Source organism: Callithrix jacchus, chromosome 8 (assembly GCF_049354715.1).
Source record: "Callithrix jacchus isolate 240 chromosome 8, calJac240_pri, whole genome shotgun sequence".
In the NCBI taxonomy this organism is placed as follows: Eukaryota; Metazoa; Chordata; class Mammalia; order Primates; family Cebidae; genus Callithrix; species Callithrix jacchus.
In genome coordinates this window covers 33,446,507-33,518,595 of record NC_133509.1, presented here as the reverse complement: position 1 = coordinate 33,518,595, position 72,089 = coordinate 33,446,507, and positions in this window count along the sequence as shown.

Genomic DNA, 72,089 nt, shown 5'->3' with positions numbered 1-72,089 from the left:
ACAGATCAACCAGACAGAAAATCAACAAGGATATCCAGGGCTTGAACTCAGACCTGGAGCAAGCAAACCTGATAGACATTTACAGAACTCTCCACCCCAAATCCACAGAATACACATTCTTCTCAGCACCACATCACACCTTCTCTAAAACTGACCACATAATTGGAAGTAAAGCACTGCTCAACACATGCAAAACAACTGAAATCAGAACAAACAGCCTCTCAGACCATAGTGCAATCAAGTTAGACTCAGAATTCAGAAACCAACCCAGAAGTGCACAGCTTCATGGAAACTGAACAACTGGCTCTTGAATGTTGACTGGGTAAACAATGAAATGAAGACAGAAATAAAGAAGTTCTTCAAAACCAATGAGAATGAAGACACAACATGCCAGAACCTCTGGGACACATTTAAAGCAGTCTCTAGAGGAAAGTATATAGCAATAAGTGCCCATATGAGGAGAATGGAGAGATCCAAAATTGACACCCTATCCTCAAAATTGAAAGAGCTAGAGGAGCAAGATCAAAAAAACTCAAAACCCAGCAGAAGGCAAGAAATAACTAAGATCACAGCCTAACTGAAGGAGATTGAGACACAAAAAATCAATAAATCCAAGAGCTGGTTTTTTGAAAAGATCAACAAAATAGACCACTAGCCAGATTGATTAAAAAGAAAAGAGAGAACAACCAAATAGATGCAATAAAAAATGATAAAGGGGAAATCACCACAGATTCCACAGAAATTCAAAGCATCATCAGAGAATATTACAAACAACTCTATGTGCATAAACTAGTAAACCTGGAAGAAATGAATAAATTCCTGGACTCCTGTGTCCTCCCAAGCCTAAACCAGGAGGAAGCTGAAACTATGAATAGACCAATAACAAGGTCAGAAGTCAAGGCAGCAATTAAGAACCTACCACACAAAAAAAGCCCAGGTCCAGACGGATTCACAGCCGAATTCTACCAGACACACAAAGAGGAGCTGGTACCATTCCTTCTAAAACTATTTCAAACAATTCAAAAAGAGGGAAGCCTTCCCAAATCATTTTATGAGACCAACATCATTCTGATACCAAAACCCGGCAGAAACCCAACAAGAAAAGAAAACTTCAGGCCAATATCCATGATGAACATAGATGCAAAAATCTTCAATAAAATATTGGCAAACCGATTGCAACAGCAAACCAAAAAACTTATTCATCATAATCAAGCAGGATTCATCCCGGGGATGCAAGGCTGGTTCGACATATGCAAGTCTATCAACGTAATTCACCACATAAACAGAACCAAAAACAAAAACCACATGATTATCTCAATTGTCGCAGAGAAGGCATTTGACAAAATTCAACAGCCCTTTATGCTAAAAACCCTCAAAAAACTCGGTATCGATGGAACGTATCTCAAAGTAATAAAAGCTATTTATGACAAACCAACAGCCAATATCATACTGAATGGGCAAAAACTGGAAGCATTCCCTTTGAAATCTGGCACTAGACAAGGATGCCCTCTTTCACCACTCCTATTCAATATAGTACTGGAAGTTCTAGCCAGAGCAATCAGGCAAGAAAAAGAAAGTGTATTCAAATAGGAAAGGTGGAAGCCAAATTGTCTCTATTTGCAGACGACATGATAGTATACCTAGTAGACCCCATCACCTCAGCCCAAAAACTCCTGAAACTGATAAACAACTTCAGCAAAGTCTCAGGATATAAAATCAATGTGCAAAAATCACAAGCATTCCTATACACCAATAACAGACTTAAAGAAAGCCAAATCAAGAACGAACTGCCATTCACAATTGCTACAAAAAGAATAAAATACCTTGGAATACAACTCACAAGGAACATAAGGGACCTCTTCAAGGAGAACTACAAACCACTGCTCAACGAAATCAGAGAGGACACAAACAGATGGAGAAACATTCCATGTTCATGGTTAGGAAGAATTAATATCGTGAAAATGTCTATACTGCCCAAAGTAATTTACAGAATCAACGCTATCCCCATCAAGCTACCATTGACTTTCTTCACAGAACTGGAAAACACCACCATGAATTTCGTATGGAACCAAAAGAGAGCCCACATAGCCAAGTCAATTCTAAGCAAAAAGAACACAGTGGGGGGCATCACACTACCGGATTTCAAACTATACTACAAGGCTACAGTAATCAAAACAGCATGGTACTGGTACCAAAACAGAGATATAGACCATTGGAACAAAACAGAGGCACCGGAGGCAATATAACATATCTACAACTATACAATCTTTGATAAACCTGACAAAAACAAGCAATGGGGAAAGGATTCCCTGTTTAACAAATGGTGTTGGGAAAACTGGCTAGCCATGTGCAGAAAGCAGAAACTGGACCCCTTCCTGACACCTTCCACTAAAATTAACTCCAGATGGATTAAAGACTTAAACATAAGACCTGGCACGATAAAAACCCTAGAAGGAAATCTAGGCAAAACTATCCAGGACATAGGAGTAGGCAAGGACTTCATGAACAAAACACCAAAAGCATTGGCAACAAAAGCCAAAATAGACAAATGGGACCTAAAATGAAACTCCACAGCTTCTGCACGGCAAAAGAAATAGTCATAGAGTGGATCGGCAACCAACAGAATGGGAAAAAATGCTTGCAGTTTACCCATCTGACAAAGGGCTGATATCCAGAATTTACAAAGAACTCAAACAGATTTACAGGAAAAAAACAAACAAGCCCATTCAAAAGTGGGCAAAGAATATGAACAGACACTTTACGAAAGAAGACATATATGAGGCCAACAATCATATGAAAAAATGCTCATCGTCACTGGTCATCAGAGAGATGCAAATCAAAACCACATTGAGATACCATCTCACGCCAGTTAGAAAGGCGATCATTAAAAAATTTGGAGACAACAGATGCTGGAGAGGATGTGGAGAAAAAGGAACACTTTTACACTGTTGGTGGGAGTGTAAATTAGTTCAACCATTGTGGAAGACAGTGTGGCGATTCCTCAAGGATCTAGAAATAGAAATTCCATTTGACCCAGCAATCCCATTACTGGGTATATATCCAAAAGACTATAAATCGTTCTGCTATAAGGACACATGTACACGAATGTTCATTGCAGCACTGTTTACAATAGCAAAGACCTGGAATCAACCCAAATGCCCATTGATAATAGACTGGATTGGAAAAATGTGGCACATATACACCATGGAATATTATGCAGCAATCAGAAATGATGAGTTTGTGTCGTTTGTAGGGACATGGATGAATCTGGAGAACGTCATCCTCAGCAAACTGACACAAGAACAAAAAATGAAACACCACATATTCTCACTCATAGGCGGGTGATGAAAAATGAGAACACATGGACACAGAAAGGGGAGTACTAAACACTGGGGTCTATTGGGGGGAAAAGGGGAGGGCCAGTGGGAGGGGGAGATGGGGAGGGATAGCCTGGGGAGAAATGCCAAATGTGGATGAAGGGGAGAAGGAAAGCAAAGCACACTGCCATGTGTGTACCTACGCAACTGTCTTGCATGCTCTGCTCATGTACCCCAAAACCTAAAATCCAATAAAAAATTTAAAAAAATAAAAATAAAAAATAAATATTATCTAGGTACCCCAATGTTAAAAGCAAAATTGCTCTGAATATAATCTGTCAGAAAAAAATAAAATAAAAAAGAAAAGTGCATGCAGAGAAAACCCTCAAGCAGTGAGTCCCATTGCTTAGAGTAAGAAGTCTTCAGCATGTTTGAGGACTGTGAGGGCCTACAAGAAGTTAGCTGGGTATCAATAGCACCTACTGCACTCCTAGAAGAGGAAAAGCCTCAGATGAATGTAAAGTAGTAGGAGTAGTGACAACAAACAAATTCTAATACTTTAAACACCTACTTTCTAAAAGATACTTCAAATATTAGCTACAAATACAAAAGATTAAGTCTATAGGATATGGACACAATACTTGTAACAAATGTACAAAAATTCTATTATATAACACTAATTATGGTGTTCATAATGTTTAAAGCTTTTGATTTTTTAAATTCAAGAAATTAAAATACTAAGCAGATAACTTTATAACACATTCCCACACTCCAGGCCTCATCCCAGGTTTTTGGCACAAACCTTTCCACAGAGGCGCTGAGTAAAGGTTATGGTGAACATGCCACAGAGTGCCACAGGAGAAAAAGCAGGAGTCATGGAAGTTTTCAGACTTCCCTGAAACTTGAAGGAAAAAATAGAAGTTTGATTTCATGTTCTTCATCTCTCAGTCAGTCTCATATGCAAGGCACTTGGTTTCTCCTTGGTGTTGCTCTTTTACCTGAATACTAATTTGGTCTCCAGAAAGAAAAGTTAAGAATTCTAGACTATGTCCTTCGGAGTTGAATTATCTCATAGTCATACCCTGGCAATACCCCTCCCTGGGATTACTATCAACAGAAGCATTTATGGCCAAGGCTGGGTTACTACCACATCCTCACTGCTTTCTCCCTGGTGTGCATTAATAGAAGCAAGTATGATATAGCAGTTCAGACAGATAAATATGCATAGTTTCATGTCCTGGCTCTCTCAGTTACAGACTGTGTGATCTTAAGCAAGTCCCTTAACTGCTTTGGCAGACAGTTTTTCAACTGGTAATAGACATTAAATGAGATACCTGATTTCTCTGGCTAAAACTTCCAATATGGTGAATAGGAATGGTGACAGGGGGGCACCCTTGTCTAGTACCAGTTTTCAGAGGGAATGCTTCCAGTTTGGGCCCATTCAGTATGATATTCGCTGTGGGTTTGCTGTAAATAGCTTTATTATTTTGAGATACATTCCATAGATACCTAGTTTATTGAGACTTTTTAGCATAAAGGCTGTTGAATTTTGCTGAAGGCCTTTTCTGTATCTATTCGGATAATCATGTGGTTTTTGTCTTTGGTTCTCTTTATGTGATGAATTATGTTTATACACTTGTGTATGTTAAACCAGCTTGCATCCCTGGGATGAAGCCTACTTGATCGTGATAGATAAGCTTCTTGATGTGCTGTTGCAATCATTTTGCCTGTATTTTATTTAAGATTTTTGCATTGATGTTCATCACGGATATTGGCCTGAAATTTTAAGTTGTGTCTCCGCCAGGGTTTGGTATTAGGATGATGTTGGCCTCATAAAATGAGTTAGGGAGGATTCCTGCTTTTTGGGTTTTTGTTTTTTTGTTTTTTGTTTTTTGGAATAGCTTCAGTAGGTTTGGTACCAGCTCCTCTTTTTATGTCTGATAAAATTTGGCTGTGAACTAATCTGAACTTGTACTTTTTTTTGGTTGGTAGGCTATTAATTGCTGCCTCAACTTCAGCCCTTGTTATTGGCCTATTCAGGGATTCAACTTCTTCCTGGTTTAGTCTTGGGAGTGTGTAAGTGTCCATGAATTTTTCCATTTCTTCTAAATTTACTGGTTTATGTGCATAGGGTTGTTTGTAGTAATCTCTGATGGGAGAGTTTGTGTTTCTGTGGAATCAGTGGTGATATCTCCTTTATCATTTTTTATTACATCTATTCGATTCTTCTCACTTTTTTATTAGTCTGGCTAGTGGTTTATCTATTTTGTTGATCTTTTCAAAAAACCAGCTTCTGGACTTATTAATTTTTGAAGGGTTTTTTGTGTCTCTATCTCCTTCAGTTCTGCTCTCATCTTTGTTCTATCTTGTCTTCTGCTAGCTTTGAATTTTTTTTATCTTGCTCCTGTAGTTTTTTTTTTTTAATTGTGATGATAGGGCATCGATTTTAGGTATTGCCTCATTTTATTTTTTTTTTATTTTTTTTTTTACAGTCCAAAGATCCATTTTAATATTTATAAATCCAAACGAATCACCATTCTATCAGTTGGGCCACACTTTTCCTTTGGAAATTGAGAGAAGAGACTTAAAATGCAAATAAGGGATAATTTTTACATGTAAATTAGCTGCTTTCATATTCAACACTTAGGCTTTCCTCTCTTTTACATTTTCTTTTCTTTTTTTTTTTTCCTTTCTGTTACATTTTAAGTTTTGGGGTACATGTGCAGGACATGTAAGATAGTTGCATAGGTACACACATGGTAGTGTGATTTGCTGTCTTCCTCTCCTTCACCCACATCTGGCATTTCTCCCCCTGCTATCCCTCCCCAGCTCTCCCTTGGCTGTCCCTCCCCTATTCCTTCTAATAGACCTCAGTGTGTAGTGCTCCCCTCCCTGTGTCCATGTGTTCTCATTGTTCATCACCCGCCTATGAGTGAGAACATGCAGTATTTCATTTTCTTTTTTGTGTCAGTTTGCTGAGAATGATGTTCTCCAGATTCATCCATGTCCCTACAAAGGACACGAACTCATCATTTTTGATTGCTGCATAATATTCTATGATGTATATGTGCCACATTCTCCCAGTGCAGGCTATTATCGATGGGCATTTGTGTTGGTTCCAGGTCTTTGCTATTGTAAACAGTGCTGCAATGAATATTCGTGTGCGTGTGTCCTTATAGTAGAACAATTTATAGTCCTTTGGATATATATACCCAGGAGTGGGATTGCTATTTGTCAAATGGAATTTCTATTTCTAGGTCCTTGAGGAATGACCACACTGTCTTCCACAATAGTTGAACTAGTTTACACTCCCATCAACAGTGTAAAAGTGTTCCTATTTCTCCACATCCTCTCCAGCATCTGCTGTCTCCAGATTTTTTAATGATTGCCATTCTAACTGGCGTGAGATGGTATCTCAATGTAGTTTTGATTTGCATTTCTCTAATGACCAGTGACGATGAGCATTTTTTCATATGTTTGTTAGCCTCATGTATGTCTTCTCTTATAAAGTGTCTGTTCATATCCTTTGCCCATTTTTGAATGGGCTTTTTTTTTTTTTTTTTTTTGAGACGGACTTTTGCTCTTGTTACCCAGGCTGGAGTGCAATGGCGTGATATTGGCTCACTGCAATCTCCGCCTCCTGGGTTCAGGCAATTCTCCTGCCTCAGCCTCCTGAGTAGCTGGGATTACAGGCATTCGCCACCATGCCCAGCTATATTTTTGTATTTTTAATAGAGATGGGGTTTCACCATGTTGACCAGGATGGTCTCGATTTCTTGACCTCGTGATCCACCCGTCTTGGCCTCCCAAAGTGCTGGGATTACATGTTTGGTTTTTTCTTGTAAATCTGTTTGAGTTCTTTTTAAATTCTGGATATCAGCCATTTGTCAAATGGGTAAACAGCAAAAATTTTTACTTATTCTATTGGTTGCCAATTCACCCTAATGACAGTTTCTTTTGCCGTGCAGAAGCTGTGGAGTTTGATTAGGTCCCATTTGTCTATTTTGGCTTTTGTTGCTAATGCTTTTGGTGTTTTGGTCATGAAGTCCTTGCCTACTCCTATGTCCTGAATGGTTTTGCCTAGATTTTCTTCTAGGGTTTTTATGGTGCCAGGTCTTATGCTTAAGTCTTTAATCCATCTGGAGTTAATTTTAGTGTAAGGTGTCAGGAAGGGGTCCAGTTTCTGCTTTCTGCACATGGCTAGCCATTTTTCCCAACACCATTTATTAAACAGGGAATCCTTTCCCAATTGCTTCTTTTTGTCAAGTTTATCCAAGATTGTATGGTAGTAGGTATGTTGTGTTTCCTCCGATGCCTCTGTTCTGTTCCATTGGTCTATGTCTCTGTTTTGGTACCAGTACCATGCTCTTTTGATTACTGTAGCCTTGTAGTATAGTTTGAAGTCCGGTAGTGTGATGCCTCCTGCTGTGTTCTTTTTGCTTAGAATTGACTTGGCTATGTGGACTCTCTTTTGGTTCCATATAAAGTTTAAGGTGGTTTTTTCCATTTCTGTGAAGAATGTCATTGGTAGCTTGATGGGGATAGCATTGAGTCTGTAAATAACTTTGGGCAGTATGGCTATTTTCAAGATATTGATTCTTCCTAATCATGAACATGAAATGTTTCCCCATCTGTTTGTGTCTTCTCTTCTTTCATTGAGCAGTGGTTTGTAGTTCTCCTTGAAGAGGTCCCTTACGTTCCTTGTTAGTTGTATTCCTAGTTATTTTATTCTCTTTGTAGCAACTGTGAATGGCAGTTCATTCTTTATTTGGCTCTCTTTAAGTCTGTTATTGGTGTATAGGAATGCTTGTGATTTTTGCACACTGATTTTGTATCCTGAGACTTTGCTGAAGTTGCTTATCAGTTTCAGGAGTTTTTGGGCTGAGACAATGGGGTCTTCTAGATATACAATCATGACGTCTGCAAATAGAGACAATTTGACTTCCTCCTTTCCTATTTGAATACACTTTATTTCTTTTTCTTGCCTGAATGCTCCGGCTGGGACTTCCAGTACTATGTTGAATAGGAGTGGTGAGAGAGGGCATCCTTTTCTAGTGCCAGATTTCAAAGGGAATGCTTCCAGTTTTTGCCCATTCAGTATAATATTGGCTGTTGGTTTGTCATAAATAGCTTTTATTATTTTGAGATACGTTCCATCAATACCGAGTTTTTTGAGGGTTTTTAGCATAAAGGGCTGTTGAATTTTGTCAAAGGCCTTCTCTGCATCAATTGAGATAATCATGTGGTTTTTGTTATTGGTTCTGTTTATGTTGTGAATTACGTTTATAGATTTGCGTATGTTGAACTAGACTTGCATTCCCAGGATGAATCCTACTTGATCATGGTGGATAAGCTTTTTGATGTGCTCTTGCAATCAGTTTGCCAGTATTTAATTGAAGATTTTTGCGTCTATCTTCATCATGTATATTGGCTGAAGTTTTCTTTTCTTGTTGAGTCTCTGCCGGGTTTTGGTGTCAGGATGATGTTGATCTCATAAAATGATTTCAGAAGTATTCCCCCTTTTTGAATTATTTGGAATAGTTTCAAAAGGAATGGTAACAGTTCCTCCTGGTGTATCTGGTAGAATTCGGCTGTGAACCCATCTGGACCTGGGCTTTTTTTGTGTGGTAAGCTCTTAATTCCTGTCTCAACTTCATACCTTGTTATTGGTCTATTCATAGTTTCGGCTTCCTCCTGGTTTAGTCTTGGGAGGACACAAGTATCCAGGAATTTATCCATTTCTTCCAGGTTTACTGGTTTATGTGCATAGAGTTGTTTGTACTATTCTCTGATGATGGTTAGAATTTCTGTGGAATCTGTAGTAATTTCCCCTTTATCGTTTTTTATTGCACCCATTTGCTTATTCTCCCTTTTCTTTTTTATCAGTCTGGCTAGTGGTCTGTCTATTCTGTCGATCTTTTCAAAAAACCAGCTCTTGGATTTATTGATTATTTGAAGGGATTTTTTGTGTCTCTATCTCCTTCAGTTCTGTTCTGATCTTAGTTATTTCTTGTCTTCTGCTGGGTTTTGAGTTTTTTTGATCTTCCTCCTCTAGCTCTTTCAATTTTGACAATAGGGTGTCAATTTTGGATCTCTCCACTCTTCTCATTTGGGCACTTATTGCTATATATTTTCCTCCAGAGACTGCTTTGAATGTGTTCCAGAGATTCTGGTATGTTGTGTCTTCATTCTCATTGGTTTTGAAAAACTTCTTTATTTCTGCCTTCATTTCATTGTTTACCCAGTCAACATTCAAGAGCCAGTTGTTCAGTTTCCATGGAGCTGTGCAGTTCTGAGTTAGTTTCTGAATTCTGAGTTCTAACTTGATTGCACTATCGTCTGAGAGACTGTTTGTTATTATGTCAGTTGTTTTGCATGTGCTGAGCAGTGCTTTACTTCCAATTATGTGGTCAATTTTAGAGTAGGTGTGATGTGGTGCTGAGAAGAATGTATATTCTGTGGATTTGGGGTGGAGAGTTCTGTAAATGTCTATCAGATTTGCTTGTTCCAGGTCTGAATTCAGGTACTGGATATCCTTGTCAATTTTCTGTCTGGTTGATCTGTCTAATATTGACAGTGGAGTATTAAAGTCTCCCACTATTATTGTGTGGGAGTCTAAGTCTCTTTGTAAGTTTTTAAGAACTTGCCTTATATATCTGGGTGCTCCTGTATTGGGTCCATATATATTTAGGATCGTTAGCTCTTCTTGTTGTATCAATCCTTTTACCATTATGCAATGTCCTTCTTTGTCTCTTTTGATCTTTGTTGCTTTAAAGTCTATTTTATCAGAGGTGAGAATTGCAACTCCTGCTTTTTATTTTTGCTCTCCATTTGCTTGGTAAATCTTCCTCCCTCCCTTTATTTTGAGCCTTTGTGTATCCTTGCATGTGAGATGGGTTTCCTGAATACAGCACACCAATGGGGTTTTGGCTTTTTATCCAATTTGCCATTTTGTGTCTTTTGATTGGTGCATTTAGCCCATTTACATTTAGGGTTAATATTGTTATGTTTGAATTTGATACTTCCATTTTGATGCTAGCTGGCTGTTGTGCCCATTAGTTGATGCAGATTCTTCATTTTGTTGATGCTTTTTACCATTTGGTATGTTTTTGGAGTGGCTGGTACTAGTTGTTTTTTTCTATGTGTAGTGCTTCTTTCAGGAGCTCTTGTAGAGCAGGCCTGGTGGTAACAAAATCTCTGAGTACTTGCTTGTTCACAAAGGATTTTATTTTTCCTTCACTTATGAAGCTCAGTTTGGCTGGATGTGACATTCTGGGTTGAAAGTTCTCTTCTTTAAGAATGTTGAATATTGCCCCCACTCTCTTCTGGCTTGTAGTGTTTCTGCCAAGAGATCTCCTGTGAGTCTGATGGGCTTCCCTTTGTGGGTGACCCGACCTTTCTCTCTGGCTGCCCTTAGCATTTTCTTCTTCATTTCAACCCTGGTGAATTTGATGATTATGTGCCTTGGGGTTGCTCTTCTTGCAGAATATCTTTGTGGTGTTCTCTATATTTCCTGGACTTGAATATTGGCCTGCCTTGCTACATTGGGGAAATTTTCATGGATAATATTCTGAAGAGTATTTTCCAGCTTGGATTCATTCTCTTCGTCACATTCAGGTACACCTATCAAATGTAGATTAGGTCTCTTCACATAGTCCCACATTTCTTGGAGACTTTATTCATTCTTTTTTGCACTTTTTTCTCTAATCTTGTCTTCTCATTTTATTTCATTGAGTTGATCTTCAACCTCTGATATCCTTTCTTCTGCTTGGTCAATTCGGCTGTTGAGACTTGTGCATGCTTCACGAAGTTCTTGTGTTGTGTTTTTTAGCTCCATCAATTCACTCATATTTCTCTCTAAGTTGTCCATTCTTGTTATCATTTCCTCAAATCTTTTTCCAAGGTTCTTAGTTTCTTTGCATTGAGTTAGAACACATTCTTTTAGCTCATGGAAGTTTCTCATTATCCACCTTCTGAAGTCTGATCCTGTCATTTCATCACATTCATTCTCCATCCAGCTTTGTTCCCTTGCTGGTGAGGGATTGTGGTCCCTTGTAGGAAGCAAGGTGTTTTGGTTTTGGGTATTTTCCTCCTTTTTGTGCTGGTTTCTTCCTATCTTTGTGGTTTTATCCACCTGTCGTCTTAGTAGTTGCTGACTTTTTGATTGGGTCTCTGAGTGGATGCCCGGATTGTTGATGATGAAGTATTTCTGTTTCTTAGTTTTCCTTCTAACAGTCTAGCCCCTCTGCTGTAGGACTGCTGAGGTCCACTCCAGGCCCTGCTTTCCTTGGGTATACCTGTAGCAGCTGCAGAACAGTGAGGGATGCTACCAGTTTCTTCTTCTGCTATCTTTGTCCCAGAATGATGCCTGCCAAATGTCAGTCTCATCAGTCCTTTGTGAGGTGACTCTTTGGATATACGGGGGTCAGGGAGCTTCTTGAGTAGACCGTCTGTACTTTATATAAGCTCAAGTGCTGAGCTGTGAGCTCCATTGTTCAATCAGGGATGCTAGGTAGGTACGTTTAAGTCTGCTGCAGCAGAACTCATAAAGCCCCTTTTTTCCCTCAGGTGCTCTGTCTCGGGGAGTTAGGGCTCTGCCCTGCTGTCATGAGCTCTGCCCTGTTGCCATGGGCTCCGCCCTGCTGCCAAATGTAATTCCCTGTAGTCCTGTTTATATGGGTGTGGTTAGAACTGCCGTGGTGATGGTGGCCCGCCTCTGTATTGGTAGACTCTCTCTGTTATGGCAGGTTGCCTCGGCAGTGGCAGGTTGCGTCAGCAATGGAAGAGTACCTCTGTAGGAGCAGAATGCCTTGGTAATGGTGGATGCACCTCCCCCACCGAATTGCACTGTCCTGGGTTCAGCTGTGCTTGCCATGAAATTCTCAACCCCGAGTGTTTCCAATTGCAGTTTTGTTTGTTTTTGTGGGGGTGGGACCCACTGAGCCTGATCACCTGGCTCCCTGCCTCAGAGTCCTTTTGTTTTTTTTTTAAGCTGAGTAGTTGATTCTCTCCCAGGTGTTTCAGTTGCCTGCTGAAAGGGCACTGGGATCTGTGTGATTTCCCATGCAGCAACCCCCTATGCCGGCTCAAACATCGCTGCCCAGGAATCTCCTGGCCTGGGTTACTGTTTAAGTCCCATTTAATCAGATGAATGTGCTAAACTGCCTTCCCAAATCTCAAATTGCTGGTTTAACAGGGTAACCAGACCAGTGTATTTTTACGGAGTGCCGCTGCACTGCGGCTCCAGCCGAAACAGCCACGCGAGCTGAAACAGCTGTGCGTCCCATGGAGCTCCTCCATATGGGAATTTCCTGGTCTGTGGGCAATAAAGATCCATCTGTAAATGTGGCATCCACTCACCCTCTGCGCTTTCACTGAGAGCTGCAATCCTGAGTTGCTTCTATAGTGCCATCTTCCCCCTTCCTTCTTTCCAACTTTGCCTATTTCCTCATTTTCATGTGGGTATTTAGTGCTACAAATTTCCCTCTAGGCACTACTTTAAATGTGTCCCAGAGGTTCTGGTACATTGTATCTTCATTCTCATTGGTTTCAAAGAACATCTTTATTTCCGCTTTCAATTAATTATTTATCCAGTAGTCATTCAGGAGCAGGTTGTTCAGTTTCCACGTAGTTGTACAGTTTTGAGTGAGTTTCTTAATCCTGAGTTCTAATTTGATTGCACTGTCATCTAAGAGACTGGTTGTTATGATTTCCATTCTTTTGCATTTGGTGAGGAGTGAAGGGTACTCAATTGGGAAAAGAGGAAGTCAATTATCTCTTTTTGCAGACACATAATTATATATTTAGAAGACCTCATGGTCTTAGCCCAAAATCTCCTTAAGATGATAAGCAACTTCAGCAGTCTCAGGGTACTCAGAATCAATGTGCAAAAATTGTAAGCATTCCTATAAACCAATAACAGACAAAATAGAGTAAAATACCAAGGAATATAACTAACAAAGTATGTGAAGGACCTCTTCAAGGAGAACAACAAACCACTGCTCAAGGAAATAAGTGAGGACACAAACAGATGGAGAAACATTCCATGCTCATGGTTAGGTAGAATCAGTATCATGAAAATGGCCATATTGCCTAAAGTAATTTATAGATTCGATGCTATCCCTATCAAGCTACCATTGACCTTCTTCACAGAACTGGAAGTAAACCACCTTAAACTTGATATGGAACCACAAAAGAGCCAGCATAGCCAAGACAATCCTAAGCAAAAAGACCAAAGATGGAGACATCACACTACCTGACTACAAATTATACTATGAGGCTACAATAATCAAAATAGCATGGTACTGTTACCTAAACAGATATAGACCAAAGGAACAGAACAGTGGCCCCAGGAATAATACCACACATCTACAACCATCTGATCTTTGACATATGTGACAAAAACAAGCGATGGGGAAAGGATTCCCTGTTTAATAAATGGTGTTGGAAAAACTGGCTAGCCATGTACAGAAAGCCAAAACTTGACCCCTTTTTGACAACTTATACAAAAATTAATTCCAGATGGATTAAAATTTTAAACCTAAGACCTACCACCACAAAAACCCTAGAAGAAAGCCTAGGAAAAATCATTTAGGACATTGGCATAGGCAAGGACTTCATGACTAAAACACCAAAAGCAATGGCAACAAAAGTCAAAATAGACAAATGGGATTTAATTAAACTTAAAATCTTCTGCAAAGCAAAAGAAACAATCATTAGAGCAAAACCAGCAACCAACAGAACAGGAAAACATTTTTGCAATCTACCTATCTGACAAAGGGCTAATATCCAGAATCTACAAAGAACTAAAACAAATTTATAAGAAAAAACAACCCCAGCAAAAAGTGGGCAAAGGACATGGACAGTCACCTTTCAAAAAACATACAAAAAAATGCTCATCACTGGTCATTAGAGAAATGCAAATCAAAACCACACTGAGATACCATCTCACATCAGTTAGAATGGCAATCATTAAAAACTCTGGAGACAACAGATGCTGGAGAGGATGTGGAGAAATAAGAAACGTTCACACTGTCAGTGGGAGTGTAAATTAGTTTAACCATTGTGGAAGACAGTGTGGTGATTCCTCAAGGATCTGGAAATAGAAATTCCATTTGACCCAGCAATCCCAATACTGGGTACATACCCGAAGGATTATAGATTGTTCTATTATAAAGACACATGCACACGTATGTTCATTGTGGCACTCCCTACAATAGCAAAGACCTGGAACCAACCCAAAGGCCCATCAGTTATAGAGTGGATAAAGAGATTGTGGCACTTATACACCATGGAATACTATGCAGTCATAAAAAAGAATGCGTTCCAGTCCTTTGCAGAGACATGGGTGAATCTAGAAACCATCATTCTCAGCAAACTGACACAAGAACAGACAACCAAACACTGCATGGTCTCACTAATAGGTAGGTGTTGAACAATGAGAACACATGGACACAGGGAGGGGAACATCATACACTGGGTCTGTTAGGAGGTGGGGAGCTAGGGAAGGGAAAGTGGAGGGTGGGGGATTGGGGAGGGATAATGTCGGGAGAAATACCTAACAAAGGTGATAAGGATGAAGGCAGCAACACCATGGCATGTGTATACCTATGTAACAATCCTGCAAGATCTGCACATGTACCCCAGAACTTAAAGTATAATAAATAAATAAGATGGCCACTTAGTTCTCTTCACACGATAAATATCCTGAGCTCATCAGGTATCTCTAGAGTAGCACTCACCTAACACAAATTTCTGTGATGATAAAAATGCTCTTTTTCTGTGCTGTGCTGTCCAATACAATAACCACCAGCCATGAACAGCTGGAAGTGGGCAAGGACTGAGGAACTAGATTTTTCATTTTATTTCATTCTAGTTGATTTAACTTTAAATAGCCACGTGTCTCATTGCTACTGTACCAGAAAGCACAACTGTAATGACAAAAGCATAGGTAGAGAGAATAATTATTTTCTAATATGCGATCAAAGAGTTATTCGATTTTTTATTTACAGAGTTGCTACAAGGATTAAATGAAAATACATGTACATAACTTAAAACAGTTTATAGTAATCACAAAATAAATGTTAGCCTTTGTACTGTTCACTTATTTTATTAGTTGATTGTTAAATTTTAATTACTAACTAGCTTATTTTTTGCTTTGATAAGGTAAACAGATTTATGAAACTCTGAGCAGTTATCTCCTTTGGTTCAATATTTATCTTGATGGGAAAAGGACAAATGGGGCTTATGAGTATGATAAAAATAGGTTGATCAATTTCTGTGAAATTAACTTATCTTGCAATATATAATCCCAAAAACTTAGACTTGAATTTTCTCTCTTTTTATGGAGTAGTTTCCATTTGCGATGATATTTTTTTCCATGGTTTCAGCTCCATTTCCTCCGAGCCCTTAAAGGGTCTCAACCTCCTTTTCTGTGGCTCAGTAGTTTTACAACCACTGAAAATAGCTCATTTTACCTCTTGTTAGGTGCCCTTCTGAGCACGCTAAGATGGCTAATTACATATGCCATTAACCAAATGCAATTCCAACTAATTCACAAAGAGTATTATACAGTAGCCATTTTTGAAGAACAAAGTTTTATGAAATGCAAGTTTGTACTTGGTAGAAGTTTGTCCCCAGAAACAAAGAATTGTAAACATTTACTGTCTTGCTGTGAATTCTGCTAAATTATGTGCCTATTATGTGATATCCCAGAACTATGAAGCTTCATCATTTAGACAAAATTCAGAGTGCCTACTACATACAAGAAGCTCTGCTAAGCATCATGAAGGAAACAAATGTATCTAAGATGTAGTCCCTGAATCTCAAGACACTTGCATTCTCTCTTCACTTATAATTACATCAGTGGCTCCTGTTTACCCCTAGGATGGCACCTTAGCACAGGCCATAATCTACAGTGTTCTAGTCCCAGCTTCCCTACTCAGCCTGGTCTCTCCAGTTCTCCCCTACATGTGCCATGCTTCAGTGGCATGAGAATACTCTGTGCTCTCTTTCATCAGTGCCCTCCTGCAGCACATACAAAAACCAACCCCCACATTGCTCAACACTGATTACATTCATCTCATTTTACACACACACACACACACACACCATTCATTCATCACTCATTTTTAAATCCTAACATGATTTCTTCTGTACTGCCCCAAAGACTTAGCCTTTTCTTTCTGCTGACATTGCAGCTTGAGCATAACAATATGGTAATGGCTGTGAAGGAAATAATGTTTTGTAAATCATTCAACCTTGAATCATAAGTTCCTCGAAGATAGTGATCAAGTCTTCACATTTTTATAACCTCGGGTTCTAGACACAGTAGTTTTCCAAAGCTCACTTAATAACTAAATATAATAAAAACGAGATTAAAATATGTATTGAACTAGATCGCAAAGCAAAATGTCACAAGATACCTCAGATTTTCAAATAAATTTCCACGGGAATGTAAATGGAAAATCGTTCATGTAACAAGATATATCAGAAAGAATTTCATCCTTTTGCTTAATGTGACAACTAAATCAGTCCCTGAAGTTAAAGGCAAAGATGAGAAGGAAATAATATCACATATGGCAGACAGGATCTAAGAGTTAACCACTGTCATCAATATTTATTTACTCATCCCTTGACCATCTAGTTGCTGAGTGCTTTGAGCAATCCAGGGAGAATAATGCATAATTTCTGCCCTCAGAGATCGCTGGATGTAATAGAGCAGGTAAGAAACTTTATGTATTCTTATACAGAAAGATGCACTTTAATATGTTATGTTAAATGCCTGGCTAATTTTTGTATTTTTAGTAGAGATAGGGTTTTGCCATGTTGGTCACTTAGGTCTAGAACTCCTGACCTCAAGTGATCTGCCTGCCTTAGCCTCCCAAAATGCTGGGATTACAGTCATGAGCTGCTACACTCAGCCAAGAACTATATTTTAGACACTTTATATAATCTAATCCAGAGATAGGTTGTTCTTTATCAGTTTACCTGAACTACAACATGCAGCCTTGAAGCAAGAATCATTTTTTCTCAAGTAGTAGCTAATACTTAACCAGTTCTATGTGCAATATTCTAAGCACTTTACAGAGCTTAACATAGTTAAACCTCACAACAATCCATGAAGTAGTGTGACAGTCATTCTTCTTTTTTGCCAAGTGCACACATATGCCAAGTGATCTGTTCATCATGCAAAGGTGACAAATGGCACATCACACCCCACTGTTTCACAGCTCTTTTCATGTCACTTGCCCTTTCCTTCCTCACACTCAGCTCTCTAGACTTGGACCTCCAGTAGCAGCAATTTGTCTTACTGTTTACTTTTTTTTTTCCTTCTGTGATGGAGTTTTATTGTTGTTGCCCAGACTGGCATGCAGTGGCATGATCTTGGCTCAATGCAACCTCTGCCTCCTGGGTTCAAGCAATTCTCCTGCCTCAGCCTCCCAGGTCCCATAGCTGGAATTACAGCCACATGCTACCATATCCAATTAATTTCTATATTTTTAGTACAGACAGTAATGGCGTGTTTCACCATGTTGGCCAGGCTGGTCTTGAACTCCTGACATCAGGTGATCCGCCCTCCTTGACCTTGCAAAGTGCTGGGATTAAGGGTATAAGCCATCAGGCCCAGCCAACCTTACTCTCTTTTCTAGATAACCACAGAAGATACATATTAAACTCAACATTCCTTTTTAAAACTATGCTGTCACTTAAGAAAATTAACTGAATCTTACTAGAAGACTGTCCAATCAGCTTGAATTGGACCTTCTGTGCAAGGGAATTGTCAGTGTGCCTAGCAGAAAAGAGTGATAGGACTTCAGGCTTGCATGGTTTTGCCTGAGGCATAAGTCTGTCTATAGTATGAAAAAAAAAAGCCATACACTAGAGACTTAAGTGTAACATAATCCCAGTAGTAAAACTGTGGGGGAGGAGATAATCACAGCCCTCAACTACATATTGCTTTTACCCCAAAAGAATGAAGTAACTGTCATCCATTGACAAACTTAACTAGGGAGACAATGCAAGATGGCCGACTAGAAACAGCTCTGGAGCGCAGTTACCAGTGAGAACACAGAGAGTGAGTGATCACTGCATTTCCAAAGGAATTTTTACTGCCCACAGATCAGGAGATTTTCAGGTGGAAAAGCACCACGAGTCTCCAGCACAGCTGTTTCAGCCAGTACAGGTCTCCACACAAAACTGGGTGCTGTTTCAGCTGGCACCTGGAATGCCTGGGAGGCAGAGTTACCCATTCAACTGAAAAAAAGGGGGCTGAAACAGGGAGCCAGGTGATCTGGCTTGGCAAATTCCACCCCCACAAAGACCAGCAATCTGAAACGCTCTGGATTGAGAGTTTCACAGTAAGCACAGCTGGACCAGGGACGGTCCAGCTCTGTAGGTGGAAGGGCATCTGCCATTACCGAAGCAGTCCACCACTACTGAGGCAGTCTGTATTACCGAGGCAGTCCACCATTACCAAGGCAGTCCACCATTACAGAGATAGTCTGTCATTACTGAGACAAACTGCCATTACCAAGGCAGTTCTAACTACATCTCTATAAACAAAACTGCAGTGAAGTTCACACAGGAGTTGGGCAGAGCCCATGGCAGCTCAGTAATGCCTCTGCTGGCAGACTGTGACTAGGCTACCTCCTCTCTGGAGAGGGCATCTCTGAAAAAAGACAGCAGCATGTCAGGAATTTATAAATAAAGCCCCACCTTCCCAGGATAGAGTATCTGGGGGGGAAAAAAGGCAGTTATGAGTTTCACTGCAGTAAACTTAAATGTACCTGCCCAGCAGCTCTGAACAGAACAATGGAGCTTACAGCTTAGCACTTGAGCTCCTTTAAGGGACAGACTGCCTCCTCAAACAGCTCCCTGACCCCCATTATATCCAAAGAGACACCTCATAAAGGAGAGCTCAGGCTGACATCTGGCAGGTATCCTTCTGGCACAAAAACAACAGAAAAAGAAACTGGCAGCAACCCTTACTGTTCTGCAGTCACTGCAGGTGATCACTAGGCAAGCAGGATCTGGAGTGGATCTCCAGCAGTCCTACAAGAGAGTGGCCTGACTGTTAGAAGAAAAACTAAAAAAGAGAAAGAAATAACTTCATCATCAATAAAAAGGACATCCACTCAGAAACCCCATCTGAAAGTCACCAACTACAAAGACCATGGGTAGATAAATCAATAAAGATGGGAAGAAACCAGCACATAAAGGATGACAACACCCAAAACCAGAATGCTGGTTTCAGAGGAGCTGGTACCACTCCTTCTGAAACTATCCCAAACAATCCAAAAAGAGAGAATCCTTCCCAAAGGACTGGTACCAACTCTTCTTTGTATATCTATTAGAATTTGGCTGTGAACTCATCAGGACCTGGGCTTTTTTCAGTTGGTAGACTATTAATTTCTGCCTTAACTTCAGCCCTTATTATTGGTCTATTCAGGGTTTTGACTTCTTCCTGGTTTAGGATTGGGAGGATGCAAGTGTCCAGGAATTTATCCATTTCTTCCATGTTTACTGGTTTGTGTGCCTAGAGTTGTTTATAGATTCAACAGTATCCCCATCAAGCTACTTATGACCCTCTTCACAAAAATGGAAAAAACCACTTTAAACTTCATATGGAACCAAAAGGGAGCCCACATAGCCAAGTCAATTCTAAGCAAAAAGAATAAAGCTGGAGGCATCACACTACCTGACTTCAAACTATACTACAAGGCTATAGTAATCAAAACAGCGTGGTACTGGTACCAAAACAGAGATAGAGACCAATGGAACAAAACAGAGGCCTCAGAGGCAACACCACACATCTACAACCATCTGATATTTACAAACCTGACAAAAACAAGCAATGGGGAAAGGATTCCCTGTTTAATAAATAGTGTTGGGAAAACTGGCTAGCCACGTGCAGAAAGCAGAAACTGGACCCCTTCCTGACACCTTACACTAAAATTAACTTCAGATGGATTAAAGATCTAAACATAAGACCTAACACCATAAAAACCCTAGAAGAAAACCTAGGCAAAACTATTCAGAACATAGGCATAGGTAAGGACTTCATGACTAAAATGCTAAAAGCAATGGCTACAAATGGGATCTAATTAAACTCCAAAGCTTCTGTACAGCAAAAGAAACAATCATTAGCGTGAACTGGAAACCAACAGAATGGGAAACAATTTTTGCAATCTACCCAACTGACAAAGGGCTAATATCCAGAATCTATAAAGAACTAAAACAGATTTACAAGAAGAAAAACAAACACATTCAAAAGTGGGCAAAGGATATGAATGGACACTTTTCAGAAGAAGACATATATGAGGCCAAGAAACATGAAAAAATGCTCATCATCACTGGTCATTAAAGTAATGCAAATCAAAACCACATTGAGATACCATCTCACACCAGTTAGAATGGCAATCATTAAACAATCTGGAGACAACAGATGCTGGAAAGGATGTGGAGAAATGAGAACACTTTTACACCATTGGTAGGACAGTAAATTAGTTCAGCCATTGTGGAAGACAGTGTGGTGATTCCTCAAGGATCTAGAAATAGAAATTCCGTTTGACTGAGCAATCCCATTACTGGGTGTATCTCCAAAAAATTAGAAATCATTCTATTATAAAGACACATGCACCCATATGTTCATTGCAGCACTGTTTACAATAGCAAAGACCTAGAACCAACCCAAATGCCCATCAATGACATACTGGACAAGGAAAATGTGGCACATATATGACACCATGGAATACCATGCAGTCATAAAAAACGATGAGTTCCTGTCCTTTGTAGGGACATGGATGAATCTGGAAACCATCATTCTCAGCAAACTGACACAGGAACAGAAAATCAAACACTGCATGTTCTCACTCATAGGCTGGTGTTGAACAATGAGAACACATGGACACAGGGAGGGGAGCATCACACACTGGGGTCTGTTGGAGGGGACTAAGGGAGGGACAGTGGGGGTTAGGGAGTTGGGAAGGGATAACATGGGGAGAAAAGCCAGTTATAAGTGATGGGGATGGAGGCAGCAAACCGCATTGCCATGTATGTAACTATGCAACAATCCTGCATGTTCTTCACAGGTACCCCAGAACCTAAAGTGCAATATATAAAAATAAAAGTAAAAAATAGAAAAACTTATCTAAACCAATTTGTCTGTTCACAAAGAGCACACTCAGTATTTGTCCTTTATTTACTACTCTGATGTAAAAAAATAACATAGCTTGTGAGAAATATGTAGAATACATTATTAAAATAGAAAACATCAGTACCATGAAAACACATGAATGGATACAATGAATAAAACATAGGAATGAATAATGATTCTATTAAATGTATTTTGGACATGGTGCTGTTCAGAATCTGTCTTTAAGGGAAAAAAAGGTTAAGGGTTGTAGTTACTTTCAATCTACATTCACTGTCCTTATACTATGTGCCAGTTAAATGGAGAAATTCAAAGATCACTAAAGCAGCGTCTTCCATAGACAACATTACCGTGAAATGGAGATGCTGTAATTTGAGAATACATGTTCAATTTAAATTTCTGAAATATAATTGGATGTTTGAAATCAGAGTAAAATCTGCATGAGATTAGCTACCATTTTAACAGAGACCCTATACTTAAATATCAGAGAGCCCCAAGAACCGTAAGGTTTGTTTGTTTGATTGCTTTTTGATCATCAACATAGTAAATGTTTTTTGCCATTATATAAATTTTAAAACTGTGGAGCCAGATCAGAAAATTATTAGTGTTATATATAAATAAAGCTAGAACTTGGTCCTACAGTTTTCTGATTGCAACCATCCATACCGCATTTGATCATCTAAAAATGGAAGCCAAAGTTTTCATCACTTATTTCATGACTTACTCACAACTACTAATTGGTACTCTCTGATTCCAAAACCAGCCACACCTGTTATGGACAGGCTTCCTTCCTCCTCATGATAGGTAAGGCAATGTCTGGTGCTGTTACTTACTGTATGACTTTGTACTTGTCACCAGAAACTCAAATCAAGGAAAGACCTTGAAAATGTGGCTTAATTCTTCCATTTTATAAAGGAAAAAGAAAACACTCATATAAGCTTCAAGAAACAGAGAACAAAGAGTAAATGGTTGTTTTCTGCTGAGATACAAGGAGAATTCCACTGTGTGCTTAATGCTTCCAGATAAATGTGGTGATAGCCTTTGCTAAAATATTCTTGAAATACCTGTAAGAAAATTAATGAATTTAGAACTACTGTTTGTCAATTTTACTTTAAATGCGTCACAGGTAGTTTAAAAATGTGCTGCACCAAAACAATACTTAGTAAGATTCTTCTTTGAAGATTTTTAAATAAATGCCAAAGCCAACAGAAAGAGTCAGTATTTTTAGTTGGAATCAGATCGCTGTATTATTTATTACCTCGTTATTAACTACATATTTTAATGAGTTCATTGCTCCTGAAATCCATTCACCAGAGGGTATAAGAGGGAGTATGAGAAGGTCATGGGGAAAACCCTGAGAAATAATTTCATGATGGATGGAACATAAAAATTCAATTTGGGCCACTTTAATTTATGTGGCAAAATACAGAACTGAGACTATGACATCCACACATCCTCATCATGCCCCATCCCCAGCTTTGTATCTTTTGTACCATGCATGGAGATTTTAATTATTTGTTTCAATTATTAAGTTATCTTAAGCATATTTTGGCATCCTTGTTCAAATTCTGAAAATCCTGCTTTCAAATATGAACTTCACATATATTTGAGTAGAATCTCAAACCCTGGTGGATCACATTTTCAGCTGCCTCCATCACATTTTCTCAGCCTTGCCACCAGTCCCTCCACCAGGTTTGAACATATTCCAAGTCTAACCTTGTAAGTCATACCAGTCCTTCTCCATGTTCTGCAGCAATGTGAAAAAGCGGTACCATCCTCCTTCCTATGGTGAGTTGTTTGTCCCTCCAATCTTCATGTTGAAATTGGATCCTCACTGTTGAAGGTGGGGCCTAATTGGAGGTGTCTGAGTCATGTGAATGGATTCCTCATGAATAGATTCATGCCCACCCTAGGGTGGGAGCACGAGTTCTCAGAACTGGTTGTTACAAAGAGCCACCCCTTGCCCACTTGCTCTTTCCGACTTCCTTTCTCACCCAGTGATGCCTGCTTCCCCTTCCTCTTCCACCTTGAGTGGAAGCAGCCTGAGGCTCTCACCAGAAGTCAAGCAGATCCTGGCACCACGCTTCTTGTACAGCCTACAGAACTGTGAGCCAAATAACTCTTTGCTTTATAGATTACCCAGGCCTGGGTATTCCTTAATGGCAACAGTAAATGAACTAAGATACTCCTAATAATGTAGGTTCAAAATCTTGGCATTTTCTATCTACCCTCTCACATTCAGCTGCCTAATCCTACAGATTCCACCTGAATATGTGTCTTCATCTTTTTTCAATATTCTCAGTGGGGTTTCATTATCACTTGTCTGGCCACTCTTATAGTTGACCTGCTAACTGGTTTTCTTATCTCACCTCCACTCTTACAAAGTAGCAGTGGATAGGCCAGATTAATTTTCTTAGAAGGCAAAAACTGTCAAGACTGGGACAGAGGCAAATACCACCAGTGATACACAATACAGGCATAAAGCAGGTGACTGTTGAACACCTAAAGTCAGACAATTTGGATCCCAATTTTTTACTACCCCACAGATAGGAATATTTGGGCCAGTATTCCTATTTGAAATACACCAGGGGTCCGTACCTAGAAGAAAAGCATTACCCTCCCTAGCTCTATGTATTTATAGAGACATGGGGTCGGGGAGAAGAACACAAGTAATCATCTAATTATGGGAAGCAAAAACTTTTGAGTTTACATATCACATAATAGGTAGAAATACCTTTGCTGGTAAGACAAACATCCAGGTCCAGATATTAGTCACCTTGGAGACTATATACCTTCTTATCAGTTGGAGACCTTGTCATCTTCCCACTGAGACTCCTTCTTAGTCTATCTGAGGGGAGCCACCTGGGCCATCCAGCACACAACTCCTTATAGATCCCTCATTGCTTACAAAGGGGAACACATTTCTCTAGTCTGATAAGCAAAACTTATTTCCAGCATGTTACTTCCCCCACCCTCACCCCCAGTCCCCAGCCAACCCAGCTTTAAATATGGCCCTAGTATGAGTCGACCTATTGTTTTTCTATTCCTGCCAAATGGACTCAGTCTTGATTCTTTGGCACACTTAGTACCACCTTGATTGTGTTCATTTGTTCATACTTCTTTTCCTCCTGGAATAGCTTCATCTGCTTACTACCCATGACTCTTAGAAATACATTTTCCTTCAAGGCCTAGCTCTAAGAATACTGTTTCTATGAAGACATATCTGTTTTGCCTCCATATCACGCTAACTTCAGTGAGTTACCTTCCTCCTTTGAGCCTCCAATGCATTTGTTTTATCTCTGGTTTTCCTCATACTCTTTCTTGAATTATTATCATCTGTTCATCTTCCTCTTTACAACCTACTTTTCTGTACCTCCATAGTTAATTATAGGTTAAAAAATGGCTAATTCAAATTTAAAATGAACTGCATTACATATCTTCGTACATAGTAAGAACACATTTGATTTACTGGGGAGACTGCTTGTCCTATTTTGAAATGTTGTTCAGATCTGCCGACGTACTATATAAATAGGTACAATTCAGGAATCATAATTAGAGCTATTTAGTTTTAATACACATTGAACTAGTTAAAGAAACAGAAATTTATTATAAGATTATAGGTTTGTTCCTATAATCAGGAACCAGAAAGGCACTAGGATTAAGGAGCACAGGTAATATATCAGTCAGTCATAATCCCAGTGGAAAACAGATGGCACCATCAAAAGGCTAATTGGACTATTCACAAAGCGTTAAGAGTAGAGTTAAGGGCAATCAACAAAGCAAGGTGAAGTTCTCCCATCTTACTCCTTTAGGCCTACAGGTGGTAATAGAGTAGGCCAGTCACTCCATCTGGGGTGCATTTAATGAAACATAGTGACATTTCTACCCATAGCCACAGGAGAAAATCACCCTGCAGAAGCTGTTCCCTTGATAGAGAAATGGAGCCACTGCAAATCTGCAGCTTGAGAGGGAGGAAGCTAAAAAATAAAGACCCCAGCTCCTCTTCTTGCTGTTTGATCTCCTAATGACACTTCCCATTGACCAAACCCACCTGGAAGCCAGAAAGAAAGGGAGTCAGGTAAATCAGATGACAGAGATCAGCCTGTCCTGGGAAATCAAGGAAGGAGGATACAAGTGAAGAGTAGATGCAGAAGTGAAAAATGAATCATCATCCCTGCAACCATTATCTCTGCACACCATATTTCTATAAAAACAGACAAGGAGGAATAATCAACATACCAAAAAAATTCAAATGAGCTTTTTAGCTTCTCTGTCCACATAGCAGAGGAAAGAAGGCCATCCCGTGCTCCCAAGCTTACATATCATCTGATCAAGAGGTCAGCCCACCTCATTGGTGGTCTCCATCTCAAATCCAAATTCCTGAGAGACAATGTTTGGCCAAGCTTCAGTTAGGTATTTACTTCCCAATCACCTGTGACTGGGGGGTTCCTAGAGGTACATGACTCAACTCAAATTATCAGTAAAAAAATTCAAAGAATGAAGGCACCAAACATCTTAAAAGAATCTGTAATGGAATCCTACGGACAAATACCTCGAAGCAATGTTCCCATCTCATGTTCATGGTCATCAAGTTACTTACCCACAAATTCGTAATGAGAAAAACAAACTGAAATAAGGACTTACCTATTCTCTGGGCTCCATCTTTAATGCAGCAAAGTATGATGCCCTCCCAGGTAGGTCCTAATGCACTGAACAGATTAACCAATCTGAAAAGAACATTTTCATTTACCAACAGAATTCATAGTTTAAGATGCACTTGGGTATTGTTTCTGTTTATTTGCCTCAGACTCTGCCTCAGGCTCAGTGAACACGGCTCAACAAAAAGAGCATCTCAGTAAAAGTTCAAGGCAAAATTCCAACTTTAGGGAATGTATTGACAACTCTTAAAAAACTGAGAAGAAATGATAGGCCTTAAATTCTGCCTCTACTGTGGAAAGAGCCAGTGACCCTTTGACAATAGTATTGCCCTAAGAAGTATCTAGCAATAAACATTACAGGAGTCCAGTATCACTTAGAGTTCCTTGTTTCCATATTACATAAGTTGAACATACTAAAAGAGCTAGAAATTGTTCCTTCTAACAGTTAGATCAACTGTATTTTGAAAAACAAGATAATCTGAAACCCCTATTCTGTTTTCTTGAATAGTCATCAGAAAAGAAATTTTGTGCTGCTTCTATTATGCACATTTTTTTTAGATTTAATTTCTTTAAAATGAAATAAGGCGCAATGAAACTAATATGTTTGGAGTCAGAATTGGACTCAAATTCCAGATCTGCCTCTTGTTATGTGACTGACAGCACAGGTCCTTCAGGAAGCAGAACCTAGTGGGAAGAATAAAGTGTTAACATCTTACTTGAGAAGTCCAAGACTGCGGAGGTAAGAATGAAGAAGAAAGAAGTGAACAAAGTGTGATGTGATACATCAGGAAACTGGCTGCTATCCACAGCCAGCTGGGAAAAGACAAAGCAAATTAAGTGGCAAGTGCATTCCTTTGGAATGCTGGGCTTCTTTAGGCAGGTTACCAAAAAAAATAAATAAATAAGAAATAGAACAGTCCACTGAAGGTGGAGGGAAAGATGGAAATTTATGTTCATCTTCCATTTTTCATTTCCCATTGGTCAATATCTTCCCCATGGGGAGTTAACTGCCCTACATTTCTAAGTTGTCTCATCCAACACCACAGCAGTTACTTAGGAGGCTACATCCCACTCCCAGTGGTGTAACTCATCTGATACTCATTTTCTATTGCTGCTTAACAAACCACCACAAATTTATCTCCTTAAAACAACACAAAGTTATTGTCTCCGTATCTGTGGGTCAGGAGACCAGCACAGTCTAGCTGGGTCCTCTGCTCAGGGTCTCATTAGGTGAAAATCAAGGTGTCAGTAGGCAGCATCTCCATCTGGAGGCTTGACTAAGGAAAAATTCACTTCTAAGCTCCCTCGCGTTGCTGACAGAGTTCATTTCCATGTGGCCATATGATTGAGGTCTCTGTTTACATGCTAACTGTAGGTGTGGAACCACTTCATTCAGGTTCCAGAGGCCTCTCTTGGCTCTTGGCCATGTTGCCCTCCTTACAGCATGGCTGTTTACTGCAGGCCAGCAGAATAAGCATGTCTCTGATGCTTCCTCACCTTCTCTTAAAGGACTCCCCTTGTTACAGACTGAATGTTTTATGTCCCCCCAAAATGCGTATGTTGAAACCTAATCTCTAATGTAATGGTATTAGGAAGCAGGACATTTAATAACCAATTAGGTCTTGACAGTGGAGTCTTCATGAATGGTATTAGTTCCCTCATAAAAGGTACCCCATGGTGCTCTGTCACCTTTTCTTCCATGTAAGGACACAGTGGAAAGATGACCATATATGAACAAGGTTCTCCTTGTTGAACCTTATATGACCATATATGAAGTAGGTTCTCCTCAGACACCAAATCTGCTCATACCTTGATCCTGGACTTCCAGTCTCCAGAACTGTGAGAAAAAGTTTATCTTGTTTCTAAGACACCTAGCATATGATATTCTGTTATAGCAGCCCAAATGAACTAAGACATTCCTGATTAGTTAAGAAATAACTTCCCTTTTGATTAACTTAATGTCAGCAGATTAGTGACCTGATGATGGGAATGTTATCCCATCATATTCATAGGCTCTGCCCACACTCAAGAGGAGGGCATTATACAGTGTGTATGTACCACAGGCAGAATCTACAGGTCATTTTAGAATTTTGTCTGCCACAACTAAATTCCAACACAGGAAGAGCAGCTAGGCTGCCAGACATCAAATGAGAGAGGAATAAAGAATAAATTTGGCAACACTGGAAACACATAAAAGGTTTGTGTACTAATACATTGATGTTGATACCCAAAAAAAAAGAAATAGAAGAGTCCACTGAAGATGGAGGGAAAGATGGAAATTTATGTTTAGCTTTCATTTTTCATTTCCCATTTTATGTTAAAATGTTTTTTCATGTTAAAGATTTAAAAAAAAAAAAACCCAAGGCTAAAAAACTCTCATCATTGGTGGGAGGCAGTACTACACTAGGGTTCACATTAGCTATCATTTATTTCTATTTCCTCTGCACCAGAGACTAAGCCGTGCCCTCCACATGCATTCTCATTTGACCACTTTTTATCTCAACAAACCAATGAGCTTGGTCTTCAAAGCCTCATTTTACAGACAAGAATATCCATTTTGGTATTGCTGTCTAGGTTTCACGTAACCTAGCTAGCACAGGCTTCACGTTAAAGCATATTTTGAATGGTGGCTTTTTGTGGAAAAATTTTTGGTGAATCATACTTTTCCTATTTGTATAAAATTTAATTGATATGGACCATTAGGAATCCCCATCCCTTACCCACAAAAATAATGAAAATAAATAAAGTAGATAAATGTACAGAAAAACTTCTTAAAAGTAGCTTTTGGCTTTTTGTGTTACTATTTTAACCATCAATTTGAACTTTACCAAAGGAAATAAGAGTTTAATTTCACTAATATGTGTGTATATGTTTTGTTTGATTCAGTAAATGTGCACTATCGTTAAGTATAGATAGGTGCAAGAAAACCTTATGTTTTTTTTACCCTTGATCCTACCCAAACTCAGAACAGATTACTTACAGCATTATTTTCAAAAGAATAGCATATATCTTTCAAAAGCACAAATTTAAAATAAACAATGAATCTTTTTATTTCTTTCAACTGCAGAGCTGCTGCTGCCTAGCCCATCTTCCCCACTCAGAGTCAGGGTTTACCAGTTTATATCCTCTGTGACCCTTCCCGCCTTTCTCCTCCTGCCTTTGCTATTGTCATGAAAACGAAGGCCAAAGAAAAGCATTAAAATGGCCAGATTACAGGAATAAGATCCAAAGGCAAACTATATTTTAGCAAAACTCCTACCAGAGAAAGAATTATTATAACCCATCGCCCCTTAGCCATTTTCAAGTGAACAAACCAGACTTCAAAGAAAACATATGTGAAATGAAACTTATGAAACGTGACTTTATCAGTTTGAGCTAGCTTATGCTGTCGTAATAGACAAACCTCAAAATTCTCAGTTCCTTACAACAGCAGAGGTTTCTTACTTGCTTTGCCATTTCATCATGGGTCAGCTGTGGCTGTGCTCCATGAGTCTTTATTTCCAGGCCTAGACTGTTGAAGTAGCCCATAATGGAATATTTCCCATCATATGGGAAAAGTAAAAGGACTCGAAGTAACATACCAAGCAATGAGTCTGGCTTGTTCAGAAGAGACACCCATCAGTTTCACTCACTGGTCATTTCACTTTACTGCAGTTCAAATAGCCAGGCCTAACATCAACTCCTTCCTTAGGGAAGAATAGCAAATATTTTGAACAGTACAATTTAGTATGGCAATTCATATTAATGACATCAAAGTAGAAGTAATATCACGTTACTTTGTATATCTCCAATGACAGGATTCCCCAAATCAATGACTTTAGACTTTCTACCAATTTTGGTACATGAGATCCTTGAGCTAGGCCTGCTTTTACATTAAATCCTGAATGATAATAGAAGACCATAGCTCAATAGGGTGTAACACCCAGAGAAAACAGCTGTCTGACAACAGTGGGGTAAGTCCTCTCTCTAGCACTGTTGATCTATCTGGGGTCCTACAAGCTCGACTGGCCACTGCCCATCCAATGTGGTTCTTTCCAAGTCAGACAACTCTGCTGGCAGTTTCCTTCTTTCTATGGCAAGTTTATACATAGGGGACATTAAGACTCATAAGACAGTACCCAGGTTACAAATACACAGGTGGCCAAATATTCCTGTGATCCAGCTACCTCTAAGGTATTTTTAAGCAGGTTCAAGTCCACTAGTTTGCCTATAGAACTTGGTAGTGTGATCTTCCAACTTTGAAAAACCCAGTATCACAGAAAGTGTAGAAACACTCCTCACCCCTTGTAGCACTATACTTTTCTGTCTCTGGAATAGCACCTCTTAATTTTCAATGAGACTTGTAGTAGATGCTGTGGTATACCACTCAAATCCCCCTTCAGGTTTAAGATGTTCATTCCCCCCGCCACAAGGGGTGTTGGCTACTAATGGAAAGCATTGCCTTCGGCTAAAGAAGGCCACAAATGTTACTCTTCCTCCCCAGAACAATCTCCATTCAGAAACTGATTGATGTGCTGGCACAAAATCCCGGCCCTTTACCTAAATTAAGAAATTTCGAACAAATCATTCTTAGGTTTATAGTTCTCCCTGAGATTAGCTCAAGCTGCTATTGCAACTGAATTGCCACTTGGTTTCTCCCTCGTTCCATTCTGCATTCATTGATCCCTCAAAAATGCAGATCTAGAGAGCACTTCCAATAAACAAACTGTATGAAAATTCCAATGTTTCAGGGTCTGTTTCCCATGGAGCCTCATCTGCAGTCGTTGATACTGGAATTGATCCTACAAAACAGACTCTAAAATGGAAGCTTAATCTGGATCACTCCCTGACCAGCTGGCACAGAAGACCTCATCATTGGTAGCAAGAGAAATATAGATTGCCCCTGCCTTGCTGTAGTGCTGCAATCATTAAAAACTTTAATGGGCTATGAACTAATTGGGAAGGGAATGCACTATCAAGTGCAATATACAAGGCACTTTAGAGATATGGGGAAGTAGTTATTATAAGGATGATAGAATAGTTGGCTGTTGTCAAGAATACCCAATACATGGAGGAAATCAATGAAAATTTGAGGACCATTAATCACTAATTTAAGACAAAATATGAAGCCAGATGCTCTCCTTGACAACATATAGAGACTCTTATCTCCTGCAGATGGTAAGAAGAATAAATGAGAATCTGGCCCAGGTCTTAATTATAGTAAAAGAGTAAAATAAAATTCCAAAGGGAATTGAATTCTCAACCTCAGCAAGTCTTCTACTTCAAGATCAGGGCTTTGTTGAGAAACACTCATCCATGACACATGAAATGAAGACATCTGAATCAAAGTACTCAAAAATCTTGCCCACTTCTTCGTGTTAAAGACACTCATCCCTGAGGAGTATAAGTCCTGGTCATCATTTCCTTCTTAGTCCATAGCTAATGGTTCACTCACCATCAAAACTGGGCAGTATAGTACAAGGAAACTTCCCTAGTGAATCACCACTCATTCTTTCCTGCCTCTTGTAAATCAGCCCTACTTCCTCCTGTTGATTATGGACAACTTTGTAATCTCTTTCCATTCTTGACATAAATGCAAGATTTATGAAAGTCAAAGTCACACATCACAGTTAAGTGTTTCGCCAACTGTACCCACATCCACTCCTTCTGGAGCAGAGGAATGAGAGTCCTAAATTGCTGGTGTTCAAAAGAGCCCCATGGTGGCTCAAGCTAATTCCAAGTAAGACAGCTTGCTAACTCAGCAACAAAAACAAACAAAAAAATTAGCTTAAGGATGTCTGCAAAATTGGCCGCTGGCCACAAGAAACCAATCTCATACATCAAAAATATAACCAAGATGGGCCAGAAACATCACAATAGAGCCCTGAATAGTCCAAAGGAGTCATTATAAATAGGGGCTTGGCAGAAGGGACTGGCTACAATATCAGTGAAAAGCTAAAGTCACTGATGAATACGAATGTGGACTGACTTGTCTAACTGGCTACAGAGAGAAAAACTGGAAATTTCCTTGGAACAAATTCAAATACAAAAATGAGCACAGAGTTTCAATCTGTTGGACTGATTTCTGACTTGTCCTTCTTAACCACTAAGAATGTCAATCTCTTCACACTGCCAAGCAGCAATGCAAGTATCAGACTATAGGAAGTAAACACGGATAGAAAAAAGAAATTTTACTTGATTTGCTTCTTTTTTCTTTCCTTTTCCACATATTAATGAACTGATAGCAGTCTTCCTTTTAACATTGCTATTTGACAGAAAAGTATTTTCTGATGGTTATAATTTCTAAAGTGTATCCTCTGACGTTCTTTTACAGGATATATTGAGTGCACAGCTCAATGGCATTTTAAATTTGCATGCTCTTGTGCAGCTATCACCCAGATAAAAATATAGAGCATCATGCTAGAGAGTTGTCTCATGCCTCCTTCCAATCAACAGCATAACACCCACCTCCAATCCACTTTTGAAAACAAATCAAATCCAAAACCACTGTTCCTAAGATCTGGGTTCTCCTTGCCGTGGCTTGGAGTAGAGAGACAGAAAAGGGGTAGATTGGACTGGAGAACAAAGCTTGGATATCCTTCTGTGAAAGGAAAACTAGGAAAAGCTCCCATTTTTTCTTCCTGAGTCAACAGCAGCAAGAAAACCACCCAAGTTAATTCTTACAGAGTGATCCTATTTTATTAAATTTTCATCAAGACAGCAAAGTATCTTGCTGTATTGTATTTCATTTCTGCATGAAATGAACAAAAAATATATCTACCAAGTTAAACAATTAATATGAAAAATTAGCGGGGCATGATGGCTCACATCTGTAATCCCAGCACTTAGGGAGGTTGAGGCAGGTGAATCACTTGAGGCCAGGAGTTCAAGACTAGCCTGTCTTGGCCAACACAGTGAAACTGTGTCTCTAATAAAAATACAAAAATTAGCCATGGGTGGTGGAAGGCACCTGTAATCCTGCCTACTCAGGAGGCTGAGGCAGGAGAATCACTGGAACCCAAGAGGTGGAGCTTGCAATGAGCAGAGATCATGCCACTGCACTCCAGCCTGAGCGACAGAGCAAGACTGTGTCTGAAAAAAAAAAAAAGAAAAAAATTTCAAAAGAAAAACCTCAGTTTTGAAAAGGAAATAAAAATGTTAACAGTAGTAAAACCTGTGGATTTGGTGAGGACTCAAATACCACCATATAAGCTAAGAAGTTGCCCTCACTTTCAGCTTATTTTCTGAGTAGTTATCTAGAATTAGTTGTGTAATCACAGGACAAAAGAAAGCTTGACCTTAAAAAGCACATGCTATAGATTATAAAAGGTGGACTAGAATGTGAAGATATCACTTGAATCAATTCCTGGTGTATTGGAAAAAGAGAGAAGGGAAAGGAAGTAGGGGTGGAGAAAAGTTGACATACTTCTAAGCAAGTTTGTACAAACTTCCTACCAAAAAAGTGTAATATATACATTTATATACTAACATAAAATATATATTGTATAGACAAAAATAAAATATATATGTGTGTGTATATATAAACAATATACAACATATTTCTCATTTTCTTCCTCAAAGCTATGAAACTTTCCATTTCATCTCCTAATGGAAATACACCCTGATGTCTCAGTTGGACAGTCCTTTGCTTCTCTTTCTCATTCTGTCACTCTCTCTGTCCAAGCTATTCTCTTTCCCAAAACTTCAGACGTAGCTAAGAACACTATCTTCTACCCTAATGGGGTAGATGACAATGTCCAAACTATCAAAGTTCTCTGGGGGAACTCCCTTCAGAATCACCTTGATTTTCAGCCTAGACCTCGCCTTTTATATCCTTCTTCAAGAATTTAGAATATGTCCAGGAATAATAGGAAGGTCCTCATACTGAATTTCCCTAATACATTCTACTTTTCTTATGTTGTAAGTTGGGTTCTCCAAGAAGCAGACTCTTCTTTGGAGTTTAGTATTCAGTATGTTTTTTAGGGAGTGCCCATGCAACACAGGCAGAAGAAAGAATAAGAAAGCTGGAGTGGGCAGAGGAGGAAGTCGAACCCACCAGCAGCCTCAGCCAACCAGAGTTCTGCAGGGAGCTCAGGAGAGGGAAAGACCTGGCAGAGCTGTCCCATGTTGAGCCGAAATGGCTGGCTCTTCATACTGTCACCTTGATTCATCACTGAATGTAGGCCACCTGCATTAATCAGGGTTCTCCAGAGAAAAAAAAAACAGAATGCATACATACACGTATGCTATATATACAGAGAAGGACACAGAGATTTAATTTAAGGAATCAATTCACTTGATTGTGGGTGCTGGCAAAACCCAAAATCTCCCAGTTGGTCAGCAGACTGAAGACCCAAGAAAGGGTTACGGTTTGAGTTGAAATACTGTTTGCCGAAAAAAAATATCCTTCCTTCTTCAAGGGAGGTCAGTCTTTCTCTTAAGAGTTTCAGCTGATTGGATAAGACTCTTTTACATTATAATGGCTAATCTGCTTTACCCAAAGTCTAGTTAATCCCATCTAAAAAAAATCCTCACAGAAACAGAATGTTAGACCAAATATCTGGGTACCACATGTGCTAGCCACATCGACATATAAAAATTAACCATCACATCACCCTAGAAAGGCATGACATTGAGCAAGGTAGCTCTTTACAACTGAAGCTATCCATGAAGGAGCTGACAGCAACAGCAGTCTGCTGACAGCACTCCCAGCAGTTGGGGCAATGAGTCCTTCTTCCAAGTGAGACCTGGGCAGTACATTTCTGTGTTCATCTCCAATGAAGTTAACTAAATGTTACAATTTACAATTCTAAACCATTTTCAAAGTGTGTTTTTCTTTGTTTGCTTTGAGACAGTCTCACTGTGTCACATAGGCTGGAGAGTAATGGCATGATCTCAGTTCACTGCAACCTCCACCTGCCAGGTTCAAGTGATTCCCAAGCCTCAGCCTCTCGAGATAGCCGGGATTACAGGCACGCACCACCATGCCTGATCATTTTTTTATTTTTAGTAGAGACAGGGTTTCTCCATGTAGCTCAGGCTGGTCTTGAACTCCCAGCATCAAGTGGTCTGCCGCCTTGGCCTCCCAAAGTGCTGGGATTATGGGCATGAGCCACCACGCCCAGCCTTCAACGCAAAGTTTAATAAGCATACATAAAGGTGTAGGAATGAAGCATGAATATGCCTTGTTGTTCTAGAGAAGTGATTAGGTAGAAATGTTTTAAATATCTGAAATTATTATTTCTCTCTACAGTAAGCCACAGTGTAGTGCCTTGTATCTATGCTATGCAGCATAGTTAACAGCACTCATCCAGTGAGTCTCTCTTAGAGCTAGCTTACATCGTTTATCTCTTTCAGAGCCAGATATAGGAATCTTTTAAGGTGGCTTGGGTGAAAAGAGGGAAATAGACAATTTAGAGAAAATATCTTATTAGATAATAGTTTCTGAAAGTCAACTAGTGACTATTGTTCAAGAATAACTTGTCAGAGTTCCGAACAGAAGCACAAATCCATAGAGAGCCTATTTTCTAACTCACTCATTTTCTGTTTCTCTCCATATCCTAGTAGACATTACACCAGACATGAAAGACCAACAGGAGTTGGCTGGGTAAGAACTGAATGATGTGGAAGAATAATCACCTGGGATGTGCCTCCTTTTTTTCCTCATCTATTTAACTAATTCCTCTGGAGGATTTACCCACCCTCCAATGCCAGTTAAGGAATTTCAAATGATTCCTGTCTCCTCTTGGCCACATTGATTGGCCCAGGAATGAACATACTATACAGAGAGAGCTGATTAAATATTTACTGAAGTTTCTGGAGACAAAAAGAGGAAAAAACAATCAGTATGGGGAAAGGTGAGATTTCCACAGGCACCCTGAGGATAAAGTCATATGACAGAGATAAACCTTGTTGGCAGCATTTGAACCTCTGAATAAAAAACAAAGTTAATCCTCAATTTTTCAGTTCTGTAAGACTATGAATTTTCTCTATTTTGTACTTTTTATGAGATGTATCATACAAGAGATGCTAAGATACATATGAGATTTAAACATAATTATAAAGCCAACACCAATGTAACCACAAATTAAAGTCAAGAAGTAGAGAATTACCAGCATCTCAGAAGGCACCTCAGCGCTTCTCCCACTTGCCTATGGACAGCCACTGATTTCACTTTTAATTATTCCTGCTCTGTGTTGCATACATTTTCTTTGCCTTCCAGATCTACTGGCCATCCTTCACCTTACTGCATACCCCAGTGAAACAAAAATTATGAATTATAATCACAGATTCTCTTATCTTCTGGTTTCTAGTTGCATGAGACCAAAAAGAGGTACTGGAGAAAGATTAGAATGTGAGAGGGGAGGAAACCAAGGAAATTTTTTGTCACCCCAGTTTAGTGCAATGTCTCACGGCAGCTCCATCATTTTGGTTTGGCACTCCTGCCAGGCACAGCCCTTCCCTCTGTGATCCTGTGCTGTCATGATCTGAGCACCTCAGCATCTGGGCTCTCAGTATTACCCTCTTAATACATTCCCCCAGCCCAAGAAGGTCCAGCTGTTGCTAATCTCTGGCAAAATTCAGCATCCCCTCTTTGGCTTCTTAACTATTTTGTCACCTGTGTAATCATTTCCCTGCATTTGATGGCCTCTATCAAAATACCTAGAATGGTTTCCTTCTTCCTATAAAATTAAGAGAAAAATTAAAATACTGTCTACAATATCAAAGCTTTCAACATCTGATCACCAAATATGTTAATCAGGATAAATAAGTTTCTCCTATTCATAATATTTTTTTGGTTTCCAATTTAATTGTGGTAAAATTCATATAACATAAAATTTGCCATTTTAATCATTTGTAAGTATACAGTTCAGTGGTGCTAAATACATTCCTAATGTCGTGTAACCACCACTTCCACCCATCTCCAGAATTCTCTTCGTCTTGTAAAACTGAACCTCTGTAACTCCATAATCATTAAACAGTAATGCCCCATTTCTCCCTCCCCTGGCAACTGCTTTCTGTCTCTATGATTTTGACTACTCTAAGTGCCTCATGTAACTGGAATTATACAGTATTTGTATTTTTGTGACTGCACTATTTATCATAATGTCCTAAAGTTTCATCTATGTTTTCACATGTCAGAATTTCTGAACATTCCTTTATATGTTTATACATTTTTGTCCATTCAGCTGTTGATGATCACGTACATAGCTTCCACATTTTAGCCTGTGAATAATGCTTCTGTGAACATGGGGATACAAGTATCTCTCTTCAAGACTTTGCATTCAGTTCTTTTAGGTATATATGGAGAAGTGGCAATTCTATTTTTAATTTATTTAGGAACTGTCATGCTATTTTCCATAGTGGCTGTATAATCTTACACTCCCACCAACAGTGTATACATGTTTCAATTTCTTCACATCTTTGCCCACATTTGTTTTCTGTTTGTCAGTTTGTGACAGTAGCCATCCTAATGGATACGAAGTAGTATCTCATTATAGCTTTAATTTGCATTCCTCTAATAATTAGTGATACTGAATACCTTTTCATATGCTTACTGGCTATTTGTATATTCGCTTTAGAGAAACGTCTATTGAAGCCCTTTGCCCGTTTTCCAATCAGGTTGCTTGTTTTGCTGTGGTTGAGTTTTAGAGGTTCTCTATACTGAATATTAATCCCTTCATTCCTTCTCATACATGGTTTGCAAATATTTTCTCCCATTCTCTGGGTTATCTTTTTACTCAATTGCTATTATACATAATTCTTTTAAGTTTTTATTATGAATAGATGCTTAATTCTATGAAGTATTTTACTACCTCTATTGAGATTTTCATATGAATTTTTTTCTTTTATCTGTTAATATAGCAAATTACATTAATATTCTGTTTTCCCCCAGAGAATACTAGGGCAATTGAAAGAGAAATGAATTGATAAGGAAATGAAACAGAGGAGAATAGCCTGTCCAAGGATGCCTTGGAGACAATAAATGCAGAATAAGCTATACAAGGATGCCCTAACAAGTTGGCCACCTCTAAGGGTAAGAGATGCTCAATCCCATTGGATATTCGAAGAAGCCTGATGAATTTGCATTCATAAATTTCCACTAAGGGGATGAAAGGAACAAGTATTTATTTATCCTCCAATGGGAACTTGTCTCTCACTGGGAAAAAAAATGGTACCCAAATTATTAACTCCTTCACACTCTCATGTTGTACAAGCATGAGTGCCAGTACGTTCCACAAGCACCTCACACTGAGCTGTCAGAAAAAATCAGGAAGCAAGAAAAAGTATCCAAGGCTGAGGTGAGGTGCTGTCAGTTTGCAGCTATGCAAATATGATTAAAGCCTGTGTGGTACCCATCACCCTAACAATGGTTGGAGTAAAATGTAGGGCCAGAGGATTTGAAATAGTGCACAAAAGATGTTTGATAATATTAAATCAACATTAAATGCATAAACCTTACTTTCTCATTACATATTTATCTTTTCTGTAAATTTCTGTTTATATTGTGTTCATAATATTTCATTTCTCTTCATGAAACTTTTTCTCATCCTTAATAGGTGGTATCGAGTTTATTCTGACAGTAGAAAAATAACTGGGGAAGTACCCTTTTTTATTTCCCAAAAGAGTTTTGGAAAATTCCCTTCTCCTTTTGAAGACTTTGACTCCACTGAATCCCTTTACTTAACTTTTATATTATTGCCATCATGTTTTTTGATTCCATATTTTAACCCAATTAAACATGAGTTTCACACAATATTAAATTTACTAACATTTATTACTTTTTTATTCTTATTTCTCTCAACATCAAATTTTTAATATGGAATTACTTTTCTTCCACCTGACTTTCAAAACTATCTTTAGTCAGGGTCTTTGCTTGTCTGAAAGTATCTTTACTTCACCTTCATTCTTTTGCTTCTCTTTTCCATTTCACCTTTGTTCTTAAAATGCTTATTTTTAAGGTATAGAATTTTATTTTGGAAGACATATTTTCAACTTATTATGGATCACATTCCATTGAATGTGGTTTTCATGGTTGTCATAGGCAGTTAGCCTACTAACTACAATTCATTGGATTTAATATTTTTTTCTGACTGAAGATTTTCTGTTTGCCTCTAGTTCTCTGTGGGTTCACTCTGTATCTAGATCTCAGTTTCGTTTTATTCATTATGCTTTGGGTTCTTTGGGCTATTTGTGCCTTTGGTTTGGACTCTTTCATCAGTTCCAGAAAAACCATTAAACTGGTATCTCTTGAAATATCAGCTCTTCCTCATGCTGTCTTTCCTCTCCTTTTGAGACTTTAATTACAAGTATGTTACATTTTTTAACTCTATGCCCTAAGCCTCTACTGCCCTCATGTGTGCCTTCCATCTTTTTGTCTGTGCTGCAGTCTGGAAAATGTCCTTTGACTTGTCCTCTTCACTCATGTTCCCCGTACCCAAGTCTCATCTGCTATTAGGCCCATCCACTCAAGTTTATTCATCAGTTTTACTGTGATATAATTTATCACTCATTGAGCTTTTAATTTAGGCCACAAATATTTTATTTCCTAAAGTTCTATTTGTTTTACTCACAAACTTCTTTGTCACTTATTACAGTTTCTTGATTCATCCTTAGATTTTCAAACTTGTCTTTTATTTATTTTACTGCTTTATAATCAGTGTCTGTTATTTCTAATATCTTTAGTTTTTCTGTGTCTGTTTCTGCCATTGCTATTGCAGCAGATGCTGTCTGTGCCTCACACCTACCTCAGATCTTTCCATGTGTTCTGGCTGACTCTGGACCACAAAAATCTGTACTCCATACCCAATGGCTCTCTTTGTCAGAACCATGGAAAGCAATGTTACCCATGTGTGTGCCTAGAAGTGCCAGGGAATTCACAGTATCGATTCCCACAATGGAGTAACCATCAACCAGTAATCAACCAGAACTGGATTATAAAGGTGAATTGCCTCACCTTTCAGGTTGGATTATTTGAGATATGGGTGTTGTACTACTTCCTAGAGGTTACTCAGGTCTCTATTAAGTTTTAACCACTCACTTTTAGTTTAATTAACTGCCTTCCCTATATCACTTCCCCATTTCCCAGTTGGTGTCTTCTACATTTCCCATTTAAGACATGTCCTCATAACCTTCTCTTGAAGACTGCTACAGTGAGAACCAAAATTAAGATAAAGTTTCTTGTTAGCTATTCTTCCTGATGCTCCCCCACCCCCAACAGGCCCCAGCGTCTCTTGTTCCCTTCTTAGTGTCCATGTCTCTTTGTTCAGAACTCACTTATAAGTGAGAACTTGAAATGTTTGGTTTACTGTTCCTGTGTTAGTTTGCTGAAAATAATGGCTTCCAGCTCCCTCTGTGTCCCTGCTAAGGACATGACCTCACTCCTTATTATGGCTGCATAGTATTCCATGGTGTATATGTACCACATTTTCTTTGTCCAGTCTATCATTGATGGACATTTGGGTTGCTTCCATGTCTTTGCTAATGTGAATAGTGCTGCAGTGAACATATACTTGCATGTATCTATATAACTGAATGATTTATATTCCTTTGAGTATATATCCAGTAATGGGATTTCTGGGTCAAATGGTGTTTCTGCCTCTAGGTCTTCGAGGAACTGCCCCACTGTCTTCCACAATTGTCAAACTAATTCACACTCCCACCGACAGTGTAAAAGTGTTACTGTTTCTTTGCAGCTTTGCATCTGTTGTTTCCTGCCTTACTAATCATCAGCATTCTGACTGGTACAAGATGGTATCTCATTGCGGTTTTGATTTGCATTTCTGAAATCATCAGCGATGCTGATCTTTTTCATATGTTTATTGGCCACATAAATGTCTCCTTTTGAGAAGTTTCTACTCACGTCCTTTGCCCACAGGCTTAAAAGTTCTCAGCCCACTAATTCTCCCTATCTTTTCTACACCTGGGCTTCCAGTTACAATTTCCACTTGAGGTTGTCCTTTAAGTCTTTACCAAATAGATCTTAAGTTTTACATTTTTAAATTTGTAATTTAATTAAAATATAGGGCTCCAGAGGGCCTGTGGGAAAAGTACCTGAAGACTGGACCCTGCAACAGGAACAAGGGGACTGACTGAGGAAATCTCACAGGACCCAAACCAGGCTTCTCCCACTTGACAATTATGTATGGGTTATGGCACTTAATCATCTCTTTGTGCCAAAATATGCCAGTGTGGGCCAGGATTTTTTTTTAACTGAGTATAGTAAAACTTGTTTTGAAAATGGATCTAGCATATGACTGCCTGCTTTAGAGAAAGCTAAGAGATGATCATCACTTGGTTCCTTTTTGGGAATGAATAGGGAAAAGGTGTGGATGTGTGATTGTCCCATCAAAGATGGACTATTCCATTTCATTTGGAGGGTTTTTATTTTCAAAATAAACTGGCTATTGAATGAATGAATGGTGAACATAACAGACAAGAACTTTACCAATGACAATATGTTAATAGCACTGCAATATGCAAACATTAAGTATCAAGTATCAGGCACTTCTCTAGGCACTGGAGATACAAAATAGACAAAAATGCCTTCACTCATGGAGCTTCCATTCTAGTGGGGAAGATAAATAGTAAATAAAATACTGTATTACAGAGTGATAAATGCTAATGAAAAAACATAAGGAAGAACTCAGATACGAAACCTCAGCAGGGGTGATGGCATTTTAGATAAGCTGTTCATGGAAAACTTCAGTAACAAGGAGGCTTTTGATTCAAGATCTGCATAAACTTAGAGACCAACCCATATTTCTTGGAGAAGAGAATTCCAGGCAGAGGGAACAGCAAGCGTGAAATCCCTAAGGCAGGAGTGTTTGTGTAATGCACATGAAGTACCAAAGAGGTCTGTGCAGTTGATTGGAATGAACAGTAACAGTAAAACTCAGAGCCTGTGATATGATTTGTAAAACCTTGTGTGATCAGGCTCCTTACATAAAGTAGAAAGTCCCTGGAGAATTTTCAATAAGGTGTGACATGATCTGACATATTTTAATAGCATCAGTCTGGGAAGCCAGTGTATTGGAAAGAGTATCAATATGGATATTAAATCACTAAGAATTGTAACAGGAGTAGCATTAAAGAGTTGAGTGAAAGCTAAAATAATTTTTAAAAAGGAGTAGGCTGAGATAAAAGGCAGTACACAACTGCAATAAAGAGGGATAGAGGGAAATAGAGTCCAATCATATGAGGTTCAAAGCTGAGAGTTTTATGAGGTAAAAAGAAAATACGGAAGGGTATATGAAGAAGTATTGCACCTTCCTTCACTCCAGAGTCCTTGGTAGGATGGATGTAAAAGACACAGAGGAGTTGGCAAGAGAAGAGCAGTTTTCAGTTAGAGCAAGAAAGTGAAAGAAATCTCAGAAGAGTCTCTGCATAAAGGTTATTTTGATCATGATTGACCTTGTGTTCCTAGGAGAAAAGTGAAAGACTTTCAAGAGACAATTAGGTGAGGGAGACAGAGCAGAGTAGGTGATGGAATCATATGAAGAATGAGGAATGGCCTGAGAGTTCTAAACATCTCACGATGCACAGGGGTAAGGAATGTGATGGAGTTTTGCTCCAGACAGATAGCAATGGAGAAGCTTTGAGTGTTGAAAGCAAAGAAGGTTGGGGAGGGAGTCTTTCCCGGGACGAAACCAGTCCTGGACTTCTAATTCCCTCCACTGAAAGAAGTACACCTTAAAGAACAGTGATCTTTTTTAATGTAGGCTTACTCTGGATACCCACTGTCTTAGTCCCTTTGTGCTACTATAATAGAATACCTGAGACCAGGTAAGTTTAAAAGAACAAAAATGTATTTCCTCACAGTCCTGGAAGCCAGGAAATCCAAAAGCCAAGGTGCCAACACCTGGTCCAGTGAAGGCCTTCCTACTGTATCTTCAGGTAGCAGAAAGTACAAGGGAAGCTAGCCAAATGGTTCTGCAGACTCTTTTTTAAGGGCTTTAATCCCATTCACAAGGGAGGAGCTCTCATAGCCTAATCATCTCTTAAAGGCCACACCTCTTAATATTATCACATGGGCAGTACCTGAATTTTAGAGGGGACACATTCAAGCCATAGCAACTGCCAAATCGTGGTCTGTAGGGTTCTGACCCCCCTTCTGACTCTGCTGAAGGTGGACTGCTCAGAGTGTAGTCTTACTCTGGCCCAAACAAACAACCCTGATAAAATGCAGGATGCTGAGCCTGCAGCCAGAGCAGACAGTGCCTTGACTCCTGCTCCTGGAGATCTGTGGAAGTGTTCTTATTCTGAAAGTTTGGAGACCTTTGGATACCTAATAAATGAGAGGTTAAGGATAACTTTAGATATATGTCCTCATTAAGGACAAATCCTATCCACTGAGCACGTGTGTGCTAGGCTCTGTGACAGCACTTGATATACATTCTCATTTAAACCTCTACTACTCCCCTCCTCAGTTTGACATGTCCCTTTTTACAAATGAGGGCACTGAGGCTCAGAGCTTTTTGTTCCAGTAACCCATAAGTAGGGATTTGAATGCTGGGCTGAATATTTCCAGTTCTTGATCTCTTTATCTCTATTCTCTACCACCTCCTGGCTGAGAGATCACAAAACTGTTGCTTAATTGAGAGCTGTCAGTTACTGAGTCAACCCTAATCAAAAGTAAACCACAAATAATAATTATAATTAGCTGTTATGGAAGCCTGTTGCCAAGGTGGTTATTTGGGCACCTCAGTGGCTAAATACCAGGAAGTATTATTTCAAGTCCAGTGTCTTAATTTTCAAGAAACTGCAATAATCAAAATCCTTCATTTGAAGGCCTGAGGATGCCAGCCAGTCTCTCTGACCCATTATACACCGAGATCTGAGACAGAAATCTACAGCCTCTATATCCACCTTAGAGAGAAGTGGCTCCTAGCATTAGAGCATCTACCTATACCAGCAGGAAAACGGGAGACTGACACAAAAAATCTAGGTCCAGACCAGCTGAGAAAAATGAGCCCCCATAGTAGCACAACCCTCCTAGCTGCCCTTCCTTTCAGTGGTCTAGGGTGCCAGCCTGGGAATTAGTCAATTTTCCACAAATCAAAACTACAATTAGATAGCATCTCACATCAGTTAGAATGGCAATCATTAAAAGGTTAAGAAACAACAGATGCTGGAGAGGATGTGGAGAAATAGAAATGCTTTTACACTGTTGGTGGGAGTGTCAATTCGCTCAACCATTGTGGAAGACAGTGTGGCAATTCCCCAAGGATCTAGAAGCAGAAATGCCATTTGACCCAGCAATCCCATTACTGAGTATATACCCAAATTACTATAAATCATACTGTTATAAAGAAGCATGAACACGTATGTTTATTGCAGCACTGTTCACAATAGTAAAGTCTTGGAACAAACCCAAATGTCCATCAATAATAGACTAAAGAAAATGTGGCACATATGTACAATTGAATACTATGCAGCCACAAAAAAGGATAGGTTCATGTCTTTTGCAGGGACATAGATGAGGCTGAAAACCATCATTCTCAGTGAACACAGAAACAAAAAACTAAACACTAAATGTTCTCACTCATAGGTGGGAACTGAACAATGAGAACACACGGGGAGGGGAACATCACATACTAGGGCCTGTTGGGAGATGGGGGGCTACAGGAGGGATAGCATTAAGAGAAATACCTAATGTAGATGACGGGTTGATGGGTGCAGCAAACCACCATGGCACGTGTATACCTATGAAACAAACCTGCACGTTCTGCACATGTATCCCAGAACTTAAAGTATAATTTTTTTAAAAAGAAAATTAATCAATGTTCCCTTCATCTTAGGACTAACTATGGTACCCTTGCAAGGTGCTGATCAGAAGGGAGTGTGGGACTAAGTTCTTACCAAAAAAGCACAAGAAACTACTCAGTTCCAGTCTCCTAGTACCTCTCCTGGTCGTAGGGGAAAGATAGTATCTATCCGGTCCAGTTTGGTCAGTTGTAAATGAAGACATACTAACCTCGGGGTTAAGTTCATCAGAGCCCTGAGCCAATGATGACTGAGATAGACAATATACTAACAGACACAGCCAACTACCCCACAGTAGACAACGCAGGAATACAAAGGCAAAAACTGAACATGATCTCATTAAAAGGTATAAATGCTATTCTGCCCTAATAACTACTGTTTTTTTAAAATGTCTTTCAGTACCTTTTTACCACTTCTATCTTTTATTAACTTGCCAGTTCACACAACCTACTTGAGAAATGGAAAGTTTCTAGACACAGAACAGCTCACCAGGTTGCCTTCTTTTCAACCTAGTTTTAGGACCCTGAAAACACTCTAGATAAGAAAACAGTTGCATACTTTAGTTAAGCAGATGTTTTCTAGAAACGTGTCTAAGAGCAGAATTTTTCTACTAATACACCATATATTGAGATCCATTTCTAAGGGAATGATTCTGACCCCAAGATGTCATTGAAAATCACATCATTGAAGAACATAAAATGTCATTGAAGAATATAAAATGCTATTTAACAAAGTAACGCTGGTAAAATATTTATGATGTAACTTTAAAACTATCCTAAAAAGATGGTACTTTAGACTACCGGAAGCCAAAGTGACTGCTATTGAGATGTGGGCACGAGGCCTTATTTCACCAGAGGTACACTCAAGCATTTGTTTTACAAAAAAATTGCTCAGATAACTAACTGCATCGAACAAATGTTCTTCCTGTTGAGTTCCCCAAAGTGCCTGAGAAGTCATTATTAACTCTCCTTGAAATATTCAGGTTACATACACGATTGAGTCTACTTGATGGGATTGCAAATCTGTCTTAAATGGCCCAAAAGATTTTTCCTTTACAATTTTTTTTGACTCTTCAAGCTAATTAGGCTAAAGCCCTCCCCAAATTTACTGATTTCTGAATTCCCCTAATCCAGGTGTTAGAGCCTTAATGGTATGCAAAATACTTCCCAGGTGCCCCAAAATGTTCCTTCTCTTTCATCTCAGAATTGTGGAACCAAGCCAAATCTCCGGCAGTTTTTACAAGCGTGAGGATATGGAGGTGCTTTGGCAGCATACAGATCAAGATTGGAATTCTGACCTAGTCCCTGGTCAGCCTTGCTTAGCCATGCCCCACCTTATATTTCCTACAAAGAAGATAATACATTTTTCATAGGTCTGTTTAAGAAAAAGAAAAGCAGGTACCATAGAATGCCTGACACTTAGTAGATGCCAAATGTTAATTGATTAAATTCATGTATTTATCCTGAAGGTCAGGACCACAGGTGTCAGAGGGCACGGCATAAATTGGTCAAGGAGGGCTGATGGGCAGGCAGCACTCAGGCCCCTAAGGGGGCAGCTGGGTCTCAGTGTTACCCAACTGCTCTCTGGGGGAAGGTGGCTCCCATGTTGAGGAGACATCTGCTTTTTCCTTCATTTTGTCATCTGAATTTTTATTTAAAAAATTGCAATTTTTAAACTATTAGTTTAAATCTTTAAAGTACTTTGTAAACACAACAAAACACACCTGCTAGACCAATTTTAGCTGTGAACCGTCAGCTTGCAAAGCCAGTTTCCTATGTTTTCCTCTTTTTTAACTTAATCTAAAAAAAAAGAAAGTAAAGAACAGAAATGAGGATAGATGATTCATAACAAAACACAGAAGGGAGTACATTTTATTAACACGACCTACAGAAAGGAAGGTTGTAAACAACGTGGCTAAAGAGAAATCGCTTTATTAAGGCAGGTTGTGCACAATACATTTCTGAAACCACATATACTGAATCATCAGAACTAAAGAAGTTGCTTTTAACCCTGGCTGCACTCTATTCTGGAAGCTTTTTTAAGATGCCAGTACCTAGTCTCTATATTCAGAACTTCTCATTTAATCGATGTGTTGAGATCCACGCAAAGTATTTTTTTAAAATGCCTCTTCACCCACCTACCCCTCACCTCTACCCTGGGATTTTCAGGCAAGATTAAGAACCAAATATAAAGCAGTGGCTCTCAAACTGGCTAGATTTAAAGCAAAACAAACAAACAAGACCCTTGTATCTTAAACTTACAGAGTCAAAAAAACTAGTTACTGGAGGAAGGGCCCAGAAATTTGCTTTGTTAGTTTGTTCCCCAAATGAGTCTGATGCAGATACCCCATAGACCACACTCTTAGAAACACGTGCTAATGTTTGGGTTAAGAAGCAATGCCTTCAACCTATTTAGCACGTTCAATATGTGCACACTTTTTGACCTGAGTATCACTTCATAAAATTACAAATGCACATCAAAACCACAATGATACTATCTCATGCCAGTCAGAATGGTGATTATTAAAATGTCAAGAAACAACTGATGTTGCCAAGGCTGTGGAGAAACAGGAATGCTTTTACACTATTGGAGTGAATATAAATTAATACAACCATTGTGGAAGACAGTGTAACAATTCTTCAAAGACCTAGAGGCAGAAATACTATTTGACCCAGAAATCTCATTACTGGGCATATACCCAAAGGAATATAAATCATTCTATTATAAAGATGCATGTATGTTCATGTTCACTGCAGCACTATTCTCAATAGCAAAGACACAGAATCAACCCAAACGCCCATTAATGTTAGCCTGGATAAAGAAAATGTGGTTCTTATACACCATGGAATACTATATCGTCATAAAGAGGAACGAGATTATGTCCTTTGCAGGGGCACAAATGATTCCGGAAGCCATTATCCTCTGCAAACTAACACAGAAACAGAAAACCAGACACTGCATGTTCTCACTTGTAAGTGGGAGCTGAACGATGGATACAGGGAAAGGAACAATACTCACTGGAGCCTGACAGGGGAAGGTAGCAGGTGAGGTGGGGGAGAAAGAGCATTAGGGAAAAGAACTGATGTAAGCTGAGCTTAATACCTAGGTGACAGGTTGATAGATGCAGCAAACCACCATGGCACATATTTACCTATGTAACAAACCTGCACATCCTGCATATGTACCCCAGAACTTAAAAAAATAAATTTTTTTTTAAATAGAGGTATTAGGAAAAGGCCAGAAATTTGCTCACCACAAAGCATGGTAGGACCGACACTGAAACTAAGTCTGATTTCAGTGAACTTGAATGAAGGCAGTAGAGAAGTACCAAGGACAATACAAGTGAAGTATTATAGAGAATTGGGCAATTGGTTGGTGGCCAGAGGTCCTTGCCAATACGGGGAATACCAGGGAACACAAGCATCAGACCACACTTGCCATCAGGCAGGAAGGCAGTGGCTTTTTCTAAGAAAGCCACCCAAATGCAGGGCCCCCACAAGTGGGAGGGTATGAAGGATGGAAGGGGTGCCAGGAGTCTGCAGGAAGCAGGTAACAGGCCAAGGAAGGCTGACAGCAAAAGGTAGGTTAAAGGAGCACAGCCACCCATTGGCATTCATGACAAGGCCTAGGTCTTCGTGAGCTTTCAAGCAGAAACCTTAAGTGGGAAACTGAGGCACAACTTGGTAAAACAAATACCTAGTTGCTCCCCTAACTAAGGTTTCTGAAGTCTTTTTCTCCTAATTTTCCAGCACTGTTGGTTGATTATGAGGTTTCTGATCAGGTAGGTGTATTTTGCAACGTAAATAGACTCTATTTGTTTATAATTCACAGGTATGCCACATTTTTGTTAAGCATCAACTAATTCTTAAAAGGTTTGCTTTTAGCAGGTGTCTCAATCAGCATAATTAGCTGAACACTACTTGTGTAAACTAAGCTATGACCTAGTTTTATTTCCTCTTTAAGAAATAAACATACAACAAATTTGCCCTGTACCCCACCCAGCCTCACCAATCATAAATGCAATTGAAAATAAACAAGAGGAAAACGCAAACTCCCCACTGTATTATGTTCTTTGTAATACTAATGTTCCTGGGCTGCTGCCAAGGTCGTTCAGGCAGCACCTGATTCTTGGCAACTGATTTCCAGTTGCCAAGAATCAGCAAATACTTGACTGTGTTTTCTGAAGTTCTGAATGCCTTAAAACAGAAGCCGTTTTCCTTACAGGAGGAGATGATGCCTTCTCTCTCCCAATTGAGTTATACTTTTCCTTGCAGACACCAAAGCAGTGCTGCTTATGTGAAACTCCCATGTTTACCTACAGTTCACCTGTCTTCTACAGAACCAGGAATCAAGAGGCAAACCGGGTAGTTGCCAGTGTTGTACCGGCCCGAGCATAGGAAGTCAACACCAATACAAAAGTATGCCAAATTGCAGGGTCTTTATTGCCGGCGGCCATGGAGGACTCATGTCTCTCCAACCTGTGGCCCTGAAGGGAGGGTGCCAAGACCTTTTATACCCATAAAAATTACCTTGGGAGTGAGGGTGAGGGGCTTCAGACATTCCCAGGGCTACTGGATTCTGCAAATCACCTTCTGGGCAGAGATGAGGGTAAGGGGGTTCTGGACATTCCAGTGGATTCCTGGGCGAAGATGAGGGTGAGGGGCTCCCGACATTCCGAGAGCCAGGGGACTTTTTGACATTCTGATTGTTACTTAAGTGGTTCACAAAAGTCAAGATTAGCATTCGTCTACACATTGTCTGGGTAGGTGGTGCACAGTCCTTAATTACTTATTCACATTTGGGTTATAGAGAGCAGTTTCCACAGAAAGCTGAGATATGTTGAGGTGTGCAGTTTTATGGGGCTTTTTACCATGTCACATTCCCCCCTTGTTTTATTTACGAGAAATAAATCATTGATTCCTCTAACTGGTTAGTATTGTTTGTTTGTTCTAAGAACTCATATTGAGACCTTAATATCATTAATTTTATGGAGTCTACCCTAGATTTTATGAACTTGAGCAGTTGGTTTAGGAGGCAGGGGCCAAACATGAGACCCAGTAAGAGTAGGGCCCGTGAGGAGGGAAGTGAGCCAAGGGGACCAGGAAAACATTTTTTGATACCAACTTTTTGAAGCCTCTTGGTTGTTTTCTGGTTTCGAGATTCTGTCTGACCAGGGAGAGGCTCTCTCGCATGAGCCTGACCTATTAGCATAGAAGCAACATTGTTCATTAAGGGCGGCACATAACCCCCCTTGCTTTAAGAATAGTAAATCTAGTCCTCGCCTGTTTTGGAGGACCATTTCAGCCAAAGACTCAACCTGATCAGTGAGTTGGGAAATGGAGTTTTCCAAGTGGCTTAGGTCAGTATCTATGTGCTGAGAGAGAGTTTTAAAATTTTGGTCCCCAGTTATTAGAGCTGATATTCCAACTGCAGTGGAGCCAGCAATGCCTAATCCAACCAGTAGGGGGGATGACGATAGGGACTCGCTTCCATCGGGCAGTAATAATATCTGATGGGGCTAGGAGGTTAAGTCCCTGCTGGCCATTATAAATGTCAGCTCTGGGGAGGATGTATACCGGGGTGCAGAGTATGAGAGCAGAGCTGCTGAACTGGCATGTGGAAATGCAGTTGGTGAGGCCAAAAGTGCAGGCTAACCAAGTGGTATCTGGGGCCCTATAGTAAAGGTTTTTCCCATTAAATGTTACATTGTGGGAGACATTACAATAGTGCCCATAGGGAGAACCTGCAAGGGTGTAATTTGGGGAGTGGTAGCAGTGCCCATACCCTTCTATGTCTCCCAGGGTTAAATGGAGTGTGGATTGGGAGCATGAAGAATCGGACAGGTTTGCAGGTAATTGGGAAGCCAACATGGTATAAAATGGTGGTTGAGGGTTTAGACAGAGCCAACAGTCTTTTCCTAAATTTGGGTTAGATTTGTTGAGGAGGTGGTGAGCCGAGGACAACAAGGTTAACAGGGTTGTGTCCTCTTCGAGCCGAGCTGGGGTTGTAGGGGAAGATTGTTGAGGGGGGTATTGATTATCTGGATGAGGGGGCTTTGTATTTTTAAGGGGGCCTCCTGTTGTTGTATGACCTGGGCAATGGGTCCTATAGGGCGGTTGGGTCTGGGCAGGGTTATACGCTGGATGGTAAAGATGTTTCCCATGTCCCACTCACTGATATACACTCTGAGACCCCAGGTTTGACCCGTTGTCCATCTACCATCTGGGGTAGTTACAGTTATTTTGAGTAGGTTACAAGACCGAGTGTAGCATGAGGATGGGGGAGAGTCTCGGTTAAAAGAGATAAAGGAGTCTACGTTTTTGGTATATCCTGATATAGTGGAGATAGTTTCACAACCCCAATGGGGGCAAAAGAATTCATTTAAGTCTCCACAGTTCCATCTTTTTTGTGGGGTGGATCCTGGGCACAGATATAATCCCATGGTCTGGAGTTGTTGCTCTGCCCCTAAACTGCCGCACCTGGCTACACCTCCACTTGTTCTGAAATTTAGGTCGGGCCCAGGAGGGCACAGAGGTCTAGGGAGAAGGTAATGGGGTTCTTTGGAATGTATTCCAGGGTTAAATTGACTAAGGTGGATCCCTTCCCGGTTAAGGAACTAACATATCCTCCAGTGGAGCCCTCGGTGATGACCCATTGATAGTAGGTGGGTTCCAGAGGGGGGTTGCTATAGGGATTTACAGCACACATTAGGGTGGTGAGGGTGGTGGCCGCGAAAAGCGCACAAGTCTTAGCTTTAGTGAGTCGGGGGATGAGTGTTTGACGCTCCATTGTCCTTCTGGTGGGGCAGTCTTGACATGGGTGTGATGAATCCAGGCCGTTAGTCCGTCCTTGAGTACGGTGGGTGTAGTCAGGACAACCGTGTAGGGTCCCTTCCAATGGGGAGTGAGGCCGGAGGTGCCGAATCTTTTAACAAGGACAGAGTCTCCAGGCTGGAAGGGGTGTGTTGGCTGCTCTGAGACGTCCAATGGGGTGGGACGGGTGTCCTTAATGAGCTGATGTATCTGGGATTGAACAGACTGGAGCGCCTGTAAAGACTTAAGGAGTATATAGTTATGGACTTCAGCATGCATGGTATCTGTAGCTCTGGGGAGTAAGGAAGGGGGCCTACCGAACATGATTCAAAAGGGGAGAAACCTTTCTGATAGGGTGTGCATCGGACCCGGGGGAGGACAAAAGGAAGCAGGCTGACCCAGTTTTCATCAGTCTCTAGGATAAACTTTGTCAGGGTTTCTTTTAAGGTCCGGTTCATTTGTTTGACTTGCCCTGAACTCGGGGGATGATAGGCACAATGTAATTTCCAGGATATACCCAGGGCCTTGGCTAGGCCCTGAAAAATTTGTGCAGTAAGGGCAGGCCCATTGTCTGACCACAGCGTTAGAGGGAGGCCAAACCGAGGAACAAGGTCCTGTAATAGTTTTTTTGTGACCACCAAGGCAGTCTCAGACTTAGTGGGGAAGAGAACCCATCCAGAGAACGTATCTATAAACACCAGGAGGTATTTATACCCATCCAGAGAACGTATCTATAAACACCAGGAGGTATTTATACCCATCCAGAGAACGTATCTATAAACACCAGGAGGTATTTATACCCATTTACTGGGGGCTTTATTTCAGTGAAATCTACCTCCTGGTGCTCCCCAGGGCTAGTCCCACTGAGTCTCCTGGCTAGACCTGTTCCTTCCCAGATTTACTCAGGCACATATATCACACCAAGTAGTAATTTCCTTGATAAGTTCAGGTAAGTGGGGAATGTAGTATTTGGCTTTTAGCAGCTCAGTAAGTTTGGTCTGTCCTAAGTGAGTGGCCTGGTGTATGTCCTTAACTAGAGCCCGTCCTAGAACCTCAGGGACCACAATCCTTGTGTCCGGTAGAATCCACCATCCTGTGGAATCTTGTGTACCCCCTCGTTTTCTAGCAAAGTTTTCTTCATCAGGTGAGTACATAGGGGCGGGGGGCAGGGTTGGGGCCAGCAGAGTTTCAAGAAGAGTCAGAGGTTTTACTGGTCCCAAGGCTGCCTGTCTGGCTTGCAGGTCAGCCGCCCTGTTTCCCCTTGCCTCTGGTGAATGTCCCTTCTGGTGTCCTTTGCAGTGTATTAATGCCACTGCCTTGGACTTCCATAGAGCCTCTAGTAGGGCTAGGATTTCCTCTTTATTTTTGATGGTTTTTTCCTCTGAGGTAAGTAGTCCTCTTTCTTTATAAACGGCTCCATGTACATGAGCCGTAGCAAAGGCATACTGGCTATCTGTGTAGATGTTAACAGTTTTTCCCTCTGCCCAGTCTAAGGCCTTTATCAGAGCTATGAGTTCTGCCTTTTGGGCTGAGGTTCCATGTGGAAGAGCCTGAGCCCAGACAACTCACTCTAGGGTGACTACAGCTGCCCCAGCATACCTGACTCCATTTACCATGAAACTGCTGCCATCTGTATACAGTACCTCCTCTGGGTTCTGCAGGGGCACGTCGGTGAGGTCCGGACAAGCTGCATGGAGGACGTCCATTGTCTGTTGGCAGTTGTGTATGGGCTCCTCCAGCTTGCTGTCTGATAGCAGTGTGGCAGGGTTTAAAACTGTAGCCTTTAAAATTTTTATGCAGGGCTGGTCCAAAAGTAAGGCCTGATATTGAACAATGTGGGCATTTGACATCCATTTTCCAGGAGCTCCACGGAGTAGTGACTCCACTGTGTGTGGTGCCCCAAGGTCAATTTGTCCACCTCCTTGACTAACAGGGCTGTAGCTGCCACCAACCTCAGACAAGCTGGCCACCCAGAGGCTACGGGATCAAGTCTTTTTGAAAGGTAGGTGACTGGCCAGGACCATGGTCCCAACGACTGGGTGAGCATCCCCTTAGCGACTCCCTGTTTTTCATGCACAAACAACTGGAAGGGTTTAGAGACGTCTGGCAAGGCCAAGGCTGGGGCTGTAGTCAGGGCAGTCTTGAGCTTGTCAAAAGCCTATTGCTCTATCTCTGTCCATGTCAAGGGCTGATTTCCTCCAGTGCAGGCATACAGGGGCTTGGCTATCTCAGTGAATCCCAAAATCCATAGCCTGCAGTACCCTACCACCCCAAGGAATTCTCAAACTTGGCGTTTAGTGGTGGGGGTGGGTATTTGCAGCACCGCTTGGACTCAGCTAGGTGCCAGTGCCCGGTTGCCTTTCTCTATGATATAGCCCAGGTAAGAAACTTTCGGTTGGCAGAGTTGGGCCTTTTTAGCTGAGACCCAGTAACCCAGAGTCTGTAGGGTCTTTAATAATGACTGGGTGGTCTCTTTACAGGCCTCCTGGGTTTTTGTAGCCAATAGTAAATCATCCACATATTAGAGTAAGGTACACTCAGGGAACTCAGCCTGGAAGGTGGCAAGATCTTGGCTAAGTGCCTCATCAAACAGAGTAGGGGAGTTTTTGAACCCCTGAGGCAGTCTTGTCCAAGTAAGTTGCCCCAAAACCCCAGCATTGGGGTCAGTCCATTCAAAAGCAAATATGGGCTGGCTAACAGGGGCCAGTGGGATGCTAAAGAATGCATCCTTGAGATCCAGGACAGTGTAATGATGGCATTCTGGGCCCAAGAGACTTAGGAGTGTGTATGGATTTGGAACTGTAGGGTGGACAGTTTCCACTCATTTGTTTACCTCCCTTAAGTCTTGTACAGGCCAATAGTCCTTTGTGCCTGGTTTTAAGATGGGGAGCAATGGGGTATTCCAGGGGGACTTACAGGTAGTAAGGGTCCTTCTTCTTAGGAGTCTGGTTATATGTGGAGCAATTCCCCGTCTGGCTTCCTGGCTCATGGGATATTGTCATACCTGGACTGGAGTTGCCGTTGCCAGTAGCTGAACCATGACTAGGGTACGGTGACTTGCCAAGCCTGGGGAATTTGTTTCAGCCCTCACTCCAGGTATATTCTCTTGGAATTGGTGGAGGAGGTCTGATGTTGGTTGATCTGCCTCTGAGGATAGAGTTTCCTGCAAGAGATACTCGTCTGACAGAGCACAGGTGATGAGGATTTGCTGAGGTGGCCCTGATGTCAAGGGAGGAGGAACTGAGAGGCAAGCCTGACCCTCACTGAAAGAAATATCTGATTGAATTTTGTAGAGTAAGTCCCATTCTAGAAGTGGGTATGGACACTCTGGAATGACTAAGAAGGAGTGGGTGACAGTGCCATTCCTCAGATCAATGAATTGGTTGGTGGTCCAAGGGCTTGTCATGGTTTTTCCTGTGGCCCCCTGGATAATTGTTTTTTTACTGGATAGTGGTCCTAGAGGCTGAGTAAGGACTGAGTGGGCTGCCCCAGTGTTGACTAGGAAGCTGACAGGTGTGCCCCCAATTTTTAAAGTGACCCTGGGCTCCTGGGGGCTTAATAAATAAGAGCCCTGGCCCCGTCAATCCTGGCTTTCTAAATTGAGGATGGCCCTCAGTGGCTTTCCCTGAGCTGTTTCTTGCCTTCTCCTCTCCAGGCACTCATTCTTCCAGTGGCCTGTCGGCATTACCCACACTGGTTGCATCCTAGCCTGAGCCGGGGACCCCAGGAGCTCCTGTGTGGGGTTCCCTGTACCTGTGTGATAACTCAGGTTTCCTGAAGAGCTGCAATTACTGCTTTAGTAACTCTCTTATCCTGTCTGGCTTCTGAAGTGTCCCTATTGTAAAAAACCTTTTGGGCAATTTCCAGCAATTGGGACAAATTCATTCCCTGAAATCCCTCTAACTTTTGTAACTTTCTTTTAATATCTGGGGCTGACTGTGAAATAAAAGCCAGATTGATGACCTGCTGATTTTCTGGAGGCTCAGGGTCAATAGGAGTATAGGTGCGATAAGTGTCCTGTAGATGCTCAAGGAAGGCAGCTGGCAACTCCTGCGGGCCCTGAGTTACAGTCCCTACCTTGGAAAGGTTAGTGGGCTTTTGGGCCACTCCCCTAACCCCTTCTAGTAGGTACCAGTGAAAATTGTTTAAAGCCTGTAGATCCACTGAGGTGTTTGGGTCCCACTGGGGTCAGGTGGAAGGGAAAGTTTCATTAATTTTCTCCTGGTGGTCCTCCACTGAGCCTCCCCCTGTTCCAACTATGGCCTTATGGGCCTCCTGTCTAATTCTGCCCCTTTCTTCTGCAGTAAAAAGTATTAGGAGTAATTGTTGACAATCATCCCAGGTGGGGCGGTGGGTTTGTAAAACTGACTCCAGGAGTCCTGTGAGTGCCTGGGGCTTTTTGGAAAATGGAGGGTGTTGAGCCTTCCAATTATACAAATCACTAGAGGAAAAAGGGATATGAACAAAGAAGGGGCGGCCCCAGCTGCTGCCATCTGCAGGAGGTGCCTCCCGGAGGGGCAGAAGCTTTGGCGGGTGTGGGGCCCCACTTCAAGTGTGGAGAGGAGATAAGGGCTGATCATTAGTACTGTCCAGGGAGGGGTGTCGGGACCCTGTTCCCAAGGGCCTAGAATACAGTGGAGGCAACTCTTGGTCCTCGGTAGGGGCTGCAAGAATAGCCGGTGCCGAGGGGCTCTTCCTTGGGCCTGCTAGCATAACCTGAAGTCCCGCCCACTTTATGCATTTTTCAAGCCAAGGAGGAGGGTGCCAGATCAATTTCAGCCATTGATCAATATATGGAAATTGATCAGGGTGGCCCGGGGACCCTGTCATGATATTCCAGACAGCCTGAGTTATCTTGGGGTCATATGTCCCTGTATCTGGCCAGCCTACCCCAAAGGCTGGTCACTCTAACTCACAGAGGGTCCAAAGCCTCTGTAGGGTTAACTTAACACCATACTGGCCAGAGAACCCTGTTTTAAAATTTACCATCATGCATTGGAGGGGGGTGCATGGTCAGGACTGTGATGAGCCCATTTTCGCTGTCTTCTTTTGGGCCCCTTGCTTGCTATTCCTGTCTTTCTCTTTCTGTGGTATAGCCAATTTTGGAAAGCCTTCAATTCAACTTTGGCCCTCTTTAAAGCAGGTTTTAGCAGGGCCTCTGCAGCCAGGTCCTGCAAGGACCAGACCACTGAATTGGTGGGTCTGTCTCTAGTCCTATTCAAAGGGACAGGGTGTAAGGGCCAGGGTAAGGTGGTGGTCTCTCTTCCCACAAACCACAGCTGGCGAGAATAAGCACTATGGAGGTTTAGCACTGCTCGGGCATAATCCTCCCCTTTATAAATTTTAATGTCCAGTTGCTTCGGAAAGGTCAGGAAGTGACAAAACAGGTGGACCAAGAGGTCTACTGGATGTGTGTTTTGGACCCACCACACCTGGTAGAGTGTGCAGAAGTACTGCCAATCAGTTTCAACTGGGCGGTGACATCCTACCTCCCAGCAATTAGGGTGATGCCAGGATGTCTCCCTATGATGTTGTACTAAACAATGCCCATAACAGCACTGGATAATCTTTTGGCAGAACAGACAGTTAGCCTTCTTCCAGCCCAGTCTGAGGAGGAATACCCATAGGTTTTGATCTACAGTTTGATTTCCCACAACTCCAAAGAAGCTGCCTCCAAGGTGTCAGGGGCACAGTTTCCTTCCAGACATGGGTTAAATCCAGCAAGGGCAAAAGTATTTCTTTCCCAGTGGAGGTGGCTGGGAGTATCTACAGGCCACAATGACCATAACAAGGAAGAAAATAAAGACAACTAGAGTTAAGACTATCTGCCACATGGCAAAGGAAGAAAGAGTGAGGCCTCAATGATAGAAGAAAAAGATGAGAAACAAAGAGAAGAGAGTAACTTCTGCTGGGGTATAATCAATAAAAGTTCCCTGCTTCCAGTGGTTTGTCAACCACTGTAAGATATCCTCTACCTCAAGGGAAGATGGCCTAAGCCAGTGTATGCCTGCTAGCAAGAGTCTAATAAAACTGACAAACTTACAGACAAGACAGAACCACATACCAGGGTGACAGACAAAGGGTGGGCATCCCCCAGATGGGAGACCAGTCTGATGCCTGCCCGGCCATGCCCCCGAAAGGGTCTTTCAGGGGTGTCTTGGCTAAGGTGCACCCGTATAACCCACTGGCCTGGTCACTTCAGGAAGGAAGACGGGCTCAACCCAACAGCTCTGGAGTGAATCACCATTATGCCTTATGACGTGGAACTGTGGGTGAAGGCCCACACAAGCCCCATAGCCTTCCAGCCGTGGGACTACACATATACACACTCACTCTCTCACTCACACCAAGGTTATGGAAAACAACTGAAAACTAAATTACCCGAGCCTCCAGTGAGGTAACCTGAGCCTCCAGTGACATCTCACGGTAGGCTTGCCTGGTCAGAGTTGCAGTGACCATGTCTGGTCCCCCAACTCAGGCCCCCCTGATGGACTGGTCCCCAGACCTGACTTACCTCTGGAGGTTCCCAGGACCCTGAGGAATTTCAGGTGAATGTCAGCTGGGTAGTGACTTATCCTCCACAAGGCCAGAACTCTGGGGCCCTGGAACAGCTCAGAGGGCACCTCCCGTAGAGCTCCCCGAGGTGGGGAGCAGCTGCCTGGGCAAGACTCTGAGATGGCTTTTTTCTGGTGATAGACAAAGATAAATCTCAGTGGGACCTCCAAAATGTTGTACTGGCCCGAGCATAGAAAGTCAACACCAAGACAAAAGTATGTCAAATTGCAGGGTCTTTATTGCCAGTGGCCATGGAGGACTCATGTCTCTCCAACCCGTGGCCCCAAAGGGAGGGTGCCAAGACCTTTTATACCCATAAAAATTACCTTGGGAGTGAGGGTGAGGGGCAGGGGTGGGGGTGAGGGGCTTCAGACATTCCCAGGGCTAGAGGATTCTGCAAATCACCTTCTGGGCAGAGATGAGGGTGAGGGGGTTCTGGACATTCCAGTGGATTCCTGGGCAAAGATGAGGGTGAGGGGCTCCGGACATTCCAAGGGCCAGAGGACTTTTTGACATTCTGATTGTTACTTAAGTGGTTCACAAAAGTCAAGATTAGCATTCGTCTACACATTGTCTGGGTAGGGTGGTGATCACAGTCTTTAATTACTTATTCACATTTGGGTTATAGAGAGCAGTTTCAACAAAAAGCCAAGGTATGTTGAGGTATGCAGTTTTATGGGGCTTTTTACCATGTCACATCAGTATAGAATGCCCGGGAGGGATTACTCCTTCCCTCCGGTGACTCCAGATTAGTTACTGGTCAAAGACCATCATCCTTCCCAGGAGGCTCCCACGACGTCCGTATCATAAATTCAGGTAAGTGTGTTTATTAGTCCATTCTCACACTGCTATAAAAATCTATCTGAGACTGGGAAATTTATGAAGAGAAGATGCTTAATTGACTCACAGTTCCACAGGCTGTTCAGGAAGCATGGCTGTGAGACCTCAGGAAACATATAATCATGGCAGAAGCTGAAGGGGAAGCAGGCACATCTCACCAAGGCAGGGCCGAAAGAGAAAGAAAGAAGGAGGAAGTGACGTACACTTTTAAACCATCAGGTCTCGTGAGAACTCACTCTCTATTATGAGAACAGCAAGTGGGAAATCCGCCCCCATGATCCAATCACCTTCACCCAGGTCCCTCCCCCAACATTGGGAATACAGTTCAGCGTAAGATTTGGATGGGGACACACAGCCAAGCTATGTAAGTATGCTTCCTGAGTTATGGTCACACAAATTATGCCTCAACTGTACTCACTATCCCCCACTCACACCACCACAAACAAAAGGGTTATCACCTAGTTTTGCTGTCAAGTTCACAAATAAGATATACAAACTTTGCTAACTGCAAATACTCTGCAAAAAGCTTGAGGCAGAAAGTATATGAGAATTGAATTGAGTTATTCGAATATGTTGCGTATGTATGTGGGAGCCTAGTGGCTATTTGCTTTCTGGTTGTTTCAGATGTATAGCTTCCTCCATTTCCTTGAATTTTCTCATTCCTCTCAAAAGCAGCAGGAGAGCCATTGCTTTGTGTATCTGGTTTTTAAAAGATTCCTTTCTTGCCTTTGACATAGTTACTCTGGTTTCCCAGTCAGGCTTTGAAATGATTTTTCACATGAGCAGCGAGATGCTGTGTCTCTTTGAAAAGATGTGCTCTCTTTCAAATCACTGCGGTAGTTCTCAAACTCGAGTATACACTAGAATCACCTGAGGGAGCTTGTTAAAACAGACTGCTGGCCTCCATCCCCACAGTTTCTCATTGAGTAGGGCTGGGGTGGGACCAGGCAATTTGCATTTCTAACACATTCCCAAGTGTCACTGAGGCTGCTGGTCTAGGTGCTACACTTTTAGAACTACTGATGTAAACCAGCATCCAGTTCCCATGACTTTCTGAGCTGAATGGTATGTCACAATGAATGCGCAAATGGCATCAGGAGGCTACCATAAGGTAGATGCTTTGCTTGTGCATATCAGGCCCCCTCAGAAAGTGTCTCACCTTGAGCTTTCACTTCCTAAAGCACCATTTCTATGTCTCCCACCAGATTTTGTGTATACTGGCTTTGGTGATGAGAGTTAGAAAAGGATGCCTCGGTAGAATTTTCAACCTGCCCAATTGTCATGCCTCTTCATCTGTTGAACCCAGTGGCTTGAAAAATCTTTAAAACTAAGCTTTAGTTCTGTTCTTAACATTTTACGAAATACAAAATAGCAGACTACAGGAACAGCCTGACTAAAGGGACTAAAGGTCCCTTGCATCTTCAGGGTCAAAGTGCCTCATTGTCCTACCAAATTTAGTCACTGTTGAATTCTCCTCATACCTAAGGGACTACACAAAACCTCTTAGGGGTTATTAGAAAACTACTTGTAAAAATAAAGTTTGGGTTCAAACTTGGCTTTTTTCAGTTTATCCTAGCAGTCACAACTTTTCAAATAAATTTTAAAACTCCATTTAGTCTCTGAGTAGTTATACACGTTGAGATGAACAGTTGGACAATACAGAAATGTTTATCTTTTCAAGCAGCAGCTCTGATCCAATTAAACCAAAGGTTTAATGATGTAAATGTGGGCTGGGCTAAGACCCAATGGAGGGACAATTACAAATGGCTCTATTTTTGAGAAATCACCTTCTAGCTAACCTGGAGAATAGACACAGTGCTTGAACTACAGGAATCTAGACTCTCCTCATTACCCCATCAGGAAAAGGTGATAGTGTAGAGATGACAAATTCTGGCATGATATGATGGCATGTATGTATAAAGCCTTATGTTGAGAAAGAAGAGATTAGGCATATGAAAGAACATTGTGCAATCGCGTTGCCTGCAGCAGCCATCTTCACTTGGACAGGTTTCATAGATTCTGTAGATGATTTGCAGATGCTGATTGAGGTTTTCCAAAAGATCCTCTTTCTTTCTGCATCTTCTCTGAAATTATAACTGAATCAAAGACTTACAATATGTTCAACATTCAACAAATATTTATCTAGAAACTACCATGTGCCAAGCACTTAATTAAAACAATATACATACTAACATTTGTTACTACTTAACTTATGTTTTATTTAAAAGCCTATCCGTTCCCACCCAAGACACAATATATACATGTAACAAATAAGTATATGTATCCCCTGTATCTAAAATAAAAACATTTGTAAATTAAAATTAAAAAGAAAATTTCTCTGTTCACCTTACATTTTAGCCGTAGAAGAGTCATTCTGGGCAATTCTAGAACAAGTGCTAGATTACTCACAAACTATCACCTGAGGGAAATCAATCAGCGTTTTTGCTTCCAAAAACACACCAGGTGTACCCTATAAGCAGTTCTCAAATTTGAGCATGCATCAGACTCTCCCGCGGGACTCATTAAATATAGGCTATGGCTCCAGACCCAAGTTTCTGATTCCGTAAGCCTGGGGTGGGGCCTGTTAAGTTGCATTTCTGGTAAGTTCCCAGGTGATGCTGATACTGTTTGGTCCAGGTACCATACTTTGCCTGGACTATAACAATTATTGTCTAAAAGTTCTCAGTCTCACTGGGCTGCCCCTTACCAGGCCCAAGAGCAGAACATTTTTAGGCTTGGGTTTGTTTTTTGTTTTGTGTGTGGCTGTTTTCAGGTTGCAAGTATCTTCAGCTATAAGTCTGTATATGAGTCAAAAAGAAATCTAGGGAACTCATTATTCCCTAAAGAGTCATGCCTGAGCCCTCTAGTCAGCCTGCCTTCTTTTTCTACTCTTCAGAGTCCCATATTTGCTTTCTCTAAAAATGTACAGGCTTAATGCTAAGTGAAGTAAGCTAGACACAGAAAGACAAATACTGCATTATCTCACTAATTTGCAAAATCTTAAAAAGTCAAGCTTATAGACGTAGAGACTAGAATGGTGGTTGTCAGCATTTGGGGCTGGGTAGTGGAGAATGGGGAGGTTTTGACCAGAAGGTCAAACTAAGATTCAGTTAGACAGGAGAAATAAGTTTTCAAGATCTATTGCACAGCATGGTGACCATAGTTAATAATCATGTATTGTATATTTCAGATTTCTAAACAAATACATTTTAAATGTTCTTATCACAAAGAAATACACCTTTAAAGTGATGAATACCTTAATTAGCTAGATATACTTATTCCTAAATGTATATCAAAACATCACATTGGACCCCATAAATATGTACAATTTTTCATTGGTTTAAAATAAAAATTAAATTAAAACATCCAGGGTATTTAGTTGTACTTAGCAGGAGAATAGGGAAAAGGACATCTCCATTGTTCTGGAATCAGAAGATTCTGGATTACACTTGAAAACCATTACATTAGATGATCTCCTGCATCCCTTCCAGTTCTACACTTTATCTTTATACTTCTTTATTTTCTCATTTCCAGTTGATGCATAATAATCATACATATTTATGGGATACAGAATGATATTCTGATTCATGTATACAATGTTTAATGTTGAAATCAGGATAATTAGCATAACCATCACTTGAAACATTTATCATTTCTTTGTGCTGTGAACATTCAAATTCTCTTCTAGCTTTTTGAAAACATTTATCATAGTTAGCCATATTCACTCTACAGTGGTGCATAATGCCAGAACTTATTCCTCCTATCTAGCTGTAATTTTTTTATCCATTAATCAATCTCTCTCTATCCTATCCTCCCAAACCTCTTCCCAGACTCTAATAACCACAGTTTTACTCTCTGCTTCTATAAGCTCAACTTTTTCAGCTTCCACATATGAGTGAGAAGATGTGATATTTATCTTTTGCTTAACATGTGTTTCAGGCTCATTCACATTGCCAAAATTCACAAGCTTTGTTTTATGGCTAAATGGTAGTCCATTGTGTATATATACCACAATTTCTTATTACTATACTTTTTAAAGTATCTCTGTGAATTCATGAAACACACGGTAGAGTGAACACCGAGCAACACAGAGAAGAGAGAGGGCTGGCTCTCTGGGCCTCTCTGTATCCCTTCTTTTGTTGTGATTGCACCTGATTGATTGGCACTATCAGGTGTGAGGTCTGAGGAGCCTCTGCCAACTCCCGGCTGCCAAACTTCACCTACCACACCTGTGCAGACCATGCCTCCAAAAAAGATTATGGTTTCCACTATTTGCTAACCTGAGGCCTATTCTCTGGGGCTTCTTACTTGTCAGAACTGATCTGCCAAACCTTTCTATGAATGGTAGTGAGTGCAAAATGACCGTCTACCTCCCAGAAAACAGTTATATAGAAACTTTATTCCTCTTAACTCAGAGGAGAGATTAGCAATGGTTTTGGATACTTTGAATCAACCTGGTCAAAACTGGCATCACTTCTTGCCTGGTTTTCACAATGGCTTCCCAGCTGCTCTCTCCCATGGACTGACGACCCTTCTAATGACCTTTCAGCTCCCCAAAATTTTGGTGATCTTGTCAAAATTAGATTCTCATGGCTGGCTTGGAACGCATTCATGATGCAGCTGTTAAAACAAATGGTAAAAGACATGGTATGTCTGACATGGCCCTGTAAGACCCAGGCCCTGCCCACTGGTCAGTCTCTTCTCACGCCACCCTGTGTTCCCTGTGCTCAGACACAAGACCTGGGTTGGCTTATTCAACAGCCTCTTTGGCTCTTTACTCCTTTCTACTTCTGGGCTTTAGCTCTTGGTGCTCATCTTCCCTGACAAGCATTCCCTACATAGCCAGTGAACTTCTACTCATTCCCCATCAGATATAAAATCAAGGCTTTCCCTGGTTGTGTTGGCCTGGCCTTGTGCCACTGTTACTCATTTATAGCACTGACCCTTTTCTTCATAGCATCTATGATCAAATCATCACAAAATTATTTTTTTTTATTTTACACATTATATCACCAGCACCTAGCACAATAGCTGGTACATATGGCCTATACAATAAAGCTCTTGAATGAAGTATATTTGAGCAGGAGAAAATTCCTCAGAAATATCACATTTTAATCACATGTGCTACAAAAAAATTAAAAAAATTTTTTCACTTCAATTAATAATACATAGCACAAAGCAGTTGTTCAAACATATTGAAAGAGATCAGCGATTTCCATATTTCATTTCATTTGCTAAAGAACTAGCAGAGTGCTGAATACCCAACATAGTGGATTTTTGCCATTTACAAGAGCTCTGTCTAGAGACCTTGGCTAATCCCTCAACACAGGAACAAACCCGTAGCATGTTATTTACTCGACAAAAGTGTGGTTCAGTGATGACAGATAAGCCTTTAACTCCTCATGCTTCAGTGAAATGACTGTTCCGCCACCTGACTTTAAGTTGTATTTGCATAAAGACTCATGAGTTTCCTCGGCATATCCTCAACCACTGAGATAACTGCTGGTTCAGCATTCGCTAAAGTTTTATCTCTTATTTGATGAGTCATTGTGGAGTAAATCAAAGCATTCATTGAAAATTTATGAATCACTTTTTTTGGTTCATCAAGAATCACTTCTTTTGTTCCATCAAGTGCATATGGTAAAGCTAGCTCTGGTCAAGGACAGAATACTGGCTAGAAATAATTTGGAATAAATTAGACTGTTAAATTCAACCAAGAACTAACATGTTTTTACTTTTCCCAGAATCACAGACACCATACCGTGAATAGGTATCTACCTAGGGCCTCACAGGTGTAAAACTCTTAATGAACTGCAAGCCTCAGGCTAAATCATAATAATTATATGTGCACAAAATTCCAGTTCATTTAAATGAATTTGCACAAACTAAACAACATCAGTTAGCATATATTTGCAGCTACTTTTTAAAGAAAACCTGTTTTGAGACATTGCATTTATAGAATTGAGCTAAAGACTGTTAGATATTCATAGAACAAAAAAACCTTTTACCTAATGTAAAACACATGCAATGTGACTCTACTGCAAGGGTAGTTATTCAAAGCCACATGTCAGTAAGCAAAACTGACTTGAACCACAAGCAAACTCAACCAACCAGAATTTTTTAAACGCCTAATCACAAGTTGTCACAAAGCCAAAGGAATTTGTATGTGCCAACTATCAGAAGGTAGTTACTAAGATATAGTAGTTGCTGCTATAGTGTTTCATAAACATAAGTCAACTGAAAAGTAAAAGCAATCAAAACATAGCTACGTAAAATTGGAAAAGAACATAAAAAGGCCAGAAAGTTTGAGCTGGGTCATGCAAAAAAGGATGAAAGGTGACTTGAGAGAAATTAGTTTGAACAAAGTCAAGGATAGGTAACAGGTATCATTTTAAGTGCCCAATTTAATGTCTTAGTAGAGACTGCCTAGAGAGGCTCAGAAGATTTGTGAGGCAGGGGCTGAATTTAGCAGGAAAGAAGACGGATCAACTTGCAGTATCTGTCATGGGCTTGAGAGAAAAGGCCGGTGAGACAAATGCTGTGTTTTGCTGACCTTAACCTAGGATCTCTCTGTTTTTAAACCTTCTTCCAACTCCTCCTTGTCTGCACCAACAGAAGCAATTGGCTTTATTTGGGGTGATATTTTTCACTCACACACACACACAAATTAAAATTGTTTTTTCAATTAAACAAAATTTCTAGCTAAGAGAGCTGATGCATAGCAGACAGTCATATCCCACTGAGATGCAGCAAGGTTTACCAGCCAGCTAAGTGGCTTGCGGCTGCCCAGCACTTCACAGCATGATCAGTTCTAGGCCCTGCCTCAGCATTTGCCAAATTACTACACAGGCCTAGGGTCACTCACTATTAGTTAAAAGTGTGGTAGTTAAATGTGTAAATGAGGCTCAGTACATGTTTTAGCAAGTGATTGTTTGCTTTTAGACATAGTCCTTGATACTAATTGACAATTTTAACTGGGAAAGTAGATAGTAGATGAATACACCTATAAGTAATGCCAACTTTGCAAATGTGAAGAAAAGAGCCCTTATAGCACTGAGTCTTGAATGATTAGTAGAATTCTGAAAGCACATTAGTGATTAAAGAAAAAAAGTATTTCAGGCTGAGCAGCCCTGAAAAAAATGTCTTTGATTTAGGTCCTGCTACTTTCTCCAAAGAGTCTGGGTACTTCACCAATAGAGTCAATGCACCACATGACAATGTTTCAGTCAACAACAGACCGCATGTACACCGCATGTACAATGGCGGTCCTATAGAACTGTAATGGAGCTGAAAAGTTCCTATCCCCTAGTGATATCACAGCCATCACACTGTCATGTAACACAATGCATTATTCATGGGTCTGTGGTGATGCACTGTAAGTAAACCTACTGTGCCACCAGTCACATAATAGTACAGCACATTCAACTATGTACAGTATATAATACTTGATAATGATGATAAACTACTGTGTTACTGGTTTATGTATTTGCTATACCATACTTATTGCTATTCCAAAGTATTTGAAAATAATACGTTTTTGAAAAAATAAAAAGTGACCTATAAAACAGCCTCAGGCCGGTCATGCAGAAGGCATTCCAGAAGAAGGCATTGATCATAGGAGATGGCAGCTCCATGCATGTTACTGTTCCTGAAGATCTTCCAGTGGGACAGGTTGTGGAGGTGAAAGACAGTGGTATTGATGATCCTGGCCCTGCCTAGGCCTAGGCTTAGGCTAATGCGTGGGCTTGTGTCTTAGTTTTCAACAAAAAAGTGTAAAAAGTAAAAAAATTTTTTAAAAATTTAAGTAATAGAAAACAGCTGATAGAATAAGTATATAAAGAAAAAATATATTTTAGTACAGCTACGAAGCTACAAAATTAAGTGAAGTATTTTTGCAAAAGACTCAAAGTTTTTAAAAAGTTTATAAAGTTACAGTAACATAAGATTAACTTATTGCATAAAGGAAAATTATTTTATAAATTTAGTGTAGCCAAGTATATAGCATTTATATTCTACAGTCATGTACACTAATGTTCTGGGTCTTCACGTTCACTCACTACTCACTCACTGACTCACCCAGAGCAACTTCTAGTCCTGCAAGTTCCATTCCCGGTAAGTGCCCTCTGCAAGTAATCATTTTTTTACCTTTTATTTTGTATTTTTAGCGTACCTTTTCTATGTTTAGAATCACAAATGTTTATCACTGTGTTACAAGTTGCCTTCAATGTTGACTACAGTAACATGCTGTACAGGTTTGTGGCCTGGGAGCAATAGGCTATCCCATCCAGCCAAGATGTGTAGTAGGCTATCTCTTGTAGGTTTGTGTTAGTACACTCTGTGGTGTTCACACAATGGCAAAATCACCTAATGACACATTTCTCAGAACATATCCCCATCGTTAAGTGACAAAGGACAGTACTACTAAAGCTTGGTTTATGTGCTCTCTACTCTTCTGCTTCCTGGATGTGTGGATTAGTAAATATCACCCTAAGAAACGCTACTGAGAGAAAAAGAAACTGCAGAGCCAGAAAACCATTGCTGTGGCCAATGATTCTCTTGCTCATTTTTCTTTTTATTTATTTATTTTTTTGACTCTTATTTCAGGTTTGGGGGTACATGTTAAGGTTTGTTATGTAGGTAAACTCGTGTCACAGGGGTTTGTTGTACAGATTATTTCATCACCCAAGTATTAAACATAATGCTCAATAGTTACTTTTTCAGCTCCTCTCCCTCCTCCCACCCTCCACACTCAAGTAGACCCCAGTATCTGTTGTTCCCTTCTTTGTGTTCATGGGTTTTCATCATTCATCTCCCACTTGTAAGTGAGAACATACAGTGTTTGGTTTTCTGTTCCTCTGTTCATTGCTAAGGATAATGGCCTCCAGCTTTATTCATATTCCCACAAAAGACATGATCTTTTTCTTTTTACGGCCACATAGTATTTCATGGCATATATGTACCACATTTTATTTACCCAATCTGTCATTAATGGGCATTTAGGTTAATTTCATGTCTTTGCTATTGTGAATAGTGCTGCAATGAACGTTCACATGCATGTGTCTTTATGGTAGAATGATTTATATTCTTCTGGGTATACATGCAGTAATGGGATTGCTGGGTTGAATGGTAGTTCCGCTTTTAGCTCTTTAAGGAATCGCCATACTGCTTTCCACAGTGGTTGAACTAACTTACACTCCCACCAAAAATATATAAGCATTCCCTTTTCCCCATAACTTGCCAAGGTTTCTTGACTTCCACAGCCAGTGAGGCCATGAATGGGATGTACAGTGTACTGTGCTTCCCTGTATATTCGGGACAATGAAAAGGAATAGCACAAACTTAAAATATTAATGACAGGCCAGAGGCACCTTTACTGATTCGAGATTTAAGGCATTTTTTTTTGTTGTTAGGTCAGGACACAGGGCTTCAAGTGTTCCATGCTACAGAGAAATTTTTGAGTGATCTGCATTAGCCTTGCTAGTTAGAGAGACTCCCTGCCTAATCACAGATAGTTGCCCAGAGCAGCTCCCGCATGGATGACAAAAAGCCTCAAACCTGCTTGTGTGTGTCTGCTGTATGCTGAAGCAAATCCAGTGCTTGTGGCCAAGATAAATGGGATGCAGTAAATTGCTTTTGTATGCTTCTCTGACCACAATCTGTAAGTTAATTTGATTATAGAGACAATTTTAATGATCATATTTTCTGTAAAAATATGGATTTTGGGGTAGCCTTTTGTGCTTTCCATTTATTTCTATTAAAATCTTGGCTAAGTGTACAGTTTGACGTTAAATAGTACCCTCTTAAGACAAGTTCTACAGAAGTAGGGCCTGAGAAAGGAACTCCTGCATTCAACTGATTTCTAAGGGAAGTTTCTTCAGGAAGAGGGGTATCGGGGAAGCACGATGGGAAAGAGGAACAAAGCAAAACTGGAGACAAGCTTCAGCCTGACCCCTGGGGAAGTTCCAGACAAAAAAAAGGCACCACAGAGTTAGTTCCACCTTGAGGGAAGAAGACTGGTCTTTGTACACACTTGCCAAATTCATTAGCTGAGGTGGCTGAGTGCAATGGCTCACGCCTGTGATCCCAGCACTTTGGAAGGAGGAGGCAGGTGGATCACTTGAGGTCAAGAGTTCAAGACCAGCCTGACCAATATGGTAAAACCCCATCTCTACTAAAAATACAAAAATTAGCCAGGCATGGTGGCACATGCCTATAATCCTAGCTACTGGGGATCCTGAGGCAGAAGAATCGCTTGATCCCAGGAAGTGAAGTTTGCAGTGAGCTGAGATCACACCATTGCACTCCAGCCTGGGCAACAGAAAGAAACTCTGTCTCAATAAATAAAAATAAAAACAAACAAAGTCACTAGCCAAGATCAGTTCTCAACAGGGGATATTTGTGATGATTATCAACACACAACAGCAGCTGGAGGATCTGGGTGGGATACCCACAACACCCACTATAGGAATTTTCATTGGCAACTGGTCACCTATGACTAATTTATTAACCAACTGATTTCTCCTACTTTACCCTCCATCTTTCTAGTTCAGGAGTTGACAATCTTTTATGTAAAAGTACATATTTTAGGCTTTACAGGCCACATATCATCTGTCACAACTACTCAACTCAGCTGTTGTAACACTAAAGCAGCTATAGATAATACATAAAAAAAAGAGCCTGCCTGTGTTCCAATAAACTATCATATTAACAAAAACACGCAGCAGATCAGATATGGCCTGCAGGCCGCTGACCCCTGCCCTAGTCCATCTCCCTCCTCTCCACTTCCTGACTTATTTTGTTGACTCCTCTTTGCTCTCTCTCAAACATAATCTCACATGTAACCATGTGGAACTGTGCCCTTTAATTCTGTATCTCCTACTCTCCCTCTTCTCTACTGCCTCCTGGTCATCTATCTTCTCTCCTATTCTATCTTCTAATTCACCAGTATATCCATATATCCTAAAATGCAATCCTGTCAGGCTGGTCTTCTAGACAACAGCAAAAACATTGTACCTGCTATCCAGTATCAAATTCTGTACTCATTCCAAATGCCTATAAGAATCCCAGGTTTTCTGTTTGTCTTTCTTTAAATTAGACATTTCTATGGTAAAATGAAGATTGGTTCATGTTTTATCTGATGTATTTTGAACAAGAAAAGAAATTGATTTTCAATCAATCTGCTTGCCCAAACTAACCTCATGCCCCTCTCAAGAAGGATCTAAGAACATTACATAATCAAATTCAAAAAAGCAGTCAGACACAGCAGATTGTTCTAAAAAGAACAGTCTAAAATATCTTTCCACTAGCAGAAGAAATTCTTCCAGAGTGGGGATTTTAGAGGTAAGAAGGCATAAAGGTACAGTAGAAATCTCTAGATTCATAGTCTTTATAGTTCTCTCTTAGTTAAGACCAATTTGCCAAAGTAAGAAATCATTTGAGAGTGTAGCTCTTGCTACTACCTAGACAGCTGCTTTCACAGGAGAGGACCCAAGGCACACATTCTTGGGGACAGGGTGGCAGCCATCACTGTAGCAGCTGGTAGAGATCTTAGATAAATCTTTTCCTAAACTGATACCTGGGGCAGTAAAGCAGCTGGAAGTGAGGATATGCAGAAGGGTGCTGGATGTGGGAGACACACTGAAAAACACCAAACTACAAGAGCAACTTTACTTCTCATGGGGAAAGTCCCAGGGGAGAGAAAAATACGTGTCATTAGAAGATGTCCTCAATTATTGATTCTAGAAGTCATCTTGGTGAGAATAAGAATTCATCTTAGGGGCTAAGGGAGGTTCACTTCTGAGGTACAAATTAAAACAGCAATTATGTATCTAATCCCACTTTGAATAATAGGTCTTGAACTTAATTGGGAATAGAAACTTATTTCTGGAGTGAGGCAGGCTCAGCTCACATAGGGAAGTTCACTTTGGGCCTAACAGTATGAAGAAACAGTGGGAGGCAGGACATTCACTATCTGGTATTTGTTTTCCTTCTTTCTTCAGTATTCAGTGAGGGTTGGGGACTATCACCGCTGGGAATGCAGAGCTGTAAATTTTACTTGAAGAATTCTTGTCATCTGTGAGGTAACAAGAAAGTAGCTTGCTTGCCAGAAAGTAGGGATATCTTATTTTAGATTCTCCCAGGAAGAGTTCATGAGACAAGGAATAGAGAAGTAGTAGTTTATTTGGAAGGTGATCCAATAAACAGTTGCAGGAAAGTGGGAATGAAACAGAAAAAGGAATGTATCAAGCCAGCTACTACTGTGGGCAACTGCAGCTTCATCCCACTGGGAAACTGTAGATATTGATGTCGTACAGATACTTGAGAGATATCTTGCTAAGACACTAATTAAGGGCTGATTATTGGTCATTAATTCTGTGGCACTTCTAGCCTAGCTTGGGCACAAGCAGTGCACTCCAGCTGCTTTAGACAGGCCTCCGGTAAAGAAAGGCACCTGCTAATAGGAGTAGGTAAGGTAAGGCCCACGAAGATATGGATGAAGCAGCAATAGAATCTCTTACAGGGTATGACCCTGGATCTCAAGAGCGTAGATTCTGGAAAGAAATAGCAAGAATGCAGGGTCCAATATGGACAAAAAACATCTTGGTTTCCCTCTTTTGGAAATTCAAACACATGACCTGGACACTAAATGGAAGAAAGGAGTCAAAAAAGACCCAGAGGAGGTGGTCTACATCTTAGAAATATTATTGAAAGAAGGGAATATCTCAGAGTTATACATATTTTCCTCTCCCTTTCTCTCTCCCCATCAAGCGTGATCATTTTAGCGTAAGAGTCTTTTGTCAGAAGACCTATTTCATTTGAGCCTCAAATTCAACAGCAGCACACTAGACACTGGGTACCAATTAGCCTGGCCCTTTGGAGAAACTGAATCTTTCTCTCTCTCAACCTCTCTCCTCCTCCCTCCCCTCCCTCTCTCTCCCTTTGTCCTTCCCTACCTTATCTGTTTTCTCTATTTATTTGATCTCCCAAATATGCTGCATCTCTGTGATGG